The sequence below is a fragment of the Peromyscus californicus genome, unplaced genomic scaffold (genome assembly GCF_007827085.1).
Source record: "Peromyscus californicus insignis strain IS unplaced genomic scaffold, ASM782708v3 Scaffold_4__1_contigs__length_199733344, whole genome shotgun sequence".
NCBI lineage: Eukaryota > Metazoa > Chordata > Mammalia > Rodentia > Cricetidae > Peromyscus > Peromyscus californicus.
Genome location: NW_026294562.1, coordinates 198,206,545 through 198,278,633, shown reverse-complemented (window position 1 = coordinate 198,278,633; position 72,089 = coordinate 198,206,545). Strand labels below are relative to the sequence as shown.

General features: G+C 38.2%; 3 protein-coding genes across 3 annotated transcripts; 2 read left to right on the top strand and 1 right to left on the bottom strand.

The window, feature by feature from the left end:
- Positions 1-3,764: 3,764 nt before the first annotated feature.
- Positions 3,765-4,688, bottom strand: LOC128124351 (vomeronasal type-1 receptor 4-like). Its single transcript, XM_052760489.1, has one exon. The coding sequence runs from the start codon at positions 4,686-4,688 to the stop codon at positions 3,765-3,767; it is 924 nt and encodes a 307-aa protein (XP_052616449.1).
- Positions 4,689-30,157: 25,469 nt separating this feature from the next.
- LOC128094922 (vomeronasal type-1 receptor 4-like) lies at positions 30,158-31,069 on the top strand (the record flags this gene model as incomplete). Its single annotated transcript, XM_052713530.1, has 1 exon — positions 30,158-31,069. A coding segment is annotated over exon 1 (909 nt), but the record flags the coding sequence as incomplete, so codon positions are not given.
- Positions 31,070-43,296: 12,227 nt separating this feature from the next.
- On the top strand, positions 43,297-44,214 carry LOC128124350 (vomeronasal type-1 receptor 4-like). The gene has a single exon (XM_052760488.1). The coding sequence runs from the start codon at positions 43,306-43,308 to the stop codon at positions 44,212-44,214; it is 909 nt and encodes a 302-aa protein (XP_052616448.1). The 5' UTR covers positions 43,297-43,305.
- The last annotated feature ends 27,875 nt before the right edge of the window (positions 44,215-72,089 follow it).

The window sequence follows — 72,089 nt, the reverse complement described above, 5'->3', positions numbered from 1 at the left end:
TATCCACTCTATCCTAACAAAATGTGAATAATCATTAAAAATGTAGTCTATATAAAAAATAGCTGTTATTCAGAACTAGATTCAACATTTGAAGATCATATATTGAATCTACTAATTTCACATCCTTGTCAGGCTAATATTTTCATTTCATTTCATTGCCTAAGACTAAAAGATTTGCCTGACTAATATCCCAAACTCTTTGGACAACAGACATCTTTTGCATTGTGATTCAGATTAATTGATTGTCCCAAGATATAGTCTAGATGAAATATTCAAACATATGATTCAGAGAGTAGTAAGTACCATTTTGTATGGATCATTAAGAATTTACCTATCTTGCTTGGAATTACAGCAGTAATTGATTTGAGGATCTGTGAAAGTTTGGGACTAGTCCTTATCTTTTTAGTAGATATTGACAGAAAAGCTAACAGTTCAAGAGAAATGATGTTGTTTAGTGATTGGACTCTAACACACAGTATGAACATTACAGTGAAAACTGATCCCTTACTGTCACTGTTTCCAATATCAATGGTAAGGAATGCTAAAGATGGATATAAAATTATATATCCTCTTGGTCAGAAACCATAAGAAAAAAATAGTTTTCTACAGGTAGCAATTAAGAGGCCTGTCCTATACTTTGCCCTGTATGGAGATGTTCATTTCTTTTCCTTGTGTAGGATAAAATCTGTCACCCATTCCATAATCTTTTAGTGTCCCTGTCTTCCAGTGATTTTGTTGACACAAAAACGACAGCTAATACAATAAAATCTCTGTATAGGATATAAACATACATGAGAAAGTCAGGAAAAGTTATAAACTGTAAATATCTACCACACATTCTTAAGTCTATTTCCTAATTGAAAAGTCCTCTTACACATTGAATTCTTTGTCAAGCACTGTAAGAAAGTTAACATTAAAAAAACTGAGATATGGCCAGGTGGTGGTGGTGCACGCCTTTAATCCCAGCACTCCGGAGGCAGAGGCAGGTGGATCTTTGTGAGTTTGAGGCCAGCCTGGTCTACAGAGAGAGATCCAGGAAAGGCATAAAGCTACACAGAGAAACCCTGTTTCGAAAAAGAAAAAAAAAAACCTGAGATATGGCCCATTGAAGTTTCCTCAAAAAAAAACACCACACAGCTGTTATTTGATCTAGATGCAGCAACTTGATGCTGCTTTACTGTAATAATGTCAGAATTGAGCGGGATGAAAACTCAAAAACCTGTGATGCTTTACATAAGATAGAAAAATGGCTTCCCTCATAAGGTGTTAGGTTGATATTGAACTAAATAAGTGACTAAACATTAAAATAGATGCAAAAACCACACACACAATTTATATACACAAGATAAAATTATGGGATTTTGTACTCCTTACCTAGAAAAGCAGAACTTCAATGCAGTGGAGTCACAGCTCATAACAAAAAGGCCAATAGTAGCAAAACCCATAGACGTAATGGCAGTGATGACCAGACACCAAGTGGTGTTATATAAAATAACAACAAAGCTTTGTAAAATGAAGGAGAGTACATAGAATGTTAGAAAGATAGACAAAAGAAGTAGGATTCTCTGGGTGGCTGTGGTCTCTGGGGAGATTCTGGTGGAAGCATGAGGGTTATGAATATGTTGAACCTGCTGCTTGTGTCTGTAGAGAATGACAACCACGGAGCCACTGGAGAACATCATAAACACAGAAAACAAGACTTCAGGAAACATCAGTAATCCTGCATAAAGTGAATCTACAAGTTTATCTCGACCCAGAGTTGAACAGTATTCAAAATTTTGTTTTAGTGTCATATTATTTCCAATATATTTGATATGGACATACACAGGGAAAATAAAATTTATCATTATGTATGTGACCCAGCCAAGAGAAATAGTGAGGACAATGTAATTTGGAGCTTTGACTTTCAGATCTTTCTAACATATGTTCCCAGGGCTGATAATGGTAGCCTGGTGGGTACTCAAGAGGCACATGATGCCTATGGACATGCTTCTATCAATGCTTTCAATACAAAAAAGATAAGTTTTCAGTCAAAATCATTGAAAACCTGTTTCAACCCAAACGTTACCATTATTTGTGGTAATCCTTTAGAGAGAATGATCAAGGAGTTAGCAATGATCATATGTGTGGGAATCAATTTTGTAGGCTTCAGTGTCCTTTGATTGTGGTAATACACTAGATAGTGCAGAAGAAGGGAAAAATTTCCCACAATTCCAAACATACTCTGTGATAAGAATACTATTCTTACTGCATAATTATTTGCATCTATTCTACTACACAGCACATCTTCCGTTAATAGTGGCAAAGAAACCTCCATGAGAAAAGTGATGAATTTTATTGTTCTATAATCTTGGCTCTTCATGTGTGGGAATTGCTTGAGTTTGAGATTTTGAACACAGTGTGCAACATAGCAAGGTTCAGTCTCAACTAAAAGTCATTTTAACATAGTTAACTTTCATTGATTTGTTAACATCATAACACACACCCATATATATGCAGAATATTCCCAATATATATGTTTGTAAATTCTGGATTAAAAATAGGGCATTGCTATTCTGGGAGAAGCAAGATCCAGTGAGTGTAAATGGAAAGACCACTCAATTCCACACCTCTAGCATAAACTGCAATTTCCCACTCACGTTGAAAACTAAGAATTTGATCAACATCTTCACAAAGGCTGAAATCCATTCTAAAGATTATTTTTATTTGAATTTTACTCATAAATGATAAAAAATTAAGAATTGGAATATTTCTTTATTCATACATGAGAAAATTTTTAATGTCCTGCATTAAACAATAAGATTCAAATGAACAATTACAAAATGCTGTCTTGAAAGCTAATCTATTCTCTCTCTTTTCCTTTCTTCATCACACACACATATAAACATAGCTATCACTTTTTTTAGGATAGATAAGTAACCAAGAATCATTAACCTTAGTGAGTTCCTCCTACTTACTCAGAATGGCTGCAAAGGTAGCCAGGGACAACTGGAGAAACTAGTTTCTGTGAATGACTGCAAAAAGTTTCCTTGTAGAAACTTTTAGAGAAATTATTAACTTTTCTTCTGGGAAGAAAAGTTACTAAGCTACAATCACAACTGACAAAGCAAAAGTCAGAATTACCATGAGAACAAGCATAGTGAAAGTGAGAGATGCCCGAAGCACATGAGTTCCCCATGATCAATGGATGCGTTTACAGCATAGCTCCCACAAGTCACTGACAAGTGGATCGATTCTCCAAAGGATCTTGCCTTAAGGAGCTCCATTTGCAAAATATTTATGTGCCATTCCCAGGAGTGACAGCATGGCTTCCTTCAGACAGTAGTAAGGGAAATTGTTGGAATATAATAAAAATACTTGATCCATACATTTAAAAAGTTATCTCACAGCAACATGTACCATTATACTTTACAGTGTTTCCTTCTGGAAAAGTTCTCCATTGAGTATATTACTTGGTCACACAGTCTGCAGGAACTTACATTAAAAACTTGAGATCTAAATTATTTAATTTGCAAAAAGGAAGTGGATTTATGATTTGTAAAAAGAGAGTACTATTTTCTCACAAAAGAACAACCTGATTCATTCACCGCTGCAATGATACTACAGGTACTAGTTTCAACAAGTTAAAACCCAAACTCAGAGTACAGTTTCTCTTAGACAGACAAGTGGCTATAACAGTTGTATGTTGATATTTTAAATAAAAAGAGAAAGTTAAAATTTAGATATTGTGAGAAAGAGACGATACAACCATTATACCTGTAATATCATTGTAGAAATTTTGGATTCCTTACACATGAAAAGCACAATCTTGGCACTCTGGAGTCATGGCTCACAAAAAATGGCCCCAAAGTAGGAAAACACATTGAAATGATTGCAGTAATGTTAACCAACCACCAACCAGGTTTATATATGAGAGCAATGCAACCTTGTAAGATGGAAGAGAGGGCATAAAAGCCTATAAATGTGGACACCAGTGCCATTATGCGGTGGGTGGCTTTGGACTCAGTGGATGTTCTGGAAGAAACACTGGTGCTGTGGATATGTTGAACCCGTTGTTTGTGCCTATACAGAATGACAACCATGGAGGTGCTGGACCAAACAATGATGACAGAAAACAAAATTTCAGGAAGAACAATTACCACAGCATATAATGAGCTTCCAAGGTCATCATAACCTGGAGTGGAGCAGTATTTCAAATCACTCTCGTATGTCAGATTCTTGCTGTTCTCCTTGGTATACATATACAGGGGAAAAATCATATTTACTGCCATGTAGAGAATCCAGCAGAGGGAGGTGTACATGCCATTATGCTTTGGAGCTTTGACTTTAAAGCCCAACAGAAAAGAGTTCCCAGGGCTGATGGTGATGGCCTGGAAAACACTCAAGAAGCAGGTTGTGCCAATGGACATGCTCCTGCCTAGTCTTTGAATATACAAAAGAAATTTACAGCCAAAGTCATTGAGGAGCCCTACCACCCCAAAAGCTCTCATTGTGTGGAGTAATCCTTTAGAAAGAATGATCAAGGAGTTGGCTGTGAACATGTGTGTAAGAATCAAATCTGTGGTCTTTAACGTCTGTTCAGTGTAGTATTGGCTGAGGTAGCAGGAAAGAAGAGAGAAATTTCCCAGAATTCCAACTGTAGTCTGAAATAAGAACACTACTCCTATTGTCAAATCCTTGTGGTCCATTCTGACATTTAAAACTTCTTCCTTAAACAGTTGCCAAAATCATTTCTCTGAGAGCAAAAAGATGACTTGAAATCTTGAGACCTGGTTGTTGGTGTGGGAAAATCAAATGTGCTCAAGACTACAAAGGTATTGTGGGCAACAAAACAGGACTCTGACTCACAAAATTATTATGTAAACAATATTTGTAAAATATATTTTTCAGTGAAACTGCTGAAGTCTTCAAATGTACATATTTATTGAAAGTGCTTGCAGAACTTTGCTTTGAAATGTCAGTATTAATAGTAAGTCCAAGTTGCTGTTTCAGAAACAATGACCAGTGAGTACAAATGGAAAGGATGCTGAGTTCTAAATATTAAAATGAACTTCTAATTCCAAATCATCTTGATGATAAAATGACTTTAACCTGTAGGATAAATCTTAAAAGGTCTTATTAATAAAAACAAACCTGGAGCCAGGTAATGGGGTCAATGCTGGAAGATCAGAGAAGCAGAACAAGCCACAGCCACCTCACCTTGCCAATTCCTCAGCTGATCCTGTTTCCTCAGACTGGAAGCCTCTGAGTCCTCAGATGGAATTAATCTCAGCTGAACTGCTGCTCAAAATCCTAAAAGCTTAACCAGCTCTAGCTCCTGGTTTTCACTCCTTATATATCTTTCTGTTTTCTGCCGTCACTTCCTGGGGTTAAAGGTGTGAGTCACCATGCCTGGCTGTTTCCAGTGTGGCTTTGAACTTATAGAGATCCAAATGGATCTCTGCCTTCCAAATGGTAGGATTAAAAGTGTGTGTCCCACCATTGCCTAACCTCTGTGTTTAATATTGTGACTATTCTGTTCTCTGACCCCCAGATAAGTTTATTAGGATGCACTATATTGGAGAACACAATATCACCACATTAACCACTCTTGCAACAGCATGGAGGAAAACCATGTATATCTCATCTGAAATTTAAACATAAAAGTGAATATGTATCTCTGCAAGAAAGAGAATATATCTGTTTTGATGCGATAGAATTTTTATCACACAGTGAGAACACAATAACCATAAAGATTAAGAGACAGAATAGACATTATGCAAAGAGCTATGTATCATCAAGTTTTATAGAAACAGACACAGACATAAGCATACATACATTTTCACATAGATAAAGAACTGGGGAGTAGTGAGACACATGAAGTATTGCAGTAAATTCTTTCTGAATGGACAACAAAATGAAAGTAATTGAATCACTTTAACAAAAGTCAGGAAGAAAATGATCACACTTAGTAAAGAATTAACAGATGAAAATGTCCAGTTTTACCATGAAATTTCATGTCTGGTGTCACTGTGATGTAACAGACATGTAGGAAACCACTGCTCTCTGTATGCTTGGGTATACTTTTAATCCCAAAGATGGAAAGAGAAGGACTACTGACCAAAATCATCATGGCAAAATTAATTAAAGCAAGCAACTAGCTAAACCAAGGTTTTTGATTCATGTACACAGGCTGCCTCCCCCTAAGTTGGGTTTTGAGAGTTCATCCCTGGATATGAGGATGACAAGGTTTATATAGCTTAGAGTGAGGTTCCTGATGGGAGGTTTGGTGGGTAAAATAGTCAAGGTTACAGGAGCAGAACATAAGCATAACCAGTTAGATGATTAAGCAGCCTGCCTCCATTTTAGGCTTAATGCCATCTTATAGTGCAGACCAACTAGGGTCATTCCTGTTTATGATTAAATAGTGTTTCTCAAGGATTGGGCTAGACATCACCTATAATCTTAACTACACACAGTCATGTATTGCTTCTTTTGAAAAATGACAATCTTGTATTGTTTTGAAAAGTTATAACCACAAACAGACCAGGCAACAAAATTGTCTCCCACATGCAGATTTTCTTGTTTGGTCCCATGCAGGCTCTCCAGCTGTCTGTCTAGTGTCGGTGTGCTCCCATAAGTTCAGGTCATCTGTCTCTGTGGGTTTCCCTATCGTGATCATCATCATCTCCCTTGCTCGTATAATCCCTCTTCCCTCTCTTTGACTTGTCTTCCATAGCTCAGCCTGATATGGGGATGTGGGTCTCTGCATCTGCTTCCATCAGTTACTGGATAAAGGTTCTATGATGATGGTTAGGGTATTCGCCAATCTGATTATAGAGGAAGGCCAGTTCAGACACCCTTTCCACTATTGGTATGTGCCTTAGCTGGGGTCATCCTTGTGGATTCATGGGAATTTACTTAGCATCAGGTTTCTCCCTAGCCCCATAATGGCTCCTTCTATTGAAAATATGCCTTTCTCAGCCTTTACAAGGAGGCGGGGGAGTTGGTCCTGCCGCAGTTGAACTTGTCAGGCATTGTTCATTCCTCATGGGAGGTCTTAGCCTTTCTGAGGAGTGGATGGGGTTGGTTCTAAGGAGTGGATGGGTGTGGGTTGGGGGAGGTGGAGGGAGTGAGAGCAAAGGAAGGTAAGGGAACTTTGGTTGGTATGTAAAATGAAATAAAAATTAAATTTAAAAAGAAGGGAAAAAAAGAAAAGTTATAACCATCTCTCAAAGCCTACATTTGTTTCAAACTGTTCTTAGGACTGTCTGTTGTTATGTCTATCTTATGACCACTTTGTAATCATGTCTGTTTCAGAAGACCATTTTGACTTATGCTTATATTATGCTCATGTTCTGCTCTGAAACCCCATCTATTTTGCCTGTCAAATTCCCCATTTAGAAAACCCCAACCCCTGAGCTATATAAACCTTGTGTTCCTCATATCTATGACTGACCTCTGGATCCCTGACTTAAAGGGAGGCAGCTTCTATGCATGAATAAAAATGCATGCTTTAATTGATTGCTTTCATTAATTTGGCAAGGATGTTTTGGTTAGTGGTCCTTCTCCTGCCTTTGGAGACCCTAACCCAAATTCAGAAAGTGGACCCTTCAGGAACCTTCAGGAGTTCTCTGGCCTACCAGGACTAAAGATCTGCTCCCAGGGATCCATACCTTAGACATATTCGGAGGCCCCTTAGGCATGCCTTCAGTTTGTTGGACTGCCTAAACAAATGACAGTCTCATAAAAAAGGAAAACAGCAAGTACCTTCTTTTTTTTTTCCCCATGGGGACTTAGTCTGCTAAGACATAGGAACTTTCTAACTCTAAGTAATGCTTGGTTCTGTCTCTGTTCTGGTTCTGTGGCATCTTGATCTGGTGAAATAAGGGAGAAGCATGTCTGATGAGCTGCTAAATTCCCCCATCCAGGGAAATAAGGGAGATATTTCTCAGCCTATCTTGTAATTTCTGGTTACTTGGGAGCTCATTCAGAACCAACAGTTCCTTTTCTGACCTGCCTTGGGATCCTGGAGATGCCCTGGTGTGACCAGGGGCCAAACATCATAGAGCCCTTCCACCTGAGCATGCATTGGCAGGGTTTCAATGCCAAGGCCATACAACAGAGCCAAGGAACCCTGAGGACCTTCAGTGGCACAGGGAAGCAAGTGATTGGATAGGCACAACATAGAATGTCAGGCACTACCCAAAGTTGCACAAAAAAAGAAGAGAGGCCTGGTCTACCTGAATAAAGAAACGTAACAACTAGGAAGATTCTTATGAGTTCCTAGTGCCTGGGTTGTGCAAGGCGGGAATTGAAAAAGAGCCTCTTATTTCTTAAAAAAAAAAAGCTTCTTTAGTTGAATGATGAAACTCTGAAAGATGCCAGTGGTTGCTGTCATGGTCCCTGCTGATGTATTAATTTTGTTTTCATTGATTCCATGTCTTGTACATTCTGTGTATTGATTAAGGTTTTGATGTCTCTGTTCCTTGTATGTGTTTCTATATTACAGACAGATGTTGGAGCCAGAGCAAGCTCTATTTGCCATCACTCCCACACAGCTGGGCTGGTATAATTCAGACACCTTTCTACACTGTATGTCACCCTGGGAAGCTTTGTGCATTACTCCACACTAGGACCAAGTCCTCTGCTGCCTCTTGCCTTTCAATCACCAAGGCTCAAAATTTTTTGATAGTCACTTCTGTTTTGTTTAACCGTGATTCAAATGTATTTTGGGATAGGTATTGTGGAAAATTTGTTTTATATTGTTCTGCTCTTCTGAAAAGATTGTTCTGGAGTTGGATAGTTTCTGTCCTATGTTAGACAAGCCACCTGATTTTGTGACAGAAAAAGAGAGAAAAGCAGAGCAGCTAAAATAAATTGCCGGGCGGTGGTGGCGCACGCCTTTAATCCCAGCACTCGGGAGGCAGAGCCAGGCGGATCTCTGTGAGTTCGAGGCCAGCCTGGTCTCCAAAGCGAGTTCCAGGAAAGGCGCAAAGCTACACAGAGAAACCCTGTCTCGAAAAACCAAAAAAAAAAAAAAATAAAAATAAATAAATAAATAAATTAGAATATTGGTTTCAATTAAATGTCTAAAATTGTTCTAAGATGTAAACCTCATCATAAAATTTATAAGACTGTTATATGAACTTTCTCTACCTCAGATTTATGTGTTTATTGTTTATAGATAAAATTTGTAAAATCTGTAACAAAAGTTGACTTAAAATTTACAACATATGGTTAATAATTAGAAAAATTTCAACCACCTGATAGACACCATCTAGAAAACAACTGAAGACTACAAATTGCTCCAATGGTGATCTACATGGTGGAAGCCCTCAGAAGTCCTACAAAATCAGAAAGTCCTGGACTTACTGAACGCTGATGTAACTTAGTCCAGTCGATGTAATAGGTCCTTGTCTCTTTAGTTGGATCCACAAACCAAATTCTTCTGATGAACACTCCATTGCCCCAATCCTCTTTCTATCATTTACTAATATTCTACCCTTTCTGGCAAAGACAACAGAATCCTAATTTCAGATAGAGGAGAGTAGGCAACAACTTGTTCTCAACAAAGGGCTGGCATACTAGATATAAAGAAAACTGGCAAAGTGGACAAAACAGTTACCTATATTACTTTTGTTTTTTGAATGCTAAGAAAACAGGCTTAATTTATAAACAGGCCATGCATTTTTGATGTATTAAAAAATTTATCCACAACCAAGATAATAATGCTAAGAGCCTATCAAATATTTGAGAGGGATATATAAGACAAGTAGGGAATGATGAACAAGCTTGCCACCATATTAGGCTCAAAAGCCATCTTATAGTAAAGGCAAACTGAGTTCATTCCTGTTTATGATTAAACATCTGTTGCTCAAGGATTGAGGTATGCCCCACCTTTAACCTTAATTGCAAATGATTCTTTGCTGCCTGGGAAACAGCAACCATTTCTTTTTTTCCTAACAGTTATAACCACCTTGCAACATTACCTTTGTTTCAAAGTTGTTTTTTTTATGACTACCTGTTGTTATGACTACATTATGATCACCTTGCAATCATGTCTTTGTTTCATGAGGTCATTACGACTAACTTTTAATTCTTATGTTCTCCTCCTGTAAAGTCAACTATTTTGCCTGCTAAATCCCCCATTTGGAATCCCACTATTCCTGAGCAATAAAGACCTTGTCCTTTGTCTTCCTCATTTCCAATCCTGGCCTCTTGAACCCCACCTTAGAAGGAAGTAGTCTGATTACACAAATAAAAAACTTACTTTAATTTATTGCTTATTTTAAGTAATAGGGCTATGGTGATTTGAGTCAATGATCTTGCTCCTTCTATCTTTGCGATAAACAACACAACATTCATCTCATACACAAAAAATGGTGATTACATTGCAGGAAGCATTTAGCAATCTGAGAAGTTGCATATAATAGAAGTTATATAAAACTACATGTCAATCATCCCATTCTTGTGATTTTGCCAAAGTCACAATTCTGATGTAAATTTCAGCTTTGAATTTTAGACTTCCCCACATGTCCTCTAATAGTACACAGTCTCAGCTGATACTCAGACGATGCTGTGCTCTGAAGTAGTGCAAATGAAAGATGAAGAAATTTATAACAAATGCAAAGAAAAAGCAACAGTTCACAAATTATGATTGTATTTAGGAAAAACAAAACACAGATCAAGACTGACCCTGTCTCTTATAGGTTACCGTACATATGATTGCATATCCCCATAATACAACACGGAAAAACAGCACAATAGGACACTAGTATTGGTGACATGATGTAGGGTTGTAACAAAGCCAATTGGAAATGCTGTATTTCTATTTCTTTAGTAAAAGACTGAACAAAGGCTCTCATTTTGTAATGTGGGTTGGACTACAACTTTCTTCAATCCTCTTGCCTCAGACTCTGGATTCCTGTCATTAACTCTTAGATATTACATTAATTCTTAGATATTACACTGTCGAACTAATATTTAATGGAATAGTGTAGCCTAAATTTTGTTATTTCTAGATTAGGGAGATGGTTCAATAGGATAGTTCTTACCTTGGATATGTGAGGACTTGAGTTGAGCTTCCACAGGTCAACAAAAATCTAGGGGTGGTAGTACACACCTGTCACCCAAGCACTGGAATGGAAAGTAATGGAGATCTATGGGGCTTCCTGACCACCTAGCCTAAAACTTTCAGAGTTTTCCAGACAAGTTAAAGACATTGATTAAAAGAATTATAATGATATTTTAAAAATGCAAAATGTGTCAGAAGAAGAAAATCTAAGGTTTTTCTCTGAATATACACACACATGCACACACACACACACACACACACACACACACACACACACACACAAAACACACACACATGCACACATAGTATGCTCCAGAATATGTGTCCCTACCCACTTGCACATATTCACAGAGAAGTAATTAAATTATCATTAATTCATATTTGAATTTTTATATTTACTAATCCCTTGATTAAGTCAAACATATAGTAGTAAATCAAGATTGTGGAAACACATTAAACTGCAAGATCATCATAGAATCTGAATTTTAAAATTACAACGCATATTTTTTCCACTTCTGAATCAGATATAATCACTTCCCAAGATTTCCCTCATTAGGTGGATTTGTTTCTCAGACTAAATAAAAACTGCTCACCTGACTGATTCTCTGAGCAGAGATTTTTGGTCAGTGTACACTTCATAACAACCTTGAAATTTCTGAAATTCAACATCAAGGAGAGGGAAGCATCTTAACTCTGAAATAAAGGTCTGTGGCTGTGACCTCATCTCCCTTCTGAACTGCAGTTTTCATTTCACCTACAGAGGCAATGACAGCTCTTGCTTTGGGAGTCAACAACTTTTCACAAACTTTATTTGATAACTAAATACCAAAACTGATCATGAAATTCTCATCAGTGTCTCCAAAGAGGCTTTGGAGAGGCTCTTAAAACTCCCATGATCCCAGAAGGACAATAGCAACAGAGGACCCAGAGAATATAAAGGTCTCATGTGTGGGAATGTTGCAAAGAGATTTGTGTGTCTTACTCCACTCCATCCTTCTCTGTATTCTTTTCCACAAAGTGAAGTTGATTATCAGTGATCAGATTCAAGTGTTGCCCAATGCAATCACACTTGCCTAATAATAGATAGAAACACAGGGATGTCCACTCAAGTGTCTGTATTAGGAAAAAAACAATGTCATAATCTGCACTAGAAGTGATAGCAATCTTTATAAATCTACTTACAAATTAAATGGAATTATGATAAGGAAATATGCTAGCAAAAACTATAAATATCACCATAACAATGACAGAAACACTGAGCACAGCCCACTTATCAAATAATTTACATGGAACTGTTTATCAGAAATGAAATTAACTGGGTTCTTTAAATAGTACATAATACAAGGCTACAATTTCAATATACAATCACTTGGTGCAACTAGAACAATACACCATGAATTTTGATGAAAAATTAGGAACATTAACATTTTGCAATTAGTGAAGAAAAAGAGAAGTTAGAGGCTTAACATTTGACTTCTGGCTAGGAGGAATTCTTCTTTGAGTGTTTCAGGACAACAGAGATATGAGAACTGTACAGTCCATACCAGACAACTTCCCTTCTGATTCATCTGTAAACCTTTAGTTTCCAGAACTCTCTGAGTTTAAATAATTCACTTCAATAAGTTACAGATATAGTAAGCTGTTCTGTGCCTGGTCAATGCTTATTCCATGGAAAATGTATTGATTTGAATGAGAAATGTTTCCCATTGCCTCAGGAATTTGAACACTTGTTGCTCACTTGTTTGTGTTGTTTGGGAAGGATTGACTAGGACAGCCTTCCTGGAGAAATAACTATACTGGAGAGGAACTTGGTATTAACAGACTCATATATTTCCAGTTGCTTGTCTCTGCTTCCTGATGCATTTGAATATGTGAGCACTCAGCTTCCTGCTCCTGATGCCATGTCTGTTGCTTTCTGCTCTGCTACCCAACCATGATGAACAGTCCATCTGGATACCAAGGCCCAAACTTACTTTGCCTTCCTTAAGTTGTTTCCAGTTATAGTGTCTTATTATAGCAACAGGAAAGTAACTAATAAGTCAATTGTTACCAGAGAGTGGGATGGTGCTGTGAAAATTGACCATCTTTGCCTTTGGAGGAATGTCGCAGAGTTTGAAACTTTGGATTAGAGAAGCAGCTGAGTGACATAAGCAGAGCTAAAGGGGTCATTATAACTTGCTATCTGAAAAACTGTTGTGCTGAAAGCAAAGTGAACTTTAAAGGCTGGCTCACGAAATTCCAGAATGAATCAGGGAGTTTAACATCAACTTTGTTAAAAATCATTTTTGTGACATTTGACAAAGTTTATGGCTATTTTCTGCCACATCCTGAGAATTTACGTGGAGGAAAATTTAAGAGTGATTGGTTAATTTATTTGGCCCAGGAAATTTAAATACAGTATAACACTGACTCCACAGAATCTAAAATTGATAACTCTTATGCTGGTGTAAATGGAGGTGGAATTTCTATCCTGACCAGACAATTACAAATAACACCAGGATCTTCTAAAATTATCATACAGAGGCTTATATTTATAACAAATGCTTGGGAGATAGCTCAGGTTTATTATTAACTAGCTCTTACATTTAAGTTAACCCATTGTTATTAATCTATGTATTCCCACATGGAAGAGTTTCTACCAGTCCTCTGGCATCTTGTTTCTTGCGAGGCTGTCTCACGTCTCCCTGACTCCACCCTTCTTCATCCCATTCCTCAGTTTGTTGGTACTGACTAACCTTATCCTGCCTTGCCATAGACCAAAACAGCTTTACTACTAACCAGTGAGTGCAATACATTTTCACAGGGGTCAGAAGGATCATTCCACAGCATGCTGGTCTACAATGAAAAACAGCAGGCTGGGCAGAAAGAAATCCAAAGTGTATGGTTTAGAAAGTAAAAGAATACATGGAAGATTAATGCTCAAGTCATAAGCATGGGCTAAATGAGAGGCAATAATTGCTAAGATTAATGCCATTAAAAGGGGTTTGTTGATTGTTAGATGATCTGTGGGAAGGGTGTTCTTAGGGAAATACCATACCAATCTAAGATTCTAGGATGTGAAAGGAGAAAGCTTGAGGAGTTGCTTGCTCATAAAATGCAATTCCTTTAAAATACCAGAGATGTTGCAGCACAGTTGATGGTGGTAAGGGTGCATGCCAAGCAGGATGTCTGATTTGATCTAGTCTTACACATAGTACTATCTTTGGAGGTATGGCAAATGCAAGAGCAAGTTGGTCACTGAGTCTTTCTATAGAATTTTAGAGAGCCACTGAGGAAATGCAGTGTATATCACAGAGTCCATGGGATGCCATAATAAGCCATTACCTATAGATGTGAAAGTGGAGGCTGTATTGCAGTATGTAACACAGGATGTTCAATATGTCAGATTGTTGAGATACTGAGCAAAGAAAGACACAAATAGAGTAGACCTACCCATAGATAGAGATGTGTGTTATGTTCAAAAATTGGAGGAGTGTAGAGATTTCAACCCTTTGAACCTAAAGTCCCATGTGAGTGCTGAGATTCCAACTCTGATCTTGTGGAAGAGCATCTAGCCCTCTAAAGTGCCTGTCTAACTCCACAGATCCTTTGCTTTAAATGTCATAGATCCCATAGACTCTTGTAAATGTCAAAGTTTTAAAGTGTATGAGAATAATCTACATGTGTTGGTTTGAATGAAAAATGTCGCCCATGGGCTTGGAATTTGAGAAGTTGGTAGCCAGGTGGTGGTGCTGTTTGGAAAGACTTGTGAGATGCAAACATGCTTGAGAATGCATTGGCGGCTAGTATGGAGGGTTCGCACTCTCACCTCAATCTCATTTTTTTTTTTAGTCTGTTTAGTGTTTGGGTTTCAAGGTGTTCTTTCAGCGTTCTATTCCTGATGCCATGCCTGAAATTTGCTGCCCTGCTTCCCAGCCATGATGGACCCTGATCCCTATGAACCTGGACACACAAAATTACCTACTTTTTCTGACTTTGGTCATGGTATTTTATCCTAGAAATAGAAAAGTAACTAATACAGAAGTCAGCACCAAAAGTTAGATTGTTGTTGTGAAGAAACTGATTGCTATTTTGGGGGTGGAGTGTTAATTGGAAGATTTTTGAACTTCGGACAATAACATTTTTTGAGCTTCTTTTCTTATATATATATATATTTTTTAAAAGTTTTTTTGTTTTATTTACATACCAATCCTAGTTCCTCCTCCCTCTCTCACCTTTCACCCCCAGTCCCATCCAACATCCACTACTCAGAGAAGATAAGGCCTCCCTTGGGGTGTCAAGAAAGTCTGGCATACTAAGTTGAGGAAGGAACAAGTCCCTCCCTCATGTGTCAAGGTTGAGCAAGGTATCCTAACTTAGGGAATGTGTTCCAAAAAGCTGTTTCATGCACCGGTGATACTCCTGATTCCATTGCCAGGGGCTCCCCAAAGGGATCTAGCCACATAACTGTCACCCACATTCAGAATGCCTAGTTGAGTTCCATGCATGTTCCCCCACTGACAGGCCAGAGTCCATGAGCTCGACCACCTTGGGTCAGCTGTCTTTCTGGTTTTCTCCATCATGCTCTTGACCTCACTTGCACCTGTGATTCCACCTCCCTCTTTCAACTGAATTCTAGGAGCTCAGACCAGTGCTTGGTTGTAGATTACTACATCTGCTTCCATCAGTTACTGGATGTAGGTTCTATGATAATAATTGGAGTAGTCACTAATCTAATTATAGGGGAAGGTAAGCTCCAGCACCCTCTCCATTAAATTTGTTGAGCCATATAAGCAGAACTTAATGGCCCATTTTAGTAATAGTTTGGAAGAACCCAGCATTTGAGTACATGGGCTTCTTTAAGGAATCTTAGGAGAGTGAAGTGACATAGTATCTGAGAATCCAGTATATGTTCTGGATATATGATACTTATGTTCCAGTATAAGTTCACAAGGCTGTGCTTTTCAAAGTCTGAAATGGATAGCAGTTAATTATTTGAAGATGTTTAATTTTACCATTTCTCTTCTTTTTGATATTCCAGTGCCATTTCTAACTTGAGGCAGTATACAAATAACATTATGGATTTAACACTTTAATTACAGTGTAAAACAGTATGAAAGAAAAGTGTGTCATTGGGTGACACTGACTTCAAATGACCTTTTTTAGCAAGATTAAAGTTGCATGTCATTTCCCCTAACAAAAAAATATGTGATATCAATCAGTTTATTTATTGCCAAACCCTAGTGCATTGTGCCAGAGGAGGGATTAGACTGGCTCCCAGGAGCTACTTCACTAGAGAAATTTCACATATGCAACTCGGTAAATTCCATAGGTGCAATGGAGTCAGTCTCCTGTTGAGTAAATATTCAACAGGCACCATGCTTTATCTTATTACCCAGGTGACCTTTAGAAATCCAAGTAATCCCACAATGTCTTACTTTTTCCCACCTTTCCTTGTTTGTGCTGCATCCTCCATTCTTCATTTTCTGAGGAGCTCCTTTATTACAAGAACTTCAGTCTTAACCTTCCTCATCTTCAGTCACACTCACAAAGTACAAGAATTCATTCTTGACAGTCATTATGGCACACTTCTTTAATCCCAGCACTTGGGAGGCAGGGGCAGATGGATCTCTGTGAGTCTGAGGCCAGCTTAGTCTATAAAGAGAGTTAGTTCAAGGACAGTCAGGGCTATGTAGAGAAACCTTGTCTCCAAAAACAAACAAACAAACACCCAAAAATTGTATTCTCTATTCTCTTTTTTCAGTGTATTAATCAGGGTTCTCTAGAATCACAGAACTTATGGAATGAATCTCTCTCTCTCTCTCTCTCTCTCTCTCTCTCTCTCTCTCTCTCTCTCTTCCTGTCTTCCACATATATAATGGAATTTATTGGAATAATTTACAGGCTGCAGTCCAACAATGGCTAGCTGTAAGTGGAAAATCCAAGAATCTAGTAGCTGCTCAGTCTCATGAGGCTGGGTGTCTCAGTTGGTCTTCTGTATATGCTGGAATCCTGAAGTGGGCTGCAATGTCAGTGAAGGAAGGGATGTGCTGACAAGATGAGGGCAAGCAGACAAAGAATGAGTCTTTCTTTTTTCTATTGTACTTATATAAGCTTCCAGGAGAAGGCATGGCCCAGATTAAAGGTGTGCCTTCCAGCCTCAAGGCATGAATTAAAGGTATGTGTCTTCCAGCTCCAAAATCCAGATCACAAAGGTGCCCTCCATTTCTAGATTACAGGTCATTCCAGATATAGTCAAGTTGACAATCAAGAATAGACCTCACACTCTGTATCTGTCCCCAATTCAAACATCTCAATGCATACTAAGCACCATGTTCTTATATTAAATAATCCTGAATATCTTGGTGCTCAACTTTCAGGTACTTCAACTCTTTGTGAAAACAATTAATGACCCTTTTGTTTAAATCCAGACACCCCTGTTATGTCTCATGACTCTATTGTACCTCCTCTTTTCTTGTCCCTTAAACTATCTGATCTCATGTCCTTCCTAGTTCACCTCAACCAACTTTGCATGTTCCTTTTCAGTTCCATTTCTCCCATTTCTCAAAGAGTCCCATTTGTTTACCAAGAAGATTTTGGAGGGGCAAAATCTCCAGAGAGACTCAAATTTTCAACCATTGGTTCCCAGTTGGTAACCCTGAGAGAAAGGTGATGCAATCTTTAGATGATAAGGCTTGATAGAAAGATACTTTATGTTAAAAACATCCTTGCAGAAAGAACCCCAGTCTTAACCACTTTGAGTTCTTCTCTCCTTCCACAATAACCAGTGGTCACAGTATTGACTCTTTGCTATGTCCCCTCTCACGTAGTCTCCGCTATGTGGTCTTCACTAGGAACTCTTCAATCTTTATTGCCACTAGCATTGCTACTGGAAATCTGACCAGAAGCTCCAGGTTCTTCTGTCTCTTCAGGAAACACTCTGCCTATAGAGTGTTAAAAAAGAAAACTAAAGAGAAGATTTTGAAAAACAACATTATTGGCAAAAGCAGGATGACTATTATGATTGTACTATACAGAGATTATAATTCTACAAATTTATTCACAGCCTTGCATATGTATGGCACAATGAGTTTTATCAGGAGCTTTATTAAAGCTCCAATCAAAAGTCTTAGACAGGTTGACCTACACTTGTCTTGGTTTTAGAAGATCACAATTTTAGATACTGATACCTTGTCTTCTCTTTATGGGCTGGGTGTTTTGTTACTTGGATTCTGTTGCCTCTGCTGTTTCTTAGGAATCTATATAAAATATAAAGGCAGACATATTAAGCTAATTCCTGACTCCTCAATGGAGACTCCAAAAGCAACAAGGACATAAAAAAAATTCTACAACCTCAGAGACCAAAGCTTCCAGCTTATATTAATATATCCACAACACATCCAATCACTATAGATGAAGAAAAAAGACAATCTGTTATATCTATTCACAAATCCAGCCCTACAAAAGTCACTAAAAGGAATACTTTAACCTGAATTAAGTTAACCATTCCCACTCAAAAAAACACAAGTAATAAATAAACCTACACCAGCAAATCAAAGATGGGAAAAAACACTCATATCACCACAACAAAACAAAAGGAATCAACAAACAATTCTCATTTCTAGCTCTCAATAGTGGTGATCTCAGTTTAAAATAAAAAGACAGAAACTAACCGAATTAATGTGAAAACAGAATCTGTCCTTCTGCTATGTCCAAGAAACACACTTTATCATCAAGGATAGATATTGTATCAGGGTAAAAGAATGGAAAATTATATTCCAATAAATGGAATTATGCAATCTAGTGTAACCATTTTAATATCTGACAAAATGTACTTCAATTTGAATCTAACCAAAAGCAAGAGGGAAGGAGACTGTATAGTCATCAAGGAAAATTCAGCCAATAGTACATTACAACTCCTACTATATGGACACCAAGGACAAGTGTACCCGACTTCATAAAAAAGAACACTACAGCATAAAGCACATATTGAACATTACATACTGAGAATGGTTTGGGTTTGCTTCAATAACTTATTGTCACCAATAGGCATGTCATCTGAACAAAAATAAACAAAGAATCTTTGGAGTTAACTGACATATAAACCAAACTTTAAAAAGTAGTGTGTTAAATTGAATGTAATTGGCCCCCACAAGCTCATAGAGAATGACACTATTGGGAGGTATAATCTTGTTGTAGTGAGAATGGCCTTGCTGGAAGAAGTTTGTCTTTTTGGAGGCAGTCTTTGAGGTCACATATATGATCAAGCCACACCAAGTATCTCCTACCAAATCCTGTTGCCTGCATATCAGGATGTAGCTTCTTCTCCATCTTAATTCCTTCTCCAGTGGCCATGTCCTGCCATAATGATAATGGACTAAACCTCTGACACTATAGGCCACCCAATTAAATGTGTTCCTTTACAAGAGTTGTCATGGTCATGTTGTCTCTTCACAGCAATAAATACCATAACTAAGATAGAGAATGTCAATTCTCCTCAAATTATTCCTCATAATAAAAACAGGAGTAAAATTTCCCATTTTATTTTATGAGACCACAGTTACCCTGATACCTGAACCATGTAAAAACCCAATAAAGAAGGGGAATTACAGGCTAATTTATCTTACAGATGTGGATTCAAATATTCTCAATCAAAGATTTGCAAATTGATTCCCAAAACAGATCAACTATCTCATTTACGATGATAAAGGAGGCTGCATCCCAGAGATTCTGGAATGGTTCAATATACAAAAATCAATAAATGTAATCCACCATGTAAAGAAGATGCAAACAAAAACCACATTACCATCTCAGTAGATGCAGAAAAGGCCTTTGACAAAATCATACACTCATTCATAATAATAGTCTTGGAGAAAGCTGGGATACAAGGAACAGATGTCAGCATAATGTAGTTGGAGTTTTCCTGTGTCCACCTGGCTCCTACAGCTGCTCAGACCCAAGTAAACACACAGAGACTTACATTACTTACAAACTGTATGGCCATGGCAGGTTTCTTGCTATCTAGTTCTTACATCTTAAATTAACCCATTTTTATAAATCTATACCTTGCCAATTTGTAGCTAGAGTTTTCCTGTCTGGCCCACAGTCAGGGCAAATCTCATCACCCGCCAGTCCCACAGCTGCTCAGACCCAATCAAGTAAACACAGAAACTTATATTGGTTACAAACTGTATGGCTGTGGCAGGCTTCTTGCTAACTGTTCTTATATCTTAAATTAATCCATTTCTATAAATCTATACCTTGCCATGTGGCTTGTGGCTTACCAGCATCTTCACATGCTGCTTGTCCTGGTGGTGGCTGGCAGTGTCTCTCTGACTCAGCCTTCCACTTCCCAGCTTTATTCTCCTCCTTGTCCCACCTATACTTCCTTCCTGGCCACTGGCCAATCAGTGATTTATTTATTGACCAATCAGCAACACACTTGATATACAAACCATCCCACAGCACCACGTGGCTTGTGGCTTATGGGTATCTTACATCTTGCTTCTCATGGCAGCAGTGCCTGGCAGTGTCTCCTCACTCAGCCTTCCACTTCCCAGAATTCTCCTCTCTCTTTGTCCCACCTATACTTCCTGCCTGGCTACTGGCCAATCATCATTTTATTTATCAATCAGTCAGAACAACACATCCACAGCATACAAAAAGACATCCCCAACAGCATAATAAAGATAGTTTACAGCAGGTCTCTAGCAAAGATCAACTTACATGGAGAGAGACACAAAGCAATTTTAGTGGTAAAATGAGGAACAAGACAAGGTTGTCCATTCTCTCCATACTTATTCAATATATTACTTGTAGTTTCATCTAGGGCAATAAGACAAGTAAGTGATGGAGATCAAGCTGATACAAATTAGAAAGGAAGTTATCAAATTACCTTTATTTGTAGACACTGAAGAAAAAAATAAAAATGATACCAGGGGGTCTGGAGCGATGGCTCAGTGGTTAAGGGCATTGACTGTTCTTCCAGAGGATCCAAGTTCAATTCCCAACACCTACCTGGCAGCTCACAACCGTCTGTAACTCCAAGATTTGATACTCTCACACAGACATATATGCAGGCAAAACATCAATGCAAGTAAAAGTAAAAATAAATTATTAGCCGGGCGGTGGTGGCGCACACCTTTAATCCCAGCACTCAGGAGGCAGAGGCAGGTGGATCTTTGTGAGTTCGAGGCCAGCCTGGGCTACCAAGTGAGTTCCAGGAAAGGCACAAAGCTACACAGAGAAACCCTGTCTCAAAAAACCAAAAAAAAAAAAAAGAAAAAAAAAAGATACCAGAACATGAAAGATCTTCCATGCTCAAGGATTGATAAGGTTAATGTAATAAAAATGGCAATCCCACCAAAATCAATCTCCAGATTAGGTGCCATCCCATTTAAAATTCTAACACCATTTTTTCACTAGTCCTGAAATGAAAATTTCCGGCTTCAAATGGAAACACAAAAAAGAAAACATAACAGCTAAAAGATTGTTGAATAATTAAAGAACTGCTGGGGTTTTCACCATCCCTACTCTACAACCATACTACAGATCTATAGTGATAATACCAGCACAGTATTGTCACAAAACAAACATATTAATCAATAAAACCAAACTGAAGATCCAGATATAAATCCACATACCTATGGACAACTGCCTTTTGATAAAGAAGCCAGAAACACACACTGTATAAAAGACAGCATCTTCAACAAATGGTGCTTGTAAAACTGGATGACTCAATATAGAAAAATCCAAACAAATCCAAGCATATCATCTTGCACAATACTTAACACCAAACGAATCCAAGATCTCAACAAAAACCAGATACAGTGAACTTGAGAGGGAGTACATGGGGAACAGCCTTAAAATCATTCACACTGGAAAAGACTTTCTGAATAAAACATTGCTTACATAGGCAATAAGGCAATAAGATCCACAACTAATAAACAGGGCTGCAATAAACTGAAAAGCTTCTGCACTTCAAATCACATCATTGTTTATACAAAGTGACAGGCTACAGAATGGGCTAAAGTTTTTTTTCCCAATTACTCCTTTGAAATAGGGATAATATCAAAAACAATAAAAGAACTTAAAAATGGGATATCAAGAAACAACCCAATTTTAATAGTAGAATGGAGATGTAAGCAGAATTCTCAAAAGAGGAAATTCAATGACTGGAAAACATTCCAAGAAATATTCAGCATCCTTAGCCATCAGGGAAATGCAAATCAAGACTATTTTGAAATTTCATCTTATGTCTGCCAGAATTGATAAGTTCAATAAAATAAATGACTGCTCATGCTGACAATGATATGGAGAAAAGAGACACTGAAACATTGCTGCCTTTACAGCCACTATGGAAATCAGTGAGATGGTTTCTCAGCATGATGGGAATGGATATAACTCAAAGTCCAGCTGTACTATCTTCAACATATATCCAAAGGATTCTTCATCACACCACAAAGAGATTTATTTGATCAACCATGCTCATTGTTGCTTTATTCAGATTAGCCAGAAACTGGGAAAATCTTCAATATTTCTCAGCAGAAGAATAGATAAGGAAAATGTTTCATATTTACACAAGGGAATATTATCATATGTAATCAAATGAAATCATAAAATTCTCAGGAAAATGTATTGTACCTGAAAAGAAAAGAAATCCTCAGTGAGGTATCCCTGACCCAGAATGAAAATATGGCATTTATTTTGCTTATGTGTGGATATTACCTCTTAGGTCAATGATAACCAAACAACATTACATAGAACCACAGAGGATAAGTAGAGAGTGAGGGACTTAGTGTGGACAGATGGAATTCCCTGTGAAAGGAAATAAGAATAGTCATGGATGAACAAGCAGGATCAGGGAGCTTGAATGTGAGGATCAAATAGTGAGGGAGAGGGAAGTGGGGGACAAAGAAGGGAACACAGGGTGAGACAGCTAATATTAAGGGCCATTTGAGGGGTAGTATGGAAACTTAATGTAGTAAAATCTTCCTAAAGTATAAACATGTATGTAGGTCATCTAAATGAAATCACCATATAACAACAGAGACATAGCTCCAACTGGACATTTCTTGTCAACAAATGAAGCTTCTGATGCATGGAATGTGCTTATCTAAATGAATTGTTAGCTAACAGGTTGCCACAGAAATCCACACACAAACCAAACTCTTGCCAAGGCTGTAGATTGCTCTCTATAAACTGTCAGAGGCCCTATTGCTGAAGACATCACATAAACAACTCACTGATCATGGAGATGTCCAGCTTGTACATAACTAGAGCCTTTAGCCCTATGAGCTAGTGTTTTTGTATAGGGTGGTGCTCTGCATACTACCAATGTAGAAAAGTTAATAGGCAGGCCTGCTACAAAACCTTCGATACACAAATGGTGTCCTGCCTTCAAGTTATGCTAGTACAATCACGGCACAAAGCTAGTGTGAGTGACTACACAATATCTGACTGATTTAAGGTATACCCCATGATATGGAATCCATACACAACACTGGTTGGGTTACTAAGAACCTGAGACTAGAACTAAGCCCATGGATCTAGGGGTAAACCAAAAACATGGTTTTACTAAAGGAATGTAAAATAAAATGACTTCTAATGAAATTCTGCTGTATTCAGAGAACAGTGCCTTGCTTAACCATCATCAGAGAAACTTCCTGTTGGAGCAGTTGATAGTAAATCCAGACAGACGACAGACAAAATTCAGAGTGAGAGGCTTTGGAATGCTCATCCCGAAACAGGATGTCTTCATCAGATTCCTCCCCTCAGGGCTCAGGAAAACATGCATAAAAAGAGGCAGAAAGAGTATAAGAACCCGAGGAAATATATTACAATAGACAAGGCCTTCTAATCACCACAGGACAGATATACATGAAAACACAAAGATTATTACAGTACACACAGGTCCTATATGGGTCTGGACCAGATGAAGACCTAGAGTTGAAAGAAGTGGACACACCCTCCTATTGCTCTCTCAGTATCTATCTTCAATTGATTACCAATTTCAAATTAAAATTTAGTTTTCTCTAATGACTCCACACTGGGGAAACAAACTACTCTTAAGGGTAAGCCACCTGTGCACCAGGAAATATGCCAACAGAATTGAAATCAACAGAAAATGAAATCAACCTTTAATGGTTCCTTGTCTTATAATGTCTTCTCAGGTTCTTCTTTTTTCTTTTTTAATTTTATTATTTTTTTATTTTTCCATTAATTTTGTCTTTTCCTTATCTTTTTACACTACATGATCTTTGGGTGCACATTATGTCTTCCAGTTTTGTCTTTATATGGGAACAAGTGGATCTCAGCCTCTATATCTCCTCCTTGTCCTTTTCTTGGGTTTTTCATTCTGCTTTATTGTTTTCTGAAATGATTTTGTTTTATTAAATTAATTATATATATATATATTAATTTTAGTATAGTATATTATTACATTATAATTATCCTTTAAAGCTTGTTTGTTTCTAATCAGAGACAGAAAGTGGGTGTTCCAGATTGGAGGGCAGGTGGGAATGAAGTGGAAGGGGTAGAAGAAATGGAAACCATTACCAGCATATATTAAATGAAAATAAAGTCTTCAATAAAGGGGGAAACCCTAGATATTTCACATTTCCACTCATTGCTTGTAGAGTCAAATGATAGCACTTGGTTATGTCTATTTAATGTATATAGATGCCTTCATTTCCCAGTAATGTTATATATGTATAATGTTATATATAATATATACATAACTTCTTCAAGAATTAAGTTCTTCTTGTCAATGCCAGGTGATATTTGTAGCTTTTCCTGGAATATTCCATACCATCATTTCCAGTTTATTTGAATCCTGTTGTACCAAGATTGCAGCGATTTCTAGTGCAAATTATGACATCATGTACTTCTCTTACTATTACTTCATTAGATACACCCAAATTCGTGTCTAATTCTGCCCTGCCGAGTATCCAAAATGGGTCATCACTGAGAACTGAAAAGTAACAAGTGGTGTCTCTTTGTGTAAAAAAAAAAACAAAGAAAACAAGTCCATGGAGACAAAATACAAGAGGGCTTGATGTCCTTCCCACATAACCTTCAGGGAACATGAATAAGTGAAAGGCTCCCCAAACACTTTTTCCTTTTAGAAAAATGGACAATCATCGGTGCTAATTAGCAAAAGGAAAAATAAATGATTCAGCAAACTCCTTGGCTCCCAAAGCCAGTGCTATCATTGCAACTTGGAAGAAATCTGTAGTTCTGAAGGGAGATGAGGTCATAGAGCTATGATCCTTTATCTCAGAGTTGAACTGCCTCCTACTTCCCCAGAGCTGACTGTTATATCAGGAGCTGCATCATGAACTGATGGTTTGCAGAGGGAATGCATCAAGTAATCGTGTGCTTCAGTCCAGCAGGCAGAACAAGCATAGAAGAGATGTCTGGTAAGCACTCGTGTCTGGAAAAATATTCTGGACAGAAATAGAACAGTGCGAATTTGAACAAAGTAAGAGGAAGGCTTTCTGGACTATAAACCGAATTACTGAGGTGAGCAGCTTCCCTGACTTTGTGCTAATCCCTGATGTGTAAAAATAATGCAACAAAATCCCTGCCAGACTATCGGTGAATCATCCCATTGATAATGAATCTGACTTCAAAGGTGACGAAGAAGGGCAGTGATTATGTTTTCCCCACTTCCAGCTCCTAATATTTTACATGAATCAGTTGGTAAATTCTCAAGATGACAAACACTGATGCTGTTATAAAAGGTGAAAGTGTATGATGAAGATTATCAAAGTCATTTCCTCTTGGGGAGGAACTGGGATCTGGACCTGCCTCAGGGTGAGCACATTTCTAGGCAGCATTCCATCTATGACTACCACAGGAACTGGGTCTGTCCTGGGACTTGGTGCTGATGACCCCTGACACTGCTTTACTTCTTGTATTTGAGAACATGGTGCTGAAGGGAGGTGACAGTGTAATTGTGAATCTTGAAAGATACTCATCTGGAATAAATCTTTGTTCTGTCATTTCTTCTGGCTTAGTGATACTCACATCATGTGCCACTTTGAGATTTAATTTCTCATTTTGATAGCTGAAGTTGTTGGAACCCATACTTTGGGCACAGAAGGAAGAGACTTGACCATGGGAATGTCTTCACAGCTCATATTTTCTCATGTGTTTAAAGTTACAAAATTCATATTTTACATTCTTGCATACTATCTGTGTATATTTTGTGGTTTTACACATCATGTTTTTGATTCCTCTTGCTCATATGATCCCTCCTCCCTCTCTTCAACTGCTCTCCAGGAGCTCAGCACAGTGCTTGGCTGTGGATCACTGCATCTGCTTCCATCAGTTACTGGATGTAGGTTCTATGATGATAATTATGCTAGTCATTATCTGATTACAGGAGAAGGCCATTTCAGACACCTTCTCTACTGTTGCTAGGATTCTTAGCTGGAACCATTCTTGTAAAATCAAGGAGGACCCTAAGGGGGACATGCATGTACATCCCCTATAAGGGGAAATATTTAAGATCTCCTGGGTAAACTGGGAGGAGTGTCAGAGGGAGGGGACTGGTGGGGGAAACATGAGGGATTGAGAGGACTGACTTGGGGGAGTGACAGAGAGGGAGAGAAATGAAAAAGATATATTTTGTAGTTAAATACAATTCACAAGTTGGATTTATTACTACCAGTTTGATAAACTTAGAGATTATCAAATGTAAGACTCAATTTGAAACTGTTGAGAATTTATTGCTCTTTTCTTTATGTATATGGTTGTGTGTGTGTATGTATGGGCATGTGTGTATATATGTGCGTGTGTGTGTGTGTGTGTGTGTGTGTGTGCGCGCGCGCGCGCGCGCGTGCGCGTGCATGTAGGTGCTCCATGAGTTCAGGAGAACTATCACTTGAGTGTGTTGTTGGACTACCTTAGATAAATTAATCTTGTTTTTTCTTGAAACAGGGTTTCTTAACTGCCTGGAACTCTCTCATCAGGCTGGATTGGCTAATCAGTGATCCCCAGCCAACCTCCCATCTCTGCTTCTCTGGAATTTAAATTACAAGTATACTACAATTCACAGATTATGTTTTAATTTGAGATCTGGAGATTGAACACAGGTCCTACTATCTACACTGCAAGCAGTTTACCATCTGAGCTCTCTGCCCGCCACAGTATCAACTTAACTTCTATGTCACAAAATTATTTCATTATGAAAGTTTTCATATTTCATGTGTCTTGAACAAGGCTCATAAAAGCAATTCTGTTCAATTCACCATTTGAGACATATTCTTATGTTTTATTATCAGGAATCATAAAAACATGTTTGCTGCAAAAATAAATATTGGATATCTCTTGCATTCATCAAATCCAACCTGGAGACAGGCAGTTGCTGTAGGATTAAACTGAATTTTTATGTAATGTCAATTTAGGGTAGAATAGAAATAAAATTTATAGCAGTATAATATTTAAAAATGTGGCTGATGTAGCACTGGTGAGTAAAAAATTAGCTGACTATCTGTGAAAGCAGCCAGGCCATGTTCTCATTCTTTAGGTATCCAAAGTGCTCAAAATGACTGTTTTTCTTAAGGCAATCATCTACAATGTTTTTTTTCTCAGTTTTTTTTTCTTGGCAGCAAAGAGAACTGCATTGTCCATATCAAACCTCCATGCAAATTACAGGAGGTGTCAGAGGGACAGTATCATAACAGTGATTCATAGATTGCCACCTCTGTTTACAGTTTTCAGTCTAATTCCAGGAAAACTCAATGCAATTAAATTTTCAGTGAGTACTTCTCTATGAGAATTGATTCCAGTTGATGTAATAGATGTGACCACACTGCGTACACTTGAAAATTTTCATGGCTTTGAAGAAAAATGGTAATCACTGCAAACTGACAGGGTACCTGCAGGAATTGGAAAACATGGATGATTCACACCATCTGGGTGAAGATGATTTCCTGTGTGTTCACTCTTCTTCCCTTCCTATCTGTTCTATACACTGACGTTCTTAGATCTGATTCTTAAACATGGTGCATTCCATTCCTAGTCATTGTCTTTAAGGCCTTGGCAGCTCAGTTTGGAAAATTTTCTGTGACTTTGAATATTTTTTTCTGTCCTAACAGATCTGCCTTGTTAAAACACCATCTCAGCCAGTACATCTAGCACCTAGGGAAACCAAGTCCTCCAGGTGGGTGGAACTGAAGATGTTGTGTAGTGTACTGATTTTTTAAAGTGTTCTCTGTGGAGCTCTGTATTTTCTTGAAAATGCCCTCTGTTGTACGATTTACTTATCTAAAATGACAACTAAATTATCTTAAAATGCAACAAAAATTCAGCTTAGTTTTTCAAGTGTGTCATGATGAAGTCCCAATATTCATCAACTTAATAACCATGAGTGGTTTGGCTTGGATCATACTCTGGATCTGTAGCACTATAACTTTCATCTTGTAGAGAGCATACTTCATATCAATTATACTCAAGCAAGCCTTGCAACAAACACACTTTCTGTTTTTCTTTCTTTCTTTTTTCTTTTCTTTTTTTTCTTGGTTTTTCAAGACAGGGTTTCTCTGTGTAGTTTTAGTGCCTATCCTGGATCTCGCCTGTAGAGAAGACTGGCCTCGAACTCACAGAGATTCTCGTGGCTCTGCCTCCCGAGTGCTGGGGTTAAAGGTGTGCACCGCCACCACCCAGCTCCTTTTTCTTTTCTTTTCTCTGTTTCTTTCTTTTTCTTTTTCAAAAAAGAAAGAAATAGAACACACTATGCCCAAGGCACTGGAATCCACAAGTGAAATTCAACTTAGTATGTCACACATACATCAAGAAAGTGAAGTTGGGCTGAATATGAGACTGGAATACCACTGACCTGCATTGAGATTTGCCTCAAGGGATATATGGTACATCAAATATTATATTTCATATGCATTTGGTCTTTGTAGTACATTTCCTATTCTTCTACAAGAACAGCACTGTGAATATCAACAGAGGCATTATACTCCTTTTTGTTTGTTTGTTTTGATTCAGGGTTTCTCTATGTATTCTGGCTATCCAGGAATTCACTTTGTAGTATAGACTGGACTTGAACTCACAGTGTCCTGCCTACTTCTACCTCCTGGGTGCAAGGAGGAGCATGTGCCATGTCTAATTGAGTCAGTGAATTCTTGGATAGAAGCGGTTCTTGCACATGTCTTTATAATTTATCTTTGAAGACATTTCTACAGAAATGAGATTGTGAACAAGTATGTGCACATCTACTTCAGAAAAATATTTGAGTCAATGGCAATACTATTGATAGTGTGTGACATACTTACCTTATCCCTATTCTTACCAAAGGCTGGTGTTTCATGCTAGTTTTACTTTATATTTTTGATACTGCATTAAGATAGCCAGCAGTAGATCTAATTAGAACACTGGACATCCTTCCCCTGTTTATTCCACATTGAATGTGGTTGTTTGTATATTTCCTATGAGTTAATCAAACAGAATATATATCTTTTTTCTCTTTTCTCCACCCAGCACCTAGTGAATAATCATGTGTGTATGAAATCAGATGTGCTGTGTCTCTTACTTTAGCATTATCTAGCTCATTGTTTGTACCTCATGATTAGAGTGTTTATAATATAATGCTATATTATAAACATTTTCTCATATAAGAATATATACATATTCACTTTGTTGTTGAGTTAAAATGTACATTTTTAAGCTTAAAATTTGAATGAGGACAACATGGAAGTTTTTCACATTGAAGCTGCAGATTAAAGTCTCTTTCCCAGCAATATGAAGTTTTAAAAAGTTCATTCTGGAATGCAGAAGTGAGAATTCTTTCCACTTGAACTCAACTGGTGATTGCTTCTTCATTGAAATATGGTCTTATATTTAATGCTGAAGGTTTTAGGAAATGTAAAGATGTACTATTAATTCACTTCATAAGTAAGAGCAGTTATAGACTTGAACAATTTCACTCAAAGTCATTGCTAATGGCAAAGTATTTGTTTTGAGACAGTCTTGTTAAGCTATACACTCTGCCTTTGCAATCTTGAACTCAAGTAATTGTTCTCCACAGGCAAAACAGGTGAAAAAAGTTCATGATTTGCATGGTTTGGCATAATTTTGTCACAGTTAAAAGAAAATGTGCCGGATGACAAAATGGACTCCAGGAACTTGGCAACAGCAATAGTCCTCTCACTACAGAGTTCACTTGGAATACTGGGAAACATATCTTTTCTTATCTACTATCTATTCATTTACTACAATGAACACACTTTAAAGACTGTAGACTTAATTCTTATACATGTCTTCACAGCAAACTCCTTGATTATTCTCTCTAAAGGAGTGCCCCAGATAATGAGAGCTTTTGGGCAGAAATGGTTCTTCAATGATGTTGGATGCAAACTTATTTTATATGCTCTTAGACTTGGCAGGAGCATGTCCATCAGTACCACCTGCCTCTTGAGTATCTTCCAGGCCATCACTATCAGCCCTAGTGATGCCTATTGTAAAGATCTTAAAACCAAAATACCAAAATATGTTTGCCTATCCATTTTCCTCTTCTGGATCCTGTGTATGGTAGTAAATATGATTTTCCCCATGTATATGTCTGCCAAAACAAGCAGCAAAAATAAGACACAAAAGACAGATTCTGAATTCTGCTTCTCTATAGGTCATGACAAAATAGTAGATTCATTGTACACAGCATTTTGGGTATTCCCTGAAGTTGTATTTTCTATGCTCATTGTATGTTCTAGCATCTCCATGATTGTCGTACTTTATGGACACAAGAAAAGGGTTCAACACATCCTCAGCACTCGTATATCCTCCAGAATCTCCCCTGAATCTAGAGCTACACAGACCATCCTTGTCTTGGTTTGCACCTTTCTAGCTTTTAATACCCTCTCCTCCATTTTACAAGGGTACATTGTTCTTTCTCATAATGCCAGTTGGTGGCTAATGAATATCATAGCTATCATTTCTATGTCTTTTCCTACTTTAAGTCCCTTTGTGATAAGTCATAGTTCCATTATTTCCAGATTTTTGTTTTTCTGGATAAGGAATATAAAAATGAAATAACCTTATAAATATGTAAATTGTATCATTTTAATGTTTTGTATTGAAGAATTTAGACACTCATGTCCTTCTGAATATCAGTCTAAAATTTTATGGTATGTATTAACAGTAAGATCATTTCACAGAAAAGTAGTAATATATTTTTGTTATATCCTATGACCAGGCTATCCACATGTTCTCAGACACATTAACCATTGTAGTTACAGACTCCTCATTGAGTGGCCTTATATCCTATCATAATGTGATTGTTTACTTCTGCCATATTTATTCTACTGTTGTATAAGTGAGCCTATCTTGCCAGGCAAATCTTTTTGTAGCTCTCATAGTTAATTGCTGGGTGATATTGATTACTGTTTTTCTCCAGTAGAAAGCATAGCACCTTGTAAGAAAGCTAACCGGTAGAGACAAACCATACAAGTCAGTATCTGCTGGATTCTGTATTTTATGACTCAAGTGTCTTGTAGTTATATATTTGAACCCACAATTATTATGTGGTAGCATACACATGACTAGAGCCAACCAGAAAATATACCAGCAGTGTGGGCAGGGAGCAGGTAGAAATTAAGTTCAATCACTTCATGAAGTATAATTGCCAGTTGATAATCATTAGGAGAAGGAGATGGGCAATTTGCCTCAACAATGTTGCTGCCCCATAGGTTGAACACATTCAGGGACATGGAATAAGCTGAATAATACTCAGTGAATACAAATTATATGTGATATGTTTACAAATAAAATAACTTTAAATTTTGTGAGTAGGCAAGTAGGGATAGATTTGAGATAATTTGGGGAGAAATGTTGAATATGATAAAAAGTACTTTGCATAAAATCTCAATGAGTTGATAATAATATTAAATTTTGTGGTGGAAGCCACTTGTGATTTTTTTTTTTTTTTTGGTTTTTCGAGACAGGGTTTCTCTGTGTAGCTTTGCGCCTTTCCTGGAACTCACTTGGTAGTCCAGGCTGGCCTCGAACTCACAGAGATCCGCCTGGCTCTGCCTCCCGAGTGCTGGGATTAAAGGCATGCGCCACCACCGCCCGGCCACTTGTGATTTTTAAGGTACACTCTCTGGGTTTGGGTTTTCATCTGGTACTTATAGGAGCAATGATGGGGTAAATGTAGCATGATGTTCTACCCTGTGTAAGCATAACTTTAATATGCAGAAGTCTTAAATAGTATTCATTGATGCTAAGTAAATGGTTAGATCTCAGATTCTTTTTTTCTTTTTTTGAACATATTATTTTCATTGATTCTTTGAGAATTTCACATCATGTACCCTAATCCTACTCCTTCTCAATTCCATCCATACCCAATATCCAAACATGTAGTCTCTCCCTCAAAATAATATAAAATTACTTTATAAGCCCTGAGGGCTGTGGTGTGTCATGAAGTATACACTTTTACTCAAACACCTTTACTTGCAAATGCTCATTTCAATGAGTTTTAAGGCTGGTTTTAGTCTTCTGGCTTCTGGTATACCTCCAATACTGGACCCTCACTAAAACTTATTTAAGATTTCCTGCTGATGTCCCTAGTCATGGAGAACTTGCAGCTATGTTTTTGCAGGATGTGTCCTTTCACTCACTCCAGCAGGTGTAGATGCGGTAGACACTGTGGTAGACCAACTCTAGGCATTGGATATGGACCTGGGTGGTAGCTGAGGTAGTCAGCAAGGGTCTCCCCTGGGACCAACCTGCCAGATGAGGGTTGGGCCATCTTTTCCATGCCTATACCATCTGGGCCAGATCACCTGTGCACATGGTGAGGTGAGGGGCCAATGCTCCTATGTGTGCAGGCAGCTCTCTTGTTGTAGCAGCTGGCAAGGGGAGAGAATTTCTTACACGACCACGGAGGATAGGAGTCTGTTCTCAGTGTGGAAGCAGCTCTCCCTTGAGTCTGACTGTGAGGATGGGGACCAGTGTGGATGGTCTGTATGTCAAGTGTGTTGCTGATTGGTCAATAAATAAATCACTGATTGGCCAGTGGCCAGGCAGGAAGTATAGGTGGGACAAGGAGGAGAATAAAGCTGGGAAGTGGAAAGCTGAGTCAGAGACACTGCCAGCCGCCACAATGACAAACAGCATGTGAAGATGCCAGTAAGCCATGAGCCACGTGGCAAGGTTTAGATTTATAGAAATGGATCACTCTAAGTTGTAAGAACAGTTAGCAAGAAGCCTGCCATGGCCATACAGTTTGTAAATATAAGTCTCCGTGTTTACTTGGTTGGGTCTGAGCGGCTGTGGGACTGGCAGGTGAGAGAGATTTGTCCTGACTGTGGGCAAGGCAGGAAAACTCTAGCTACAGACCAGCTCTCCTTTGCCAAGGCCACTGAGGCAGGCTCTCTCATGGTTAGGTGGTAACATAGGCTGCAGACATCACCACAGACCCCAGTTGCAATAGAACCATGAACCCACTCACAGCCCTCAGCTTCAGCTTGGCCCCAGCTATCACCATGATCCTGGTTGGCAGCACAGGTCCTGTCATCAGATGGTCCCAGGTGGAAGCTAGGCCACCCTGTAAGGCTGTTCCTCACCTCTGTCTTCAATACTGATTCTCTCTATAGCACATGGACTATTCCACTTCTCATTCTCTCCCATTTCTCTACCACATACCTGTTCATCTTAGAGGCTTGTCCCTGCCCAGTCCTTAGGGCACTGGGCTGGTCTGTAGCTGGTTTCCACCTGTCCCGGATCTCATATGCTTAAAGAGAAAAAGGATTCATGTGACCAAGGAGAAGAGCAGTAGTACCAAATATATTAAGGTACTAAGTGCAGGAAATACACCAACAAAAGGGATAATGTACCCACATACACTGTATTCAGAAAAATTTGTACAGAAGAAACAGATCTCAGACAGTGGACATTCTTCAGCATGCTTGATGAGAAGATGAACACTGTTAAATATTGTTTCAAAAGTTTATGTTATTGGGAGATCTTTATAGTAAACACTCTTTAGTGTTTAGTTTCCTTTAATATAATTTACTGAATAATGACCCTTTGATTAACATCTGTTAAACCTGCCTTCGCTTCACTATCCTGAGGAACTGTAGACCAAACATTGTTCTCACATGCATGAAGGATCTTCATCAAGACTTCCTGAAAACTTTGAGAATTTCACAGATACCTTGTGAATTCTAACTCCCAACTTCAAATGACAGTGTCATCATGGATCCTGGGAAGCCACAACATTCCCTGTTAGGAAAGTTCCCCTCTGTTTCAGCTGTTCTAATCTGTAGCCAAAAGTTCTCAGTAACCATTGTGCCTTGGCTGTTTGACCTTTATCATAGTTGCCTTCTAAGTGTTAAGAGAGACAGAAAAGAACCTGTTATTATCATTTATGCCACAATTCTTAATGACAGATAGTAGTGTGTACCCATTGAAGACTTGTGATTAGTTCTCATGTGAGTTTTATGACTGAGCCACAAGGGTTTAATATTAGTTGAATCAGGAGTTATGCACATGTCTCACTGTTAGTAGTAGAATTACAAACTGTATATTGCAGGTAATCTTCCTTATGTTGATGTATGTCAGCTCTTAACAATGTTCTTTTTTTTTTAATATGGAAGTTTACATTAGTAAGCTCTATCTCCTGTTCTCACTCATCTCAGGTTGTTACATTTTTCTAGTAAAGCTTTACCTCCAATATTCTCTTCTTACTTGTATTGCTCTTTTTGTCTGTGACATGCAGAGTGGTTTGCCTGTATAGCACACAAGAATGGGAAGCTTCCAACTATAGTAATAGATGCAAGGGAGAAAGTTATGAGATAGAGTAACACAGCTAAGACAGGTAAAGAAGAGAGAGTTGACATCCAAAGTCATGATCTAAGAACATTGGAAGATCTCTTTTTATCTGCCAGAAGTTAAGAGACAAAGGTTGTGTCAAACCGACATGTTCAAGAATTACCCTCTTCTTCCAGATAGATCTGACTTCACAAAGCTTCTAAAAATTCCATTAAAAGTGCCATAAGGTTAGTTTCATGGATTTAGTCACCAAGTGTGTTGTGTGTTTGTGTGAGAGTACATGTCATTCAAACCATATGGTAACCACAATGGATCTAGTGTTAAGATGAGTGAAATAGGGATTGAGGACAAGCAATTACAGTAAAATAAATTGATTTGGAAAGGAGAGCATAGGTGTGTTTGTGATAATTACCATCTGTTTTTGTTACAAAATGACATGACTAAACCCCCTTAAATAAAAAAATAGTATATTGAATCTGATGCTTCTAGAAGGAGCATGCATGAAGGAGGGGAATGATGGCTGCTTGGCACCAGAACGGGAAGTGAAGAGGTTACAGTTATATGCACACAGGAATCAAAGGGAGGGGGTGAAAGCGGAAAATAAATGTTCAAAACTTTCCCCTATTAGTGTAGTCTGTCTATTGAGTCTCCATCCCTCAGATATTTCTTAACATCCAGATAGAACACTACCACGTAGAAACCACATATTCACAAGCCGAGGCATTTCTCATCCAGTTAGATTTGTCCTCTTTTCTCCCACTGGCTCATGATTACCTTACAAAACAAAATGTATTCATACAAGCTTAAAAGCCTTAACACAGTTCAAAAGCACAACATCTAAAGTTTCTTTTGAGACTAAAAGCAAACTCTTAAATGTAATCCACTGCAATATCAAGGTTCATATTTATAATTCCAACACAGACTGGTAGAGAATTTGCATTTCAATTATAACCATGAGGAATGTGTACATACATAGTGAGCAAATATGGGTTCAAAGTAAGACAGAAACTGAGCAGGGAGTGTAGGTCCAAAATCCCTACACTTATCTAAATTTTTTGCCCATAACATACATCTCTCTCTAAGGTTAGTTCTATCCCCTGTATGAAACTCTTTTTAATCAGTATATCAACACTCTGGCATGGTCCAACTTATGTGCTTTCTACTGCAATTTAGCCAGCCTCCACTTTCACAACTTTAGGCACTGGCTTCCCATGGCTTCAACAGGACTCCCTCCCACATAACACTTGTCCTCGGTAGAATCCTAAAATTTGCAGGAAGAACAAACCTTGAGTTTCTCATGCCTTTAATGATTGCATCACATGAAAGATAAGGCCATGATAGACATCTGTATTTGGGTAGACCCTTGTAGCGAGCACATACCCCTGTTACGGGGGAGGAATAATCACTCTTGATTCAGACTTGGTATAACACTCATTTATTCACACAGTAAGATTACAAGCAATATTCATCCTGTCTTCCAAATGGAAGCAGGAGTACCTCTCCAGGTATACAGGTCCGGACTCACCACGTCTGTTCCTCTGGATCTTGGGTCAGCCTTCCTCAGGTCAGCTACGTCTGCACTGGGGACAGGATCTCACGTCTCTGGCAGAGGAGAGTCATCTCACGCGAGGGCCTGACGAGCTCTGTTGGTCGGGTCTGAGGTTTCATCTTTTATATTCTTTCCTGGCTAGGTTTCTAGTCTTATCCCTACTTCCACACATAGCTTATAGCTTATCACTACTCCATTTGTGGTTTACTTACATCATTCTATTGCTTATCACTCCTGACCAGGGTTGTTCATCCTAGGCCTTACATGTGTTCCTTACAATCCTCACTGCCATCAACCATAGTCGCACCATCTTTGGTAAGCCCAGGCAATTATTTTGAAGAGCAAGGAACCACACAGGCTTTGTCAGTTCACTCACTGAAATCTAAGTTGGGTAGGATTTTGCTTTGCTAACACACTACTTGTGATTCCAGCAAGGATCAGGGTGTTTCTCTTTGATGGCATTAATCTCACCAATTTCAGCATCTCTTTCAGCCTATGCCATGCGTTGGCTGTAGCATTAAGCTTTCCAGTGCATTTTCTTTCCAACCTGTATCTTTCTTTCATACTTGCTTTTTTCCACAGTACAACTTCATAAGAGTTATCAGTAATAACCATTCCACAGAGTCACTGTTGTGCTGCCTTATATATTATTGGCTAGGGAAGTAATTTAATCACTCCTAAATTCTGCTTAATGTAAATTCTCAGGATTTAGTCAGAAAACAGATATGTTCTTTGACAAAATATCACAAAATGGATTTTACCACAATTGCTTCTAAAGTTGTTGATTCATTCTGACACCTGTTGAGGTAGCCTCCACAGTCCACAGTACTCTCATCATTAATGTTTTCTAGGCTTCAGCTAAATGTTTCATTATGCTCTTCTGGTAGCATTCAGTTGTTCATTTCAATTCAAATTTCCAAACTCTTTCACATTAACCCCAAAGCCCCACAGAGTCTTCATGGCACAATTCCACTCCTTGAAACAAAATTATGTATTACTTACATTTTTTTGTGATGATGAGACACCCATGACTGGACACCACACACAGAAGGAAGAGTTTGTTTGGCCTTTAGAGTCTAGACTGACTGTTCTTCATGATGAGGAGGTATAAGAACTTAAAGCAGCCAGGGCAACAAGAACAGTGAATCAACAGGAAGTTGGATGATCAAATCTTCATCATCAATAGAAAGCAGAACACCTCCAGAAAATATGCAATGATTTTAATATCATATCCCTGCAAAGTAAATCACTTTCTCCAGCAAGGCTGTACCAACCAACCCTTGCTAAAATAGTGGGCACCAAGTTTTCAAATTCCAAAGGCTGTGAGTGATACTTTTCATCCAAACCACAACATTTTCCATCTAGTAAGCCCAGACCATGAGCAGAACAGTTTTATACATTTGTACTTTATTGAATTTAATTATCATAACTCAGTAAGTTCTGGGAACTGAAGGCTTAAAAGTGGATCAGCCTTAGAGTTGTCTTCTTTGAATTGTAAATCTTTATGTCTCTATTGTTCTAAAACCCTCAAAAAAGAATGCTTACTGCAAGACAGCAAATGTTATGCCTCTTTTTTTTCTGTTTCTTCTCTAATTGTGAAAAATTAAAGCTCTACATTTTCTTTAGCAAAGATAATGCTGGATGATTCTAGTTCCCACTCAGTGTTTACAGAATACTTAATGAAAGCTTATTGAGCTTACAGAATACTTAATACAAACAACTGAATTTATTTGTGAATAATAGTTACATATAAATTCTATGATGGATAGGACTATATTCAGAGTTTGTATCATTGCTTGGGTGATGTTTGAATTTTTTCCTAGTATATTTGCAAATCATCATTTTGAATTAATTTGTACTCGGTTTAAAAAGGTTGTACAGTTTTCTGGTGCAGGTTATGACACTGAGTTTTTCTTTCTGCATATAATTCAGTTGCTGTCTCTGAATTCCTTACTAACCCTGTTCACGTGAATGCTGTAAAATCTGGCAAAACTTGGATCTGATAATTAGTTATCCATTTCCTTTTGTTTAGAAGTACCCAGAGAAAGCTCTAATCCAATGAAACACACACATCTCTTGGCAAGATTCTTACACATGAAACTTTGACATGGTTCACATCCTCTGTCCCTGTTGTCTTTCAGGTGCCATGAGAATGTAAGAACTTCCCTGAAAAACTCTACTCTTTGGAGACACAGAAGAAACTAATCAACTTCAGTAATTATCACAAAGGAATAACTGTCACTGTCACTGTTGTTGAAATGAAAACTGCAATTCAGAAGGAATCTGAGATCACAGAGTCTCAGACCTTTTTCTCAGAGTTGTATTGTCTACTTGTCTCACAGGACTGGATTTCAGGATGTCATGGGCTGCCTGCCCATAAAGCAGACCATTCAGCATAGATGACTCAGTTGAGCATTTGTTATCCCACAGAGTAAGGAGAGCCAGCAAAGTAGGCAGATCTGGTAAGTGTGCATGTCTGGAAATGGATTTTGGGAGTAGCAAGAGATGCAGTGAAATTTCATTCAAGAGATGGGAAAATTTTATGAGCTGTAAGAGGCAAATAAGATGTCCCCTCCCCATACTAAAAAGAATCCTACATTTACCCAATATGATTCAACAAAATCTCAGGTGATTATTTAATATTATAAATAAGCAAGAAATCTGACTTTGAAGATGTTAAAGGATTGTTTTTATTGACACTGAAATTTATATTTTCACATCATTCACATGAGTCAAAGACTAATTGTTCAGTATGACAATCAGATTCTGGTGTAACAGCTTCATGTGAATAATATAAATTTCATTGGGACAATAGTAATCATTAATCCTGGAAATCTAGAAAGTGTGAATATGCCTGTGGTGTAAAACTTGTTTCTAAGCAGCTCTACATCTATGTCTGTTTCTTACAGTGTCAGTGGTCATAACCAATGAGACTGTTTTCCCTCTTGAACTTGGAAACACAGTATTGTTTGGAAAGTGATGTTGTAATTATGACTCATGCACATCTCTCATCGGGGACAAATGTATCTTCTTTTATGTCTTCTGGATTAGTAACATTCTCATTTCACTGCAACATCAGGATGAATTTTCAATGCAGGTTATTGAGGCAATCCAGGGCTTTGTTTGTGATAGACAAGGATGCCACCAGAGCTATACCTCCACCCTACATTTTCTTTTATCTTAAATTATTACAATGTTTGACATCATAGTCTTCAGATGATTTTCCCTGAATGTATTTTAGTTTGGTATCTTTCCAAAATTTTGATATGTTGCTAATCTTTTGACTTGATCAAGGAATTAACAAACATAAGCCTTTTGTGAACTGTATAATTAAAATTCTTCTTTGTGTATGTGTGTTTCTCTTAAGGTACATGTGTGATTTTAGCTGAGGTCCCATTGTATTTATGAGTTAGTGTGAGATAAAGGGAGTACATGTGAGTCTGGGTTGACGGGGGGATGAAAGTATGTATGTGAAACAGAGTATTTTTGTGTGCAAGTGTATGAATGTTTATGTGTATGTGATTATGCAATGGGGTGTGTTTGTATGTGTATGTGTTTATTAGTGTGTATTTGTTTATGTGTATTAGAATGTGTCTAGGTGTGTGTGTGTCTTGTGGTCCTCTCTTTGTTAAGTAGGAAAAGAATCTCAGCTGTCTTTCCTCATATTTTTATTTTTATATTTGTTTGAATTTTTTGAGATATCTCTCTCTCATTGTTCGAGGCTGGCTAGAAAGGAAGGGAGCTTCAAGTATCTCCCTGTTCTGCCTTCCCAGACTTTGAATAATAGCTGTGTTCTACCATACAGTTTTTTTTTTTTAAATCATTGTGGAGAAGGAACAAAGGCTGTTACATGTACAAGGGAAAGTCATCAGTACCAGAACAATCAACTTAACCTGTTAATTTTCATGTCACACTGTTATATTGAATATTATTTTCCTACACAATAAGTGAAGGCCAGTGTAATATAGTTCAGTATTTCACTTGACAGATAGTAGAGTGTGGTTCCTCAGAAACAAATTTGATGCCAAAATGATTATTGAGTCTGTTCTGTCCTTATCAACTCAACTTGACCATAGGCGGTTTCTGTTTGACTGGACTATATTGGGAGCATGGCATTATAATATGATGCCAGAATCTTGGTATACAATTTCCAGTTATGAAAAGAAGCTGAACATCAACTGCATGCTTGAAAATATGGCTGACAGGCTGACATAGCCTTGTGGAGCACAAATTTATATGAATGTGTAAATAGCCCCTAGATGTTCACATTTCTTAAGTGTTCTCACTGCCACAACACTTTAGGAACCTGGGGCTTCATTTCCTAAGCTTTCCCTCAGGTTTTATCTGAGCAGTGAAGACAATGCCATTTTCTATGCAAATAGTTATTAAAATCACATAAGTTGCCAAATGAACAGTTTTATGCAGTAGTTTTTAGTTGCAACTCTGTTTACAGTATTCAATTTAACTCCAGGAAGTCTTCAAGCTCAATGAAATCTTTAGTAAGTACTCATCAGTGAGAATATGCTTGCAGTTGTTGTGACAAATGTGGCCACACTGTGTGTTCTTCTAAGTAACCCTGTGTCTCCAAAAGCAAATGTTAACCACTGGAAACTGAAAGAGTGACTCCAGATATTGTAACCAGGGATGGTCCACATATGTCTCAATGTGTCAATGGGGATCCAGACCCTTCTCTCTCTTCCATTATCTCTTCCTTCTCTACAGAGAATAGTGGTTGCAGTTCTTCTACCAAACTCTCAAATGGAAGGTTCTTTCCACTTCACCATTGATTTCAAGATGATTCCAAGCCCTTGCCTGCTCATATGTTGGAGTAGTTTTCTGTGACTGTGAACATTCATTTCTGTCCTCACAGGTCTGCACTATCTGCTGTCAGTGTGTCCAGCCAAGTTCTGCAGGTGGGTAAACCTTAAGAAGCTGCCAAACATACTTAGTTTTAAATATCCTTGATAAAATTCTGTACTCTGGTGAATATCCTTCCTTATTTGATTTCATTATCAAACATCATAAAATTTTGTAATGCATCAATAAGTAAAGGAGTGTCTTTAGGTATCAAGGAGGCAGGGATATACAAGGAAGTAAGAAAAAAAATCTCTGTTCAGAATGACTTCATCTACCTGGATCAAAATTTGAGAAGTCTGATATCAGTGTATTTAGACACAATATGATTTGGAAATATGTGTCTGGTGCACAAAGAAGAATAATTGGATTGAAACTCAACTCAGGATACATGTTATTTCTTACAAAAAAATGGGTTCTGGAGACATGCTGTCTGTATTAGCTCAAGGTCCTAAGGGAAGGATCTGGTCGAGTGTCATTCATAGAGATAGCAGAGAGGTCATTTGGGCTACTAGCCACCTCCTGGTTTATGTTGCGGGAGCTTGGGGGAGCCTCTAGCTATATAGATAATGTGTCTCTGGTTATATAAACAATGTATCATTTAGACTATTAGATATCTCTAGTCTTGGTTTTGAGAGACTGAAACGGCCTGGTTCAACAGATAATATAGATCCCCAGGCAATTAATCACCTCCAATCCCCAGCTTTCTGGATAGAAGAACAGGTTTTATATCTTTTCCATTAAAAAGATAATCCTACATACTTAGCATTCCTGGCTTCTCTAGAAATCTGTGGGTGTAAGGGCCTTTGTGCTCTCATCAAAATAAGTACAACAAAGGCTCTGGATGGCATTCCAATGAGCATCATAATGAACTCACAATTTACATCGCATGTATATCCATGGATCTTTCATGGTTATGTCATGAACTGTGCCTGTGGTTACATGATAATTGTACTGTAGAGATTCCCACTTCATGTCAATCACAACTTAACAATTCTTTGAACAATTTCCATTATTTTTTGTGATAGGTGATGTTATAACAACAACAAAAACAAACAAAAATAGCATAGAACATATAAATGTCTGTCATTGAAAGTCGCAAATGAAACTCAATATAACTCAAGAAAAAAAATCACGGGATATGACAAACCCAGGAATACAGAGACTTGTATGGATACTTACCGAAAGTTCCAGGCCTGCATACATTACAGCATGAGACCCTTACTGAAATCTACCACCAAAGAATAGAAATATAAAATTGCCATTTACCCTTCTACAATCCAAAACTCTGTCACTGATAATAGTGTTCTGCTGTATTACTGGGTGAGGTGGGATTTGAGGAAGCTGAGTTCTTATCTGTGTTAGCCTGCTAGAGACTGGATCACTGCTGACCTGTGTCATGCTTTTCCTGATTGGGCTCACAATGTAAAAACTCCTATTTTTCCTATTTTCTTTCTATTTCACTGCATATGAGTTTTATGAATTCTTGATCTTTCATTTACAATGCTGCAGAGACAGCACCATATGAGTATCAGCTGAGGGTGAGCATTATTAAAGAAAATATGGTGGAATCTAAAGTTAGATGTTAAATTGTATGCATGAATTGTGAATTTTTGAAGGCAAAGCCATAACTTGACATGTAAATTCACATTCTTTCCTGTAACATACAGAATTCCAGTTTCCAAAATATTAGCTACAATGTGATCACTGTTTCTATTCTGTAAGATGCTTTCTTATCTCAATGCTTACAAACAGCTGCTGTTTCCTACTTTATATTTGTGCTATGGCATAGAGATCCATACATTAGATCCAATGAAAGCTCTAACATTGTTAACCTGTTTATTCAATAACTGAGTGTATACATTTGAGTACTTCAGCAGTCCAATGAGGAGTTATTATTATTGCCAAAATAAATTTTATTTGAGGCAATGACTTGGTGTGTTGCATGTACTGCCTTTGCAATCTTAAGCACAAATGATTCTGCTACACCTACATCATAGCCATAGAAATTTCAATTCATCATTTTGCTTAACCAAGTAATTTTTATAACAATTTATACAATTAAAAAGTGCTAAATGACAGAATGGACCGAAAGAATTTGGCAATAGGAATAGTGTTCTTACTTCAGGGCACAGTTGGAATTCTGGGAAATTTCTCTCTTCTTTCCTACTATCTCATCCATTACTACATTGGACAGAAGTTAAAGACCAAGGATTTGATTCTCTCACACCTCTTCACAGCCAACTCCTTGATCATTGTTTCTAAAGGTGTGCTAGAGACAATACAGGCTTTTGGGATGAAATGGTTTATCAGTGATTTTGGCTGCAACCTTCTTTTGTACATTCAAAGACTTGGCAGAATCATGTCCATTGGCACCACCACTCTCTTGACTGTCTATCAGGCCATCACCATCAGCCCTAGTGACTCCTGTTGGAAGGATCTGAAAGTCAAAGCTCCAAAGTACATTGGACTCTCCATTTTTCTCTGCTGGGTCTTGTTCATGGTAATTAATATGATTTCCCCTCTGTATCTGTCTATCAAAGGGAACAGCAAAAACCTGACACATACAAGAGATTTGAAATATTGCTCCACTGTAGGTTATAATGAAGTCATGGGCCTGTTGTACACAACTTTCTTTGTATTTCCTGAAGTTTTGCTTTCTGTGATCATTGCCTGGACTGGGGGATCCATGGTTTTCATTCTCTACAGGCACAAGCAACGGGTTCAACACATCCATAGCACTCATGTTTCCACCAGTGCATCCCCTGAGTCCAGAGCCACCCAGAGCATCCTGGTCCTGGTGTTCACTTTTCTAGGCTTTTATGCCCTCTCCTCCATCTTACAGGGTTGGAATGCTCTTGTATATAGTAGTGGATGGTGGGTAATGAACATCACAGCCATCATTTCTATGTGCTTTCCCACATTATGCCCTTTTATTATAAGCCATAACTCCATTGTGTTTAAATTCATCTTTTCCTGCTTGTGGAATTGAAATATCACATAATAATATCATAGGTAGAAAGATTTTATAGCTTTTTTGTACAGTATCTAATTATTTATTCATTTATCTCCTAAAAATCAATGCAAAATCCACTTGCCATTTTAAGGAAAGCTGTAATATGTATTTGGGCTTCATCTTGTTTATTCTAGTACCTATGGAATCATATCAAAAGAGAGAAAAACTTATTGAACCATCTTGAATAAACTGTGCTCCTTTGATAGAAATCATAAGTACTGTTGCTTGAAGCAAACTGAATGAGTTAGAACTCAGTCACTGAATGTGAATTTCTGGAAAGTGAGAGATAGTGTAGTATATGCATTAGAGACCTTTGTTAGAAGCAGAGTGTTGTATGATGATACAAGATGATACTCATAAATTGACTTGACACTATCAGGCATGTTGTTACTGATACACAGGTGCTCCTGTCTACTTACTTCATTGTATTTGTGTAAGCAAGATCTTTGGAAGGCAGTATCTATGTCATTCTCTGGAGTTATAGTTTTACTACTAAAGAAAATAAAGTTCACATCTCTCCCTAAAGCAAAGATTATGACAATTTTCCTATAAGATTGTTTTCCTCAGGGACTCCAATGGAAGGTATCCTCAACTGCATGTATCTACTTTCCCATTTCACACTACCAGGATGGGGAATGGTGGGGAAAAGGAACAGTTCTCATCAGAGTATTTTTACTGTGAGCTCTTCTACTAAGAGTCAACATCTCTGTTTCTCTTAAAAACAAACAAACAAACAAACAAACAAAAAACAAAAACAAAAAAACTTATACTTCCAGTAAAGTTCTGTTAAAGGTTTACAGAATATTACCAACTGTTCAACAAGTATGAAAATACTTACAGCTATAATTCTAAATAAGATGGTTTGGTGAGAACAACTATTCTCTTTTTCTCTATTTGTCAGTCTTGTAGACATTTGGACTTAATTCTCTCTAGATTATAGTCACTGTATGTCTTTAGATTGAGTCTCTTCTTGAAAGGTCATTTAATTTATATCACAATGCAAGAGATTTTAATTATTCATAAAGTTGTAATACTGACAAGAGAAATGGTTTGGTTCTTGAAATAAAATTCTGTTAAACTATTACACCTCATGGATATGAAGATGGGATGGTTAAAAAAAAAGATTCAGTGTTGAATATAAACTACGTATACAACTGTTTTATGTGTAAAACATAATTTTTAAAAATAGAATCTCTTCTAATTGATAAGAAAATACCTATTTTTTAAAAAAAAAAAAAACAAAAAATAAGAGATGTAGTAAATCTGATCTGAAAGTGATGAAATTTGTGATTGGTTTACAGTGTGGAAAAATTTAGTAGACCCTCATCTTCCAGGAGGAACATATCTACAAATTACAATAGATGAATCAAGCCAAGGATACAGTATATACCTTGTATATACTATGATTTTTTACTATTCATGCATAGTACCTATAAGACATTATATCAATAAACCAGACATGTGAGTGATAAACACAGCAATTTGTAACAAAACAGAAGGAAGATAATGACATATCAAAGTACATGTTGTGTAGAAATCCATGATGTTTAGAATGTTCCATTCAGAAGGAGATATTACCAATAACTGACCACATTTCCTGTGTGACTGTGACATGATCTGAGTGATGTGCACTCGCTTATGCTGGTTTAGGACCTGGGTAGAGATACTAAGCTTTCTCCAGTTGAGCAGTCAATGGAAGCCACAGCCAGTAGTTAACTCTGCTATGTTCATGCCCATACCACCACAACTTCTCTTCCCTGAGGTGTCATTGAAAGCAACCTCTTTACAGCTATAGATACATCCTCACAGCCATTAGGGGACTAGGAATTATCTTAAAATCCCTCAAAGTATGTATCCAGAGAAATTTTTTTAACTCCACTGGTAGCTTGGTGAGAACAACTATTCTCTTTTTCTCTATTTGTATTAACCAGAATCTGTTTTATGTAAATATTTCTATTCACAGTGTGTGGCAGTTTTAATAAGAATGGATCCCATGGACTCAAATGTGTGAATGCTTCCTCATCAGGGGTAAGTTTCCATTGTATTTGTGAGTTTATGTGAGAGAAAGAGAGTATGGGAGAGTTGGTGTTGGGGCACAGGAGTGTATATATGAGATGCAGAGTATTTTTGTGTGCTAGTGTATGAATGTTTATGTGTATGTGATTGCCTGATCACATGTGTGTGTTTGCACGTGTATTTGTTTATGAGTGTGTATCTGTTTATGTGCATTAGTGTATGTTCTTTGTGTGTGCCTAGTGATTCTCTCTGTGTGGACTCAGAGGAGAATCTCAGCTGTCTTTCCTCAGACTTTTATTTTTATTTGTATTTTTTTGAGATATCTCTAACTCTCTGAATGTTCTAGGCTGGCTGGAAAGGGAGCTTCAGTGATCTTCCTCTTCTGCCAACACACAATATTTTATTCATTGTGCAGATGGAACTAAGGCTCGCTGAAATGTGATATTTTATTTGTATGTTAATAAATAAACTTGCCTGGAGATCAGAGGTCAAATAGCCATAAAACAGAAGTCAGGCGGTGGTAGCACACACCCTTAATCCAATCACATGGCAGGCAGAGTCTCTGTGTGGTCAAAGACACAGCCAAGAATGGTGACACGAGCCTTTAATCCCAGTACCAACCATAGAGACCTGGAGGTCTGTATAGACAGGCAGTGATGAGGAAGTCATGTGGCTGGGCTTAGAACCAATGAGAAGGCACAACAGGAAGGCAATAAAAACACGGGTTAGACAAGAAGAAGCTCTCTCTGTGGAAGCTACTGTCTGGTGGTAAGCTAAGGTTAGTCATGGCTATTGCTCTGATCTCTTTAGCTATTACCTCTGTATTTTTGTCTCTGTGTTTCTTATTTAGTAAGATGGTTTAGAAATTCATCTACAGTTCTCACATGTACAAGGGAAAGTCATCAGCACCAGAGCTAGTCCTTAACCTGCCAATTTTCATGTCACACTGTTATATTGAATATAATTTTCCTACACAATAAGTGAAGGCCAGTGTAATGTAGTTCAATATTTCACTTGACAGATAGTAGAGTGTGGTCCCTCAGAAACATTTTGATGGCAGAATGATTATTGAGTCTGTGCTGTCCTCATCAACTCAACTTGACCATAAGCAGTTTCTGTTTGACTGGACTATAATGGGAGCATGGCATTATAATATGATGCCAGAATCTTTGTATACAATTTCCAGTTATGAAAAGAAGCTGAATATTAACTGTATGCTTGAAAATGTGGCTGACATAGTCTTGTGGAGCACAAATTTATATGAATGTGTAAATAGCCCCTAGATGTTCACATTTCTTAAGTGTTCTCACTGCCACAACACTTTAGGAACCTGGGGCTTCATTTCCTAAGTTTTCCCTCAGGTCTTATCTGAGCAGTGAAGACAATGCCATTTTCTATGCAAATAGTTATTAAAATCACATAAGTTGCCAAATGAACAGTTTTATGCAGTAGTTTTTAGTTGAAATTCTGTTTACAGTTTTCAATTTAACTCCAGGAAGTCTCCAAACTCAATGAAATCTTTAGTAAGTACTTATCAGTTGTTATGACAAATGTGACCACACTGTATGCTCTTTTTAGTAACCCTGTGTCTCCAAAAGCAAGTGTTAACCACTGGAAACTGAAAGAGTGACTCCAGATATTGTAACCAGAGATGCCTTCATTGATAGATTTGGGGCCAGGCCCTTGTGCAGGGAGCAGTGGGATGGACAGGGAGCAGGTGGGACCCTTGCAGAGCTCAGAGTATGTCTGACCTGGTGCATACCATGGGGCTTGGCACTGATGGAAAACTGCTCCTCAGGCCTCATTGCCATGGAATGGCCTACAGTGACCCTCCCCTGAGGGGCTGGGCCGGGGCAGGGATTCAGTTCCAGTCTATAGCTCTCATGCATTTGAGAATATGAGGTTACTAACAATCTTTTGTCATCATGCTGTTTGCTATCCCTTCCCATGCTGGTGGATGGGGCTCCCATGACCTGCCATGTGGGCCACCTCCCAATTCAGACCATGTCTTGATTGGCTCCATGGTTCTGCCTGTGGTTCAAAGCTATGACAACTGTGTTGTAACGCTGTAGCCTGTGCTGCTTTAATCATTCAGATCCAATAGATTATGAATAATTTTCATAATTTAGAGGGATTGGTTACAAAGTATTATTGATTAAAAAGAAGAAAAAGAAAAAGAAAAACCCTACCACTAGTTTCAGATGCTTCATGTAGGTACAGTGCTGATGCAAATTAGAGTTATTGTTGTTATGGCATATGTATGCTTAAAATATTGTAGCCATACAATATATTCTAGACTAGTGAACAGAACCACAAGAAAGTCTTTGGCAAAAGTTTCTGTGTTGTCTGGAAAGCAAAAGAGAAGGCAAGAGACTAGAATAACAAAGAAAAGGAAAGGGAAAAAGGAATTTATCTGAAGTAAAAATGTCTGGGGAACCAAAGGAATGGACTGAAAATATATAGGATGTTGTAGAAGGCCAGAGGTGACAAGAACTATGTTTGTTGTGGTTTCTCATACCTGCAAATACTGACTTTGGAATTTTACCATTGCAGGTTATTTCTGGTTGGTTTTCTTCATATTAAAAATAGCTGATGATTCTTTACTGCAAAATATTTATATTAAAAATGGACATATATATGTGTGTGTATGTGGACACATATGTGACTTGGATCCAACTGTGTGTATGTGTGCGTGTAATTATTGTTTAGAAAAACATGTTTTAAACAGCAGCCTTGTGGCTTTCCTCCATCTTGGCTCGTGAGCTCATCATGATGTAGCCAGCCACATGGCTGGCAGCCATCTTTTATTAAGGTGAAAGAGTACATTTAGCTCTCTGTTCATTATCTATCCTTTTCAACAAAGGGAGCAACAAGTCTCAAATGTGTCAGATTGGAATGAACTTTTGTATGATGGTAAAACTTTAAGATTATAAAGATCTATTCAGATTAACAAAAGCTAACTTAGAGATTCACACCTAAGTATTTATATCTTAGCCAAGTAGTCAACACCAATCTTTTAAAGAATTTAAATAGATGGCAACATGTATTTGATAAATAAGGTATTTGATAACTAAGATATTAAAGCTGCACCTCAATGCTTTTATACACAAGACTGTACTTTGCTCTGGCAGCTGAACTTTGTAATTTAAGAGTGACCCAGGTGATAAGGTGATAATGGTTTTAAAGACATGAAGGAATTACAGGGAACAACTGAGGGCTGCAAATGTATGGCAGGGCTAGAGTTCTAAAGAGAGTTCAGTAGCAATGGTGGACCTTAACCATTTTGGAAATACCAGGGCCTGGTGGTAGTCACCAGAAGCACCATCCACAATGAAATGGAGCAGGCTGAGATCTAGAAGGCAGGCTATGCATATGCTGCCAAGGGTAGGGCCACAGAAATGATCAAAGCTTCTAAATAAAAAAACCCAACAAGGTTATAAATAAATCCCAGACATTGAATTTTGGGATTGTTTGCACTTTGAAGTTTGGTTTTACCTTATATAGATTGAGGTTATGCCATGTTTTCTTCCTCTTAAAGTAAAAGAGGGTGTTTTATTTTTGATATTGCAGGAAGACATTTGAGAGATTTTAAACCTTTTTAAGAACAGTTTTTAAAATATTTAAATTGGGGCTGGAGAGATGGCTCAGAGGTTAAGAGTACTGATTGCTCTTTCAGAGGTCCTGAGTTCAATTCCCAGCAACCACATGGTGGCTCACAACCATCTATAGTGAGATCTAGTGCCCTACTGTATACATAATAAATCTTAAAAAAAAATCATTAAAAATATTTAAATTCATAACACTATGGGACAGTTTAAGTTCATAAAATGTTCTACATTGTTAATATTTGGACTTAAAATAAAAGGCTAAAATTTAGAGTCATAGCCAAAAGCACCAAATATGAACCAGAAACTTGGATGTTCATTTCTTGTGATACAGTAAGACAATGACCTAAGCAGTCTAAAAAAAGGGCTTGGAAAAGCTTCTGACTCCATGAGTCTCGACCCTTTGGAGGGTGCAAAACACTTGCATATGAGATGCTTGCATTGACATTTACAATGATGGTGAAACTGCATTTTTGAAACAGCAATGGGAAAAATATTGTACTGGGGGAGTCATCACAACCTGGGGAACTATATTGAAAAGTCAAAGCATTAGGAAAGTTGAAAACCAGTGGTTTAGAGAATGTTTCTCCTCACTCAACGTCTATTCAGGCTTCAGAATGTATGTATAGCCTCTTTGTCTTTGCTAAATTTGTTAAGCTTAAGCTCTTTTGGTAAACTGAGTCATGTAAATGTTTTATATTGATACTAAAAGGAGCTTCAATTGAGAGATTGTTAATTTTTTAAGGCTCATACTTAACAGAGATAAAACTACAAAGTCTTTTCCCAAGATCAGGCATTTAGATAAAGCTCCCATTCCCTGGGAGCTTGGAGAATGTTCTTGCTTGCTAAAAAAGGAGTCATCCTCCTTATCTCTGGCAAAAGGAACTTGTGATCCTTCCGTTAACATATAGCTGTGATGCCTTAGAACTTGTCAAGAACAATGCTAGCCCCTAGGCTCCCTCAGTCCCTGTTCATGGGTAACACCCAAACTCATCCCTTTCTTTTGTTCTTGGGATCTTTCCCTTCCCACTTCCTTGCCTTCCCAGGAGACAGCCTTAACAGGTTGGTATAAACTTGTTCTGTTTTTACCCATAGAATGGCTATTTTGGTTTCTTTACTGAACCCATCTATGCCTGCAGTCCTGTGAATTCTTATCTCTGTTTTTTTAATTTGGTCAGCTGACAGTTTCCTGGGAAGTTTTGTGCATCAATCTGTTAAAAAGTTTATTTCATATGTGTGAATGGAAATGTGTGATTGAGGTGGCCACATGAATGTGTTTCTGGCTGACTTTTGAATGCTTCAGTTTGTGTCTCCCATATATGTTCCATATGTCTTGAAAAAACAGAAACAAAACAAAAAACAAAACCCATGTGAACATGTGTTCAGGTACCAGACGGTGATTTCATGGTCAGACAAGTACTATTTTGCCTAAGGTCAAAGAGAGACATGCCATATGACCCCATCACCATCTTTACTAAAGGCAGCAAAAAGTCACTTTCTGTCAGTGGCTCAAGCATTGGGTGGGATTCCTGGCACTCTGTGCAGGTGGCCGGTGGGGGTGGGGGGAGGGGTCTGAAAAGGTCTGCCTTTGCTATACGTTGTTTTATAGGGTGGAGGACTTGAGCCTCTAGTTTTGGCCTGGCATTCATTCCTCCCTGGCAGCTCATGCGCTCATGTGGGCGGTGAGAGTAAAACAGTGCTGGTTAGTGGCGCTGGTTGTCAGTGGAAACGTGACAGGTCACCGCCATGACTACCAGAGTTAGAAAGAGCTTTACTAGAAAGAAGCCAGGCCTGAAGAGAAAGGAGGATGGTGGGAGCAGAGAGAGAGAGAGAGAGAGAGAGAGAGAGAGCAGAGAGGAAACACAGAAAAGGGAGAGGGGTTCGTGTCAGGCTTTTTAAGGCAGGGATTGTGTGACCACATGGTGGGTATGCAGTCACCTGTGCCCCCTGATGAGGTAAGATGTTAGTCCCAAGCTGTGCATGTACAGAATCCTAACAGGCAGGGCCCAGACCTATCCTCTCCCCTCCTGGGCTCTAGGATTCAGTGGAGCTAAACACTAGTGATATGGCCAACTTGCTAGCTCATTTTATGGATAAAAAAAAAATTCAAGCCTTATTTTTCCTAAAGCTACTAGTTCTCTTGACATAAAGAAATGATTTACATGCTTCGGATTACTCTCCTCTTCAATAATATTGTTATATTAAGATTTTAAAATTTCAAATTTTAACATTAATGGAGTTCTGATGCACTTTGGGTCACAAACTCAGGATTTTGGATTTTCTTTGGTTGTGTTACAAATATAAACTTATAGGAATGAGTCTACTGCTCTTTTACAGATACCCATTACCTGCTTTTAATGTTCTTTTATAAAATAAAAATTCACATAAGATTCAAAGGATGGAAAGAAATCATAAAACTTAAATCCACTTCACAGAGGTCAAAAGAATTCAAGATAATGAGTTTTCTTCATCTATATATTCCTGAGGATGTTATCTTTCTCTCTCCCAGTCTCACTTTCCCAATTACTAAGACTATGGTTCTAAAAGTTCCCCATAATTTCATAGATTTTAACTCTTGTCTCTAGTCTATATCTGTTTCAGCATGCTACTATTTGGCTGACTGACACATCCAAGCATTGGTTACTGACTTCAACCTGTGAGACATGGACTTACTGAAAGCTGATATGGTCAAGCCAGCAGATATGAATGCTCCTTTTTTCCAGCTGGATCAACCAAGTGCATCTGGTTAATGCTCCATGGCCAAAATTCCCCCCTTACCTTTGGCCAGCCTCTTGGCCTCCTTGGGCTCTGACCATCTGCACCCTGTTTCAGTCTGAAGCAGTTATGGAAGAGAATATGTCGTCTTGTGCTTTCCATTCCCCAAACAGGCTAAAAGGCTAAGTTAAAGGTAAATTCCTTGGCATAGAGGACAAAATGGCAACCTAATGCCCATTGATATACCAGGAAACTCAACCCAATATTGTCAATTAATAGATTTATTAAGTAAAATGGTTCTGTTTCTTTATATAGAACCAAAGAGGTATTATATTGCCTTACAAAATTGTTATTTCTATATAAATCATTCAGGATTATAATCTGGTTGTACTCAAAGATCAGAACTACAGGGCCTTAAAAATGGTAATAGATGCAGATATAACTTAAAATGTGTCTCTCCTGAGAGGAGGGATTCTATGAGCAAGGGACATCAAGACCATGATGGGAAAATGTACAGAGACAGCCAGACAAACTAGTGGAAATGCATGAACTGTGGACCAATAGCTGTGGAGCCCCCATGGTACTGGGCTAGTCCCTCTGGATAGGTGAGACAGTTTTTTTAGCTTGAACTGTTTAGGGGGCCCACAGGCAGTGGGATCAGGATCCATCCCTGATGCATGAGCTGGCTTTTTGGAGCCCAGTGTCTATGGTGGGACACCGTGCACAGCCTTGGTGCAGGGAGGAGTGGCTTGGACCTGCCTCAACTGAGCGTACCAGGCTCTGCTGACTCCTCACAGGAGATCTTGCCTTGGAGGAGTTGGGAATGGGAGGTGGGTTGGGGTGCGGGTAAAACTGAGGGGTGAGAGGAGGGAGGAGAGGGGGATCTGTGGTTGGTATGTAAAATGAATAGAATATTTAATAAAAGAAGAAAAGTGTCTCTCCTTATTAAAGGTCTATTCAGGCTTAGGAATGTAAGCCTCCTTGTCCTTGCTAAATTTATCTGTTCACATTAACAAAAGCTAACTTAGAGATTTACATTTTTAGAGAATTTAAATAAATGATGGCATATGTTTGATAAATAAGATATTTGATAAATAAAATGTGTGTCCTATGATGGAGTTTCTGGTCTCCTGAGCGGGTCCTTTTCTCAGAGTTGGGCCATGCCCCAACTCACCCCTTTCTCCTGTTCCCATTTCACCCTGATATCTTTCTCTTGGCACTTCCTTGCTTCCCAAGAGACGGCCCTAACATCTTGGTACAAACTTGTTTCAATTTTACCCACAGAATGGGTATTTTGTTTTTGTTTCTTTACTGAACCCATATTTGATATTAGAAGACCCTTAATTCAAACTCATTGTTTTTAAGGCTACTTATTATAGACTGGTAGAGAACACAAGTAAATAGTCAGTCATCTTTTTTTTTTTCTTTTTTTTAATGAAGCATTTATTTTTTTTAAATCAGGGAATGCTGCAGGAATATCAGTGCCTAGCACAACGCTCACAACATCAATCATCAGGTGAGGGAAGCTCATGCTTACACAAGCATTCTGAGCTCTGGACCGGGCACAGTCGTCTCACTCAGTATTAGCAGACCACAGAGTAGATATGATTTTCCTTTATTACTATAAGCAGCTGATGACTGCTAAAAGAGGGAGAATTAGACTTCCCTAAGGATGAGCCCCTGAATGGTTATCCACTATCAAGGGATCAGCCCTAAAACCATACTCATCCAAGCAACACAGATGGACTCAGCAAGTTGCATTTGTATATTGGAATATTTGTACCAATAATAACTAAAGAAAAGAGGCTATGAATCTGAGGAGGAGGCATGGAAAGGGTTAGAGAGCTGATTTTAATTAAATTAAATTTTTTTCCCCTTTTCTATTTTAATAAAAAGGAAAAAAATGAAAAAGGTTATAACTAACAAAATAAAAACTATATACAAAAGTACAATAACTATATACAATATGTACAAGTAATAAATGTCTAAACAATGTCTACTCCATTTGTATTTGACAAATTCAGAGAAAATAATTTCATTATCTATCTTATTTTGTTAAGTCCAAAATGTATCTAATTCACTTTCTATCCTAATTAATCTTCAACTATAACTAACTAACCTTCAACTATAACTAACTAATCTTCAACTATAACTAACTAATCTTCAACTCCCTCAGAGACCCAAGAAGGAAATAATATTAGCTAATGAAAATAAAAACAGGAAGTGCATACAAGCAATTTCCAAAAAATTTGTGAGTTGACAGAAACAGCCAGCTCCCTGGACAGTCACCTGAGGTTTCTCCACAGTGCTGGGGCATCATCTTCAGCCTATAGGCTTAGCGTATCTGACAGACTCATTTGTGAAGTAGGATGTACACAAGGTCAACAGTTCATCCTCACATTGGGTGAGACTGTCCACGTACCAGAAACACCTGAATTTCACTAGTGTCATGTCATGATTCAGGATTTTAAATTCTGGAAATAATAGTCAGTCATCTTATAGATAATCAAGTTCTTTAATTGTGGTCATGCTGAGTACTGATGGAATTAATTACAGGAATAAGTTTTACTAGTCCTTTGCATATATTTTCAGGTTTGAGCTTAAAACAAATAACTAAGAACAGAGTTTGTCTGTTCAGATATGCCTGGACAGCCCTCAAATACTTTGGAGATCTGCAGAAAATAGCATTTAAAAGGTTTAATTAAAAAGCTTATCAGCCGGGCAGTGGTAGCGCACGCCTTTAATCCCAGCACTCGGGAGGCATAGCCAGGTGGATCTCTGTGAGTTCGAGGCCAGCCTGGTCTCCAAAGAGAGTTCCAGGACAGGCACAAAGCTACACAGAGAAACCCTGTCTCGAAAAACCAAAAAAAAAAAAAAAAAAAAAAAAAGCTTTTCATGATAGAGAAACATGCTGACTCCTGGCAGCACCTTTATTTTCTCCAAAGAAGATAGCTGGACACAGAAGAACCTCCACCCAGAACATGCACCAGAGTGGCAGCACTGGCCACTGAGATGGGCACAGAAAATCCTCCACTACTGCCAGGGCCTTCTTCAGAATGTGGACAACAGGACTCTGAGAGCTCATTCCCTCACTTTTGCCCAGACAAGGTAGGCTGATCTTTTCCACAAGTTCCTACTCCACAGCTATCGATCTTCTGAGGCCTGGCAGGCCTAGGCCTGGCAGCCAAAGACTGATGTTGGTGCCCTGAGACCTCTGCCCTCAGAGACCATGGAGGACCGACCCTAGGGTGGCTTTCTAGGTAGCCAGCAGGTAAGTCTCTGTCACGTTCAATTGCTAACTCAGGTAAAATTTATCCTTCTCAGATCTCTGATGCCATTTGACTACCAGGCTTTGCCTCAGCTGCCTTCTCAGTTCTCTATGTAAGATTGCAGGCCTCGTTCTCTTAGGGCTAATACTGCTCTCAGTATCTCCTGGTGAACTGGATAAAAAGAAACAGCTTTAGCCTTGTTTTTTATGAAAATAGGAAAGCTGTCTCACTCCTGTTCACTTACTTATCTTTCTCAGACCTGATGATGTTTGCCAGTTTTAACAGCTCTCTCCCCCAACTCCAAGGTTTCTGTGGATTTTAATGGTGCCAAGTTTTAGAAACAGGCTGGCATTGGAGAGGATAGGAGATCCTGTCTCCTCCTTCACTCAGTCAACCACTTCCATTCAGTAAATTTCCTCTGGTTATAAATTTAAAGATGTGTTTCATTGGGCTGAAACCAGGCCCTAAAAAATGTTCATGTTCATATCGTTTAAGCCAAAGCCATAGCCTTTTGCTATGACAACAAGATGAACATCTGTTTCAGTTGTTTTACACACTTACAGGTTCCTGCATAGGTCCACCCCTCCAGCCAGACTTGTGCCAAGACCAACCTTCAGGGGCTCTCCAGGTACTCCACCCCCTGTACCAGCTCTGAGGATGCCAATCACCAACAGAGGACACCAACTGGGATGGATGCACCCCCACCTCCAGAAAAACAGCAGGTCTGATGGCTCATGTACTTCTAAAGAACAATCATCCCTCAATACACTGCTAGTACCACCTCCTTAAGCTCAAGCAGGTACCTACTCACCAACCAGAACCTGGTTTTCCAAGATGTCCTAATAGAGGGCATACCCACTCTCATGTCTCACTCATTCACCCTCGTCTCTTCTGTACAACCAGGCCACTTCTCTGTTCCATTCTTTGTGACAGTTATCACTTTTCCCATGGCTAGCCATGATGGCCCATGATAACAAACTATTTTTTCTCCTAGAAACCTGCTTTCTCAGCACCCTCAAGGGACAGATGCCTGAGATCTCCAGGATGACAGCCAACTGAATGCTTCTTCCTCTATACCTCCCACTGTGCATGACCCTGACTACCAACTTCCCCCTCCCACTTCACCCCCAAATCAGCAGGAAGCAGTCTGGAAAATTCAGTGCCCTTATTCTCCCACTTGTTATACATAACTCACCTTTTGATAATAATCAAAATTGAGGAATGTTGCCATTCTGGCCTGCCCTTTGGGGACCCTATCTGCATCCTGATGTAAAGTAACCTTTAAAAAGAAAACCCCTCCTCCCCTCCTCCTTCCTCTCTCCTTCTCTCTATTCCCTGGAAGTGCTCTCTCTCTCTCTCTCTCTCTCTCTCTCTCTCTCTCTCTCTCTCTCTCTCTCTCTCTCTCTCTCTCCTTTCTCCTTCCCTTCATTCCCTCTCCACTCCCTTCAAAATAGACTTCCATGAGCATGCCATGACTGAGTGTGAGTAATTTTCCACCGTGCAAACCCATCTGCCACCTTGTTTGCATGATATGTCTTCCTCCCCCACCAGGGCACCTTGGCCCAACCCTCCAAACCCTCCGACCCACATGCCATATCATTACATAGAGGCTTACCATTTGCTGTCTGGACAGTAAGTGTCCTTTGGGGGGTTTTAGGGCAGCATAGACATAGATCTATACAGGACACAGCAGATATCATAACTTCTGACCAACAAGTAAGCCTTCAGTTCCCAGAAACTCTCTGGGTTTCAGTAATTTACTTCAATAAAGTATAAACTGTTCTGCTCATGATGAAGGTGTATTAAGATGGGAAATTGTTGATTTGAATGAGAAATGTCCCCAAATACCTCAGGAATTGGAAGACTTGATGCCCTGCTGTTTATACCTTTTGAGGAGGAGGATTGGATGTGGCAACCTTTGGGGGAGAAAATGCTTCATTTCAGAGGACTTTGATATTAAAATCCTTGTGCATGTCCATTTGGCTCTCTCTAATTCCTGTTGCTTTTGAGGGTGTGATTACTCTGCATCCTGCTCCTGCTGCCTTGCCTGCTTCTTGTTGCTGTGTCTCCCTGCTATGAGGAAGAGTCTTAGGCATACAAATGCCCATAAATGTTTCCTTCTGTAAGTTGTTTTAGTTATGGTGTCCCCATAGCAAATGAAAAGTAACTAAAATGTAAATTGTTACAAGATAGTGGAATGTTGCTGTGAAACTCCTCACTGTGTTGTTTGCTGGAGGAATGTGGAAGAGCTTGAAACTTTGGATTAGGAAAGCAGCCTTGAGGTGGTGGGGGCAACAGGGAGGAACTTGGTCCTACTTCAACTTCATAGGCTAGGCTTTGTTGACTCCCCATGGGAGGCTTTACCTTTTCTGAGGAGTAGAGGGGGTAAGAATGAGGTAGGGAGAGAGAATGGGATGAGAGGAGGGAGGGGAAACTGTGCTTGGTATGTTAAATAAAACGAAAGTAAAAAAAGAAAAAGAAAAGTAGCTGAGTGCTATAAGCAGAGTGTCATGGCCCATTCTACTTAGAACCTGGAGAACTGTAGGGCTGAGAGCAAAGTGGACTTAAAGGCTGGCTCAAGAGATTTCAGAAGGAATAAAGGATGTTAAACAGCAAAAAAAAAATGGAGGCAAGTATTGTCCTAAGTCCCTTGATCCTAAATTCCCAAATTAAGTTTGAAGCTACAGGCTTTGGTGATATGTCTGCTAAGCTGCTTTCTTGATTTGAAACAATATTTCATCACCATCCCCCATTCCTTGTTGTTGGAATTGAAATGCATATTCTCTATCAGTTTGTTTTCAAATCATTAATATGATGATTTTGTTTGTTTGTTTTTGTTTATTTTCTGTTTTTTTGTTATTATGGGGGACTTTAGTCAAGAAATTGCCTAGAGTCTCTGGAGAAAATTTTGAACTGTGTTGAGACTTCTAAAGTTGTACAGAATGCTGTTTATGGCATAAGATGTCCACAGGCCTATGGAGGACTGGAGAAGGTGTCTAGTTGTTTGACTGATAAATTCCAGTCATAGGCTTCAGCATGTGTATTCTTGGTTCCTCATTGGTGGTGCTCTATGAAGATTATGAAATATATAGATGGTGGATCCTTGATGGAAGGACTGTGAATTTATAGCATCACCCCACTTGTATTCCTCTTTGCTTCCTGTGTGGGTACAAATGAGATCTCTTAGCCTCCTGCTTTGTTTATCTGTTGTCATATTTCTCTCCCTTTTATCTTCTCTCTCTTTTATGCATGTTCCCCCTGGAACCATTAGCCTGAATAAACAATACCTTCCATAAGTCAGCTTCGCCATGGTAATTTAGCACAGCAACCAAAAGTAACTTCCTCATACTCATGCTGACATGCTACTCTTCTCCTCAAATCCCTTTATTTTTTTGTGTTCATTGCCTTCACCCCCTGCTTAACTCATCTTAGCCCAGTTGATTTTGACATGGTTTGAGTAAAAGTCTTTCCATGCAATCAGCCTTTGAATCCATGGTTCAAAACTGATGGCACAGTTTAAAGAAGTTCTTTAAGTTTTGAGAGCTAGGATTTACCTGGAAGAAGCAGGTTATTCCTAGAAAGGAGTGTGTGTTAACAACTCTGCCTTTTAACCCCTGGCAGCTAGATTAAGCCCTTCCAAGTGTTCTGGGATCTTCACTTGGGTTTTTGTCGTCTTTCCCAGTCTCAGCTGTATGACTCTTTATAGTAACTCTTTCAAATGTGTGGCTAGTACTTTAGTTGGAATCTCCACTTTATTGCACAGGCAACATACTCAGCCTGTCAATACCCATGAAGAACAGCATGAGTAAGAAGACATCATTGGTGGTAAACATTTGTTGAAACTAATGTTACAAGAAAGATGACAGAAGAGAGTAAACAGAATGGCACTCTTTCATATTAGTAAAAGAACAAAGTGAAGATGCATTTTACATTTCCACACACAAAAATATTATCTGCAAATATAGAGACTGTAAACACACCAGTAATTTCCAGCAATGTGCATGGTTCCCAAACCTTCTTTGTAACTCAATCATAAACCTCACATAGGAACCAATGGCAAACCTTCAATGTTCTGGTAGGAGTGGCAAAATGAGGTGCTACTCTGTGTCTCACAACATGTAGGGGATAACTATGCTAAGATCAATGCAGCCAAGAGATAAATTATTTGTGTATGTGCATCAGGGTCACTGAGATCTTTTGGCTGCAGATTAGAACAGCAGTGATTCCTATTGCCCAGTTCTTGGACTCCATTCTGTCATCCAGCAATTTTCCCTTAAATTATTGCAACAAGCATGTCTCAGAGTCAAATAATTCATTGAGCATTTCTAGGCTTGAATGTGTTTGTGAGAAAATCACTTGAGTTCAAGACTGCAAAGTTATAGTCTGCAACATAGCAAGACTATGTTTCAAAACAAATGTTTTATTATCATTATAACTTTCAGTGAGCTGAGCATGGTAACTCACGCCTCTAATCCTAACATTACAGAGGAAGAGGCAGGCAGATATCTGTGGGTTTGAGGTCATCCTGGTATACAAAACAATTTCCAGGACAGCCAAAGCTATTACACAGAGAAACCATGTCTCAAATAACAAAACCAAAACCAAAAAACAAACAAAAACTTTCAATGAAACTTTAGAAGTTGATAATTGCACATATTTATGGATAGAACTCCCAGGATACTAATATAGAAATATAAGCACTAGGAAAAAGTGCAGGCCATCCTGGGAGAATCAATAGCTAGTTAGTTCAAGTGAAAAGAATGTTCACTTCTAAGATCCAGAATGAACTGCTCTTTACACGTCATATTAGGAGAAAAGAGACTTAAAATCACTATTTTCAGCATGAAAGAAATCCATACAGTCCTCATGTCATAGTGAAGCATTAAAAAATGAACACGAGCCGGGCAGTGGTGGCGCACGCCTTTAATCCCAGCACTCGGGAGGCAGAGCCAGGCAGATCTCTATGAGTTCGAGGCCAGCCTGGACTACCAAGTGAGTTCCAGGAAAGTTGCAAAGCTACACAGAAAAACCCTGTCTCAAAAAACCGAAAATAAAATAAAATAAAATAAAATAAAAAATGAACACATTACACAATAGTGTGAATATGTATTCTTAGTGAAAATATTCATTGCTCATGGCAAAAGACTCTAACCATAAAGTTAAGTTAAAAATTAGGACATGTTACACTGAGAATTAGCTGTCATCAAATTTCACAAAAATCTCACAAATACATGCAGGCCTACTCATTTAGAGTAAGGGTGTGGGAGAGAGCCACAGTGAATATATTCCATGTGTTGAACTCTTACCTAATTACAATAGAATGAAAATGATGAACTAAACCAACAAAAGGTTGAGGAGGAAACAGGAAAACATGTCTAGTGTTCTCATTAGATCTACTGTTTGGTGTCGTCCTACAGTAGCATAAATATATAGGAAAGAACACAAGACACACCAATTATTTAAGAATGAGGAAAAGGCATGCAATTCTGCATACCATCATGGTTTTTACTATAAAGAAAGATTCAGATTCTTGTTTCTTTCAATAATTAGATCACTACAATTTTACTTAAACTCTCATCATATAGGTGAAGATTTTATACCAGCGTCTATGATTGTCATATTGAAAAATTAGTATATGATTTCTGTAAAATATGTGGAGACGGAAAGATAAATGTTATAATTACTATGACCACTAAACATCTTGGAAATCAGATTCACTATCATTGGGATAATTCACAAATAATCAAGTTCAGGGATTTCATCAAATGATTTTTGGAACATCAGTGGTAGGTACCATGGCAGGGACGTTGTTTTCTTTAGCAAATTTGCTTCTAGCCAAGCAAGTTTCCTATTCCTTTATCTGAAATGGTCTGCATGTGTTCCCACCCCAGAATCCCTCCTTCAGACTTGAGCACTTGCCAGACCTCCCTTCTTTTCTGTTTCCCAGACTTAGTATAAAATGCATATCTCACTTCTTTCCTCAACAAACCTCCCTTGATATTATCAACTATCTCTGTCTCTTACAATCTTTCCATTTACTCTTCAGAGAAGATTGAAGATCCTCAGTGAGAAAACTGATGAGTATGATATATGTGTCCCATCTACAGATGAGCATTCTGCCATCTCTTATTCTCTGTACAAACACCAGTTGGTGGGGAGTATTTGTGTTAATTTCCATCTACTTCAAAATACTTAGCTAAGGAGAGGCAAGAGATGTTGTGAACTATTGTTTTACCTAGGAGTCATTGTAAGACTATTTCCACTTAACAGAATGCTAACATTAGGTTCTCCCCATGACCTATGTCATATCTAGTGACATGCTGCAGGAGGCCTTGGTGATGTATCTGTCTTTGAAACATTTTTTTCCTGTAAGTAATCCATTACCTGCTATGGGATAGTGCCTGTGGACTGGGTGGGACACAGGAAAACTTCCAGCTACAATCACCCATATTCTTTTAAAAGATGCCAATAAAACTCCTTAGTTCATGAAGTTGGCTTTGGCTAGGACCCTTGCTTGATCTGTCATTGGTTCTGTATCTGAAGTGAGTAGACATTTACTTTTATCTCCCTAGGAATAGTGTCATAAAACACCTGAAGTACTGAAGTACTGCTTGGATTCATAGATAGGGCAGTTCAATAAGAAGTGCTTATGAATAGTTAACTCTTTACAGGTCACTAGTGATATCCACAGCCAACTAGACACAGGATTTTAGAGAATGTTCATAACTCTCAGTATAGAGTGAAAATTAGGCATTTTATTTTATTTTATTATGCTATTTTATTGTGTTCTACGTTGTTTATGTTCTGTCACTGAAAAATACATATTAACTTGAACATGAATGCCTTGTATGAATGATAATTACCAAGATCCTTCATTCTTATTACCTAACTTCAGACATTACACATTTTTTTATTGAAAATAGATTCTTCTCTCACACAGTACATCTCAAACACAGTTTCCATTCCATTCCCCCACACACCACCATCCACTTACTCTCTGTCTCTGCTCAGAAAAGAGCAGGTCTCCAAGAGACAACAAACAAAACAAAATGCAGTAATAATAACACAAGGCAAAAGTCCTCACATTGAGTCTGGACAAGGCAATGCAACAGAAAGAAGAGAATCCCAAGTACAGGCAGAAAAGTCAAACACACACCTGATCCCACTGTTAGAAATCCCACAAAACATGCTAACAGCAACAACATGTACACAGAGGACCTAGTACAGACCCATGCAGGCACTGTGCTTGCCACTTCAGTCTCTATGATGCAAAATGCACCCTGCTTAGTTGATTCAGTGGGCCATGATCTCCTAGTGTCCTTCATCCCCTCTGGCTCCTACAGTCTTTCTGCCCCCACTTCTGTGAGATTCCTTGAGATTCAAAGAGAGGGACCCAATGGAGATCTACAATTTAGAATCTCTCTTCATAATGTCTTCATCTGTTCCCACCAGCTATTGAAGGAAGCCTCTCTGATAATGACTGAACAAACACACCCATCTATGAATATAGCAGAATATCATTAGGGAATCATTTCACTGATTTCTTTTAAAAATCAGTCATGTTTGCATCTATCCTGGTACTCCGGGCTATCCAGTCTCCAGTTCCTAGCCATCCAAGCAGTGTAGGACATAATTTTCCCTTGTGGAGTGCGCCTTCAGTTAAATCAGATATTTATTGGCCTCTTCTACAAGTTCTGCACCACCACTGTTCCAACACATCTTGCGGGCAGGATACATTGTAGATCAAAAGTTTTGTGGCTGGGTTGGTGTCTCTATTTATCTTTCAATAGTGGGCAGATTACCTACCTACACAAATTAGACTAGAATTTGGGGGTGAAGGATCCATGTAGGCACAAATCAACCTCTCCATGTTCAATGAGCTATATAGATGTTGTCCTCAGCAATGGGATCCCATTGTCAATTTTCCTAGAGCAATCCTCTGACCTACCATTAGCTAGAATTGTTTGGGTATCTCCACAGGATCCCCTAGGCCAACTGAACTGAATATAACACAGGCCTGCCAGTGGGAGATTTGCCTAACTACACTAGATTGGCAGTTTAGACTCCATATCCCCTATTACTAGGAGTCCTCAGTAGTATTACCCTCACAATTTCCAGGAAGTTTCTCTTGTACTAGGCTTCCCAACTGTCCCACAAATGCCCCCATTTTCAGCCAACTCTCCTCATACTCTCCCTCCATCCCATCTCCCCACAACCTAATCCCTCCCACTCCCAACCCCACCTGCCCCCAGTCTACTAGTAAACTTTATTTTATTTTCCCATCCCAGGGAGATCCCTGTAGCCCTCTGTAGCCCTCCTCTTTATCTAAACTCTCTTGGTCTAAGGATTAGAGCTTAGTTATAATTAGCTTAATGGCTAACATTGACTTATAAGTAAATACAGAACGTATTTGTCTTTCTGTGTCTGGGTGACCTAATTCTGAATGATTATTCTTTTTCTAGTTTGATCCATTTACATACAAATTACATGAAGCCATTTATTTTGAAGCCAAGTAATAATCCCTTTTGCAAATAAACCACATTTTCTTTATGCATTCTTCAGTTTAGGGGAATCTAGGTTGTTTCTTATGTCTGGCTTTTAAGTATAAAGTAGAAATGAACAAAATTAAGCAAGTGACCTTGTGTTAAGATGGAGTGTCCTTTGGCTATATGCCCATGAATGGTGTAGCTGGGTCTTGAGATAGATCAATTCAAAATATTCTTTCTTTTTTAGTTTCTCGAGACAGGGTTTCTCTGTGTAACTTCCATAACTGTCCTGAAACTCACTTTGTAGACCAGGCTGCTCTCAAACCCAAGGAGACCCACCTGCCTCTGCCTCCTGAGGGCTGGGATTAAAGGTGTGCACCACCACCATCTGATCAATTCCCAATTTTCTGAGGAATCACTATATTGATTTCCATAGTGGCTGTACAAGATTGCATTCCCACCAGCAATGGAAGAATGTTCCACTTGTTCCACATCATTTCCAGCATAGGCTGTCATTTCTGCTTTTGATCTTAGCCATTCTGACAGTCTTAAGATGAAATCTCAAAGTAGTTTTGATTTTCATTTCACTGATTGCCAAGAATTTTGAAAATTTCTATAAGTTTTTCTCAGCCATTTGATATTTCTCTGTTGAGAATTTTCTATTTAGATCTGTACCCCCATTTTTTAATTGTATTATTTGGTTTTCTGATATCTAGTTTCTTGAGTTCTTTATATATTTTGGATTTTAGCCTTCTGTCAGATGTGGAGCTGGTGAAAATCTTTTTCCCATTCTGTAGGCTGCTATTCTATTCTATTGACATTGTCCTTTGCTGTACAGAAGCCTTTCAGTTTAACGAGGTCCCATTTACTAATTGTCAATCTTAGTGTCTGCACTATTGGTGTTCTGTTCAGGAAGTTGTCTCCTTTGCCAGTGTGTCCAAGGCTATTCTCCATATTCTCATCTATAATGTTCAGAGTGTCTGGTTTTATGTTGAGATCTTTGATCCACTTAGACTTGAGTTTTGTGCAGGGTGATAGATATAGATCTATTTGCATTCTTCTACATGTCAACATCCAGTTATGCCAGCACCATTTGTTGAAGATGCTTTTTCCCCCAAAAGTGTATTTCTGGCTTCTTTATCAAATATCAGGTGTCTATGGGTGTGTGGATTTATGTCTGGCTTTTTATTTTAGTTCCATTATTTAACTTGATTGTTTCTTTTTGTTATTATAGCTCTATCAAACAACTTGAAAACAGGGATGGTGATACCTTCAGCAATTCTTTGTTCAGGATTGTTTAAGCAATCCCAAGTTTTTTGTTTTTCTACCTGAAGTTGAAAATGTCATTTCAAGGTCTGTAAAGAATTATGTTGCGATTTTGTTGGGTATTGCACTGAATCTGTAGATGGTTTTGGTAACATGGCCATTTTTGCTATGCTAATCCTATTGATCCATGAGCATGGGAGATCTTTTCATTTCTAATATTTTCTTCAATTCCTTTCTTCAAATACTTAAATTTTTGTCATATATTTCTTTCATTTGCTTGGTTAGAGTTACTCCAATGTATCTTATGTCATATAAGGCTATTGTGAAGGTGTTTTTTCCCTGATTTCTTTCTCAGTATGTTTGTCACTTGTCTATATGAGGGCTACCAATTTTTTTGAATTAATCCTGAATCCAACCACTTTGCTAAAAGTGTTTATCAGCTGTAGGAGTTCCCCGGTGGAATTTTTAGGGACACTTAAGTAAATTATCATATCATCTGCAAATAACAATACTTTAAATCCTTCCTTTCTAATATATATCCCCTTGGTCTCCCTCAGTTCTCTTAATGCTCTAGCTTATATTTCAAGAACTTCATATTCAATAGATATGAAGAGAGTAAACACCTTATATTATTCTTGATTTTAGTGGAATTGTTTTGAGTTTCTCTCCATTTAATTTGTGTTGGCTATAGACTTGCTGTAAATTGTCTTTATTATGTTTATGTATGTTCTTTGTTTCACTAATATCTCCTGGACTTTTATCATGAAGGGGTTTGGGATTTTGACAGAGGCCTTTTCTGCAGTCAATGAAATGATCATGTGGTTCTTTTTTTCTTACATTTGTTTATATGGTGAATTGCATTCACTAATTTATATGTAATGAACCAACCCTGCATTTCTGAGATGAAGCTCAGTTGATTATGGTGGGTGATTATTTTGTTATGTTTTTGGATTCAATTTACAATTATTTTATTGAGTAATTTTGTATCTAAGTTCAAAAGGATAACTGGTCTGTAATTCTCTTCATTTGTTGATTGTTTGGTTTGAGTTTCTGGGTAATTATGATCTCGTAAAGTGAATTGGAAAAAAGTTTCTTCTGATTATATATTGTGGAATAAAGTATTGGTGTTAATTCTTATTTGAAAGCCTGGTAGAATTCTGCACTAAAACCATCTGGCCCTGGGCTTTTTGGTTGGCAGACTTTTAATAACTGCTTCTATTTTACTAGGTGTTATAAGTCTATTTAAATTGTTTATCTTATCTTGGCTTAACTTTGATAAGTGGCACTACTGAGGAAAATTATCTGTTCTCTTAGATTTTCCAATTTGTTGGAGTACAGGATTTTAAATATGTCCTTCAGATTCTCTGGATTTATGGGTGTCTGTTGTTATACCCTCTATTCATTTCTGATTTTGTTAGTTTGGGTATTCTCTCTCTGTCTTTTAGTTAATTTGGATAAGGGTTTGTCTATCTTGTTGATTTTCTCAAAGAACCAACTCTGTGTTTCATTGATTCTTTACATTGTTCTTTCTATTTCTATTTTATTGATTTTAGTCCTCAGTTTGATTATTTCTTTCCCTCTATTCATCTTGGATGTTCTTACTCCTTTTTGTTTAGGGCTTTCAGGTATGCTCTTTAAGTTGCTACCATAATACCTCTCCAGTTTTTTTTTTAGTGCAGGCCCTTAGCGCTTTGAACTTTCCTCCTATCACCATTCTATGTGTCCTAAAAAGTTTGAGTGTGCTGTGTGTTCATTTTCATTATATTCTATAATATCTTTACTTCCTTTCTCATTTGTTTCTTGTCCAGTTTTTTCATTTAGTAGAGAGTTGTTCAGTTTCCATGAGTATGCAAGCTTTCTGTTGTGTCTGTTGTTGATGATATCTACCTTTAACCTGTGGTGGGCAGATAGCATGCACAGTGTTATTTCAATTTTCTTATATGCGTTGAGAACTGCTTTATGTCTGGGTACATGGTAAATTTTGAAGTAATTTCCATGAGGTACTGAGAAGGATATATATGTATGTTTGTATTGGGATGAAATGTTCTGAACATATGTTAGGGCCATTTGGTTTATATGATATCTTAGCTCAAGTATTTCTCTGTTTAGTTTTTGTCTGGATGAACTGTCAGTTGGTGAGAATAGAATATTGTAGTCTCTGTTCATGAATGAGAGTCAATATGTGATTTAAACTATAGAAGTCTTTTTTTTATAAAAGTGTGTGTTCTTGTGTTTTAGGCATAGATGTTAAGAATTGAAATATCATCTTGCTTGACTTTCCTTTGATCTGTATGTAGTGTCCTTCTCATCTCACTTGATTAGTTTTGATCTGAAGTCTATTTGACAGATATTAAAATGTCTATATCAACTTATTTTTAGGTTCATTTGCTTGGAATATCCTTTTCAAACCTTTTATTCTGAGTTAATGTCTGTCTTTGACGTTGAGTTTTATTTCTTGGATGTAGCAGAAGGATGTTGTGAGATTATTTGTTTCCTCTGTTGTCTCAGGTTAACCTTCTCGGGTTGGAGTTTTCCTTTTAGCACTTTCTATCAGATTGAATTTGTAGATAGATATTTTTTAAATTTGACTTTATCATAGAATAATTTTATTTTCTCCATCTTTGGTGGCTGAAAACTTTACTGGGTACTATAGTGTAGACTGGCATCTGTGGTCCCTTAGAATCTGCAACAATTCTGTCCAGGCCCTTCTAACTTACACAGTCTCCATTGAGAAGTCAGATATAATTCTAACAGGTCTGTCTTTACATGTTCCTTGTCTTTTTCCCTTTCAACTTTAATATTTTTTTTGTTCTGTGTGTTTAGTATTTTTGTTAGTATCTGGCAATGGCTCTGTCTTTTCTGGTCCAATATATTTGGTGTTCTGTATGATACTTGTAACTAACTTTATAGGCGTTTTCATCTTTAGGTTAGGAGAATTTTCTTCTATGCTTTTGTTGAAAACATTTTTCTGGATCTTTGGCCTGGGATTCTTCTCCTTCCTCTAGCTCTATAATTCTTATGTTTGGTATTTTCAAATTGTACTAGATTTCCTGGGTATTTTGTGTCAGAAATTTTTTAGATTTAATGTTTTATTTGATTGATGTGTCCATTTCTTCTATAACAAATTCGATACCTGAGATTTTTTTCTTTCATCTCTTGTATTCTGTTGATGAAGCTTGCCTCTATAGTTCCCTGTTCAAATTCCTCATTTTTCATTTCAAGATTTCCCTGTTTGTGTTTTCTTTATTGCTTCTATTTCTGTGTTCAGGTCTTGAAGAGTTTTATTCATTTCCTTCAATTGTTTGTTGTCTTTTTCTTGGCTCCCTTTAAGGGATTTTTTATTTTCTCTAATTTTTTGTTTGTTTGTGCTTTCCTAGCTTTCTTTAAGGGATTTATTAATGTTCTCCAAGTGGATTTGTGTGTGTATCTTTTCCAGAATTTCTTTAAAGGCTTTGTTATTTCCTCTTTAAGAACCTGTGTCGTTTTCATATAGTTGATATTAAGGTCTTTTTCTTGTTCTTCAGCCGTGTTGAAATATTGTGGACCTGCTGAGGTAGAATAGCTGGGTCTTAGTGGAGACATATTGCCCTGGCTGTTATTGATCTTGCTCTTGCATTTATATAGGAATCTGGGTATGGGGTGATTTTAAGTATTTTTGGTTTTGGTTTTGTTTGGTTGGTTTGCTTTGTTCTTTGGATTCTGTTCCCCCTCTGGATTTTTGGACAGTGTGATAGCTGTCTGTTGCCTGTTTCACTGGCCTGCTCAGTTGGTGTATTCATAGAGAATGCCTGCTGGTGTTGGAGGCTGGGATGTAGCAAGCAGTGGGGGAGGGAGTTCAGGAGAGAATGGTAAATAGCATCCATAGGAGACATGGGCAGGGAGGAAGGGAAGCTGCGGCTGATTTTCTGTGGCAGCACTATGAAGGAACCTGAGGGATTGGGTTTTGGGGAACAGAGAGTTTGGAGAAGGTCTCCATTTAGACATTTTATGATGTGAGATATTAATGAAATGTTGTGTGTCAACAGGATCAGACAGAGTCTGAGGACTCAGGCATGGGACACTCCACATTCAGAGCCTCCCACAGAATTCACTACCATGGTTATCTTTTCCTTGTTCAGTATCTGCTGAAGTTTTCCCAACTGTACTGCTCCCCCACAATCTAAGAGAGAAAATAGTAAATTGGACTTCAGTGAAACATGATGTCCTTTGTAATACAAAGTTTAGAAAAGGAAAAAGACAAGTCACAGATAAGGAAAATAAGTATTCAAAATTCATCTCTGATTAAAACCATGTGTCCATGTTTTATTACAAGGATTTTTTGAAGCTAAATATTAAACCAATTCACATCTCACCAAACTCAATGTTGAACAATGTGACTCTGGAGATAAAGCAGTGAATGTAAAGTGCCTTTATTTAATACGAAAGCTGTTCCTGAGAAGATGTAGCCACAGGAAAGATGCCTGAGCCTCTTGACAGATGCTACAGAGTCTAGGCATCAGGTGATGTATGCCCAAGGATCAGGATCTCTGTGTCAGGATGATGTCTGTTCTGAAAGTACTAACAGATTGGTGGCCAAGGTGTCACTTTCAGCTTGTGAGGTCAAACAGGTGGGACAGCATCATACGTGGGTCATTCTTTTTCTGTGGTCTGGCATTAAAGTGAGTGACCTATGGGATGCAAATGAGCTTTATAAAAGACTGGAATAAAGAAAGCCATTGGAGAAAACTAGGGATATGTATTTGGGAATACATGTACAGTTCACTGATTAGGAATTTCTTTAAGCCAACTCTACAGAATGACTGGGTAGCGACTCCTTCCAAATGTATGCCTGTGCTGTTGCTGATAGAAGGTCTGCAACTGCTAAGGTCCAAAGGAATTAACAGTCCTGTGCTTATGTGGCTTTTACTCTCTTTGGCAGTCTTGCTCTCTCGAATGCAAGAGCATAACCAACCAAGTGATGCACAGCATTTGTAAACATTTTGTGGCATCATACTGACTTATAAAACAGTAGTTCTCTTGTTGATGTTGTATGTAGTGGACTCTTACAGCATCAAACTGAGCTTCCTTGGCAAGACCTTAGCAAACTGACATCTGATAAAATCCCCTGAGCTCTTGGCACTCAGTGATCACTCTCTGGGGAGGAGAGATCAAGTTAGAGTCTCTAGAGCTTATGGATGAGCAAATTTCACTGGAGCTTGTTGATGACTGTCCAGTATTGTCAATCACCAAGTTGGGCAAAAGGTTCATGAGCCCAATGGAAGATGTCTGACCAAAACAGCCAGTCTAATCTCTCATTTCCAAATCCCTGTGATCTTTGGAAATTCATGAACCCCAATCATACTTGACATCCAACTAGCCCTTCTATCGCATGATACACTTTCCATCCTGTCTTCCTTCTGATACATCTGTCTTCATCTCCTCCAGGAAGTCTAATTATAAACTAGTATTCCCCATGGCTTTAACACCTACCAATGAACCCTGAGACCTGATCTCTGGCCCATGGCTCAATAGCCATTGACATTTCTCCTGTCCTGTTCTAACTCACTCATGCTTAGCACTGTTCACATTTCCTATCATCTCATCTTCCTCATTTTTCATCCTTCTTGTTTACTGATATCTTTCTATAAGACTACAAACCCCATTTCTTTACTGAAGCTGTTTAACACTAAATGCTATGTTAAGCTATGTTGACACCATGGGATGCCTGCCCCTTTCTGAACAGATACAGAGGAAGGGTGAATGGGAAGGGGCAGAGGCGGAGTGGGGAAGGCAAGAGAGGAGAGAAAGAGGGGATACTGTGATTGGGATGTAAAATAAATGAATAAATTTAATCAATAAAAATGAAAAAAAGGATGAAATACCCCCTCCTCTGATTCTTGTTTTTATCCCTTGGTACCAACTTGATTCCATTATTTGTGGTATTTTCAAGTACCTTAGAGGTGGGAACTAACTAGAGGTAGTGGGTTATGAGTCAGCGGAGAGTCCTTGCAGACTGGGTTTTAACCCTTGACAGTTCTCTTAAGGTACTCAAGTAGTCTATTATAGCAATCTTGTTTCTTAACCATCTTCTTTCCTTTACAGCCTCAGCATTAGGGATGTTCACAGGATTCTTCTGTTCTTGCTGCTTTTGCTGTTTGGAAGCTCTAGTTTTTGTATGTTTCCAGGCAATTAACTTGGCATAGTCTTTTCATAGTGAAAAGCATAAGCAGAAAGCAACTGTTTACTAAGGAGATTGTGACTTATCCGTCATAGAAGAGTGAACTTTCAGATTAACCCAGAAAACATGGGGAACAACCTACTTACCTAACATTAAGAGATATAAACTGCTATATAAAAGTTGTACTTCCATTAATCATACCCTGCATATGCATGGCTCCCAGGTATATCAGAAAGCACCTAAATACATGGGGTAATCACTATATTTTCATGAGAAATAATCACTCTATAATGGTCAATTATTTTTGTTCATCAAAAGCTTCATGGAGAATCACTAG

Excerpts from the sequence above, each read along its gene's own strand:
- LOC128124351 (XM_052760489.1), bottom strand. The coding sequence starts at position 4,688 with ATGGACCACAAGGATTTGACAATAGGAGTAGTGTTCTTATTTCAGACT.
- LOC128124350 (XM_052760488.1), top strand. The coding sequence starts at position 43,306 with ATGGACCGAAAGAATTTGGCAATAGGAATAGTGTTCTTACTTCAGGGC.